This window comes from Pocillopora verrucosa, chromosome 12 (assembly GCF_036669915.1).
Source record: "Pocillopora verrucosa isolate sample1 chromosome 12, ASM3666991v2, whole genome shotgun sequence".
Classification (NCBI taxonomy): domain Eukaryota; kingdom Metazoa; phylum Cnidaria; class Anthozoa; order Scleractinia; family Pocilloporidae; genus Pocillopora; species Pocillopora verrucosa.
The window spans coordinates 10,798,988-10,862,193 of NC_089323.1; the positions used below are offsets into that span (position 1 = coordinate 10,798,988).

The window sequence follows — 63,206 nt, forward strand, 5'->3', positions numbered from 1 at the left end:
GGTTGAAGCTCTCAAATACCATCCGAAAGTCATAGAATGCTTGCGACCAGTCTAACTAGGATGAAATCGGGTGATGTTTAATGCTAACTACCATGCTCAACTACTATTAGCAAAACGAGCCATAAAAAACCTAGGCGTCTGTACTTAAAGTTTTCTACAAAGTAACTCTTCATGTTAATAATGAACAATGCCGTTCTATCGTATTGGAGAATGTTTTGAGATAAAAAAGGATAAATTGTTAAAATTTTGTATTTCAGAAGTGACCTAACACCCTTGTCGGTAGCAAGTCTGCAAAAATTTGTTTCTTGCTCCTAAAGTAATTGCCGCAAGTTCAAAGTTAAACAGGCTGAAAATAAACATATTGATAAACTCCTGTCACTTCCGACAAGTGTGATGTGCTCTATTTCGTTCTTCTCTGGCAATTTTGAAAATATTATGGCTTATTAGAATAAGATGAAATTTACAAGGTAGAATAAGAATTTAAAAAAATACTCCAATGCAGACAAATTGCGCTACACCGGTCTATTATATTTTCCTCTTTTTGCGCCTTTTGCAGCTGTTAACACACTTTCGAGAATGAATATTTATTTATATATGAAGAAATTCATACTAAGTTTTCTTTGTGCAAGGAATGACACAAGCCTGTTAGCATAACAACATGTTTAAGAACAATTACATAACTGAACGAGTCTTTGTCTTCTTTTACCTTGAATTTACAATTATTTATTTATAGCGATGCAGTTCAAGTTTTCTCTCCAACCGATCATTAATATTCTCTATATCTTCCTTGGAATTATTCTCCCACCCTGCTTCTGTTGCACTGGTGAGTATAAATCCCTTTTTAAATTTCTTGTGTTTTATCTTTCTGGCGTCGTTTCCTCAAAACCGTTACACGAACTACATATGCTACCTACTGATCAAAGCAAATAATCTTTAAGCAGACAATTTTTACCTAACTCAAAATGTCCACTATCATGAAGTAGAAGATACAAAAAAAGTCAAATTTCAAAAAGACCCCACCAACTGCGCATCAATGTTTCAAAATGACGAATTAAAACAAACGATTCACAGATATCGTGGTGTGGTAATGAAAGCTGTGAAAATATTCTTAATACTAATTATTTTTAATATTTCCTTTCCGCTCATTAATTCACAATCAAAGATTAATTTTTGTTAATGAAAGCCTCCCTGTTAAGTTGAATTGCAGTAAAGTTTTGAAATAAAAAGATTTTATGTGTCTTTTTCATCAATGAAAATAAAAAATTACCTCGAGTGAGTGGAAACTAAACGATATATTTGTTTGCCTACCACAGACGACGACTATCGAAACATCATATTCAAGCACCCAATACCAAACATGGCCATGAAAAATCACGCGATCAAAAGTGTAGAGGTGCCCAACGAAGGAAGTTGCAGAGTAATGTGTTATATGGAGCCTAATTGTGTGTCCATCAATATTGGACCTGTTGTAGGAGGAAACCAAAAATGCGAGTTGAATAACGCCACAGAGGAAAACCATGCTCCATTTCTTCTTGTAAAAAATTCGGGTTATACATATCTTGCAATTGAGGTAACATTTCATATTCTTACGAAACTACGGTGCCAGAAGAGATTGTTTCATTTTCTTAGGCTAAAGTGATCTTATTCTTGAAATAAAGAAAATCTGCACTATAGTTTACTTTGTTTTGTCAACAGAATTCATGCAGCAGCAGCCCATGCTTAAACAATGCCATCTGTCAAGCAGGGTTTACCTATAAAGGATTTCGTTGTGTCTGTCAGGAAAAATTCACTGGAGAAACGTGCCAAGTTGAAGGTAAAATGGCAGGATTGTGTAGACCAGTCTCTCGTGTAGTGCGCGAGGAGTTACTCACTAAAGTTTCAAAATTGACTTCAAGAACAAAATATCAACCACTGAATGAAAGCTAAAAAGGAAAAGCCACGTACGGTCACTTTAAATGAATATAGCTGGTAGATATTAAGGAGAGAGAAATGGTATTTGTTAATGTTCAGAATCAAAATTTATCAGCCAGAGCAACAGTCGGGAAAGCAATCAAAAAGGACTCAATATCCAAACAATTTAAAGTAGGCGTTTTGTTTTGTCTTTCGTTTTTTTTAAAACTGATTTTCAGTCAAAAGAAACTGCGCAAAAATCTACAAATCCGCGGGTAAACCAGCTGACGGTGTCTACGCCATTAAACCTGATAACTTGCCTGCCTTTGAAGTATTCTGTGACCAAACAACGGACGGTGGAGGATGGACTGTGTTCCAGAAGAGACTGGACGGCTCGGTTGATTTCTACCGCTACTGGAACGACTACAAACGTGGCTTTGGTGACCTGTGTGGTGAGTTTTGGCTCGGACTGGACAAAATTCACCGCTTGACCTCAGATAATAATAACAGGCTGCGTGTGGATTTGGAAGACTTTGAAGGAAACACAGCTTATGCTGAGTATAACTTGTTTGGTGTTATGAGTGAGAAAGACAAGTACAAGCTGATCCTTGGTTCTTATTCAGGTAGAACTGTCATTTCGTCTCCTCTATTCTAGTCATTCTAAGAAGTTGGGGGTCAGGGGAGGAGGAGGAGAGAGCTAAGTAATGTAAGTATGCTTAAACTCTTTTACATCAGTAGCTTTGGAAGACAAAAAAGTAACCTCAGCTCATCGCCATGCAATCCTGGACAGCGCATACCGGACGTTGATTAGTCCAAATCTATTCGCCGGTGGATCTTTCGCAGTTAACCTGACCAACTAATCCAAATCCGAGGAGTGTCTCGGCGAACATATTTATTGTAATTATTATATTGAGTATTTTAATCCCTACAATCATCGACAAGAATCATAGATATTACTAAGAATGCTTTTAGTCCATATCATCATTGTTAAATTATACTTATCTTATATTTTAAGATTTCTTTTGAATTACGAACGGCTCATTGTTTGTCAAACGTAATACTCATAGTGCGGCTCATTTTGTCAGGAAATTCTGGTGACTCTCTAACCAAACATCGCGATATGCCATTCACCACTAGAGATCAAGATAATGACTTTCGGGGGGATCACAACTGCGCCATTAAGTTTAAAGGAGCCTGGTGGTACGGTTGGTGTCACCGGTCAAATCTCAATGGCTTGTATCTTCGTGGCAGTCACTCCTCTTCTGGTGATGGAGTGAACTGGTTTCAATGGGAGGGTTATCATCACTCCCTCAAGAGAACCGAGATGAAAATAAGACCAAAGGATTTCTGAACTATCGTGTTTGTGGCACAACAAACAGCACCAACGTAACAAAAAACCGAGTGTCTCGATCAAGTATATTCAGTATTAAACAATCACTCTTAAATTGGAGCTTAGCGGAACGTTGTTCGGGGTTTTTCTTGCTTCTTTGTGCGTGTTTTTCAAAATAGGAACAATTAATTCTGTAGAATTGGCCAGTTAACAAATAATAATAATCATCATAATAGTAATAATGACTTAATCCATATAGCGATACATATATACAAAAAGCTTCTTATCCTAGTTGGAAATTGACAGTTAATCAAAAGAAGCTCTAAATAAATGCGCTTTCGTCTTTTCTCGAAAAACAGAAACCAATGGACTCAATTCAAGGTCTATGAGTGAGACATTCTACAGCCTGGGGGCAGCGGCTGAATAGACCCTGTCTCCATAACATTTTAGGTGGGTCCTAGGTATTCACAAAAGTTATTCTCGAATCTCAATGGCTTGTGTCATCATGGCCATCACGACTCCTATGCTCCTTCTATCTGGGTTATACAAGTTTTGATTCACAACACTTTTAACACAAAGCCATCTCACAGCCTTCATTTCTTCAAAGTCAATATCAGAAGAGTAGCAACAGTCGCTAATTCAGTTCTAGTTCCCTTTGATTTCTATAACGAAACTCCAAACAATTACCCAATGTTTTTACTCTAAATAACGCTATCAGAAAAACAAATATTTCAAGTTTTAGTGTACAATGTAACGTAATGTTGATGATTCTAAAATTCTTCATATATTGCTTTTATTTATATTTTCTTAGGGAGGAGGGGGGGTAAGGGAGGAGGGGGGGTAAGGGAGGAGGTAGGGTAAGGGAGGAGGGGGGTTCGATCCTAATCAAGGGCTCCGATATTTTTCCCTATCCAACGTCCACGACTAATAAAGCTGCGCAACAATTTTAGGATTTGCTTTTCGGGTTGTTAAATTTAAGGAAATCTACAAGTTATGACAGTTTGCTACAGTAAAAATACATCAAATAGTCAACAAAAGAAATTAAAAATAAGTGAACTTGACTTTGCTAAAGAATGGTGCCATTTTCAGGAAAACGTGCAAAAAAATCTGCGGCAAGAATAAGTTATTTCGAAGTGAAATAACACTATCCACACCTGAACACAAGCAGCATGCTCCGTGGAAGCTGTTTAAGAATGATTATCACATTCCCGAAGTGTCCTTGAGCGAGTTTTGTCATGATTGTCAAATCCTCTTCTGTTACTCTTGAAGTAAACAGCATTCCAGCGCTACCCCACGCGAACGGACGTTGAAGAAGAATCTGACAAAAATTCTCGAAATCTGGAAAATAAAACTAAATTAACCTTAAATGACCTTAATGTTTGATTCAGGTGCAATAATGTGAGGAGAAACTAGATGATAGTCATTCTTAAGGGTCAAAGGGTTAATAATCAGCACGGATTAGTTTAGGAACGATTTTAGAGTCGGAGTCGGAGTCGGAGTAGTGACAAATGAGTATTAGAGATAAAATGAGCACAATGTTAGCATGATTATGTGAAGAGGGGATGATTACAGCTAACCATGGACAGAGGTTTCAATGAAAGCTGGTTACCGGCGGTGTCTCTCCTCAAATAAGACCTGTTACCGCCGTCTTTTTAGCCTGAGAGCAGGCTCTGGTGTTTGGGTTTGTTTAGAAACTATCAGAAGGAGGAATCGAACCTCAGACCTTCGGATTCCGTTTCCCGATGCTGTACCGCTGAGCTTAGAAAAAACTTAGGCCTCTGTACTTAAAGTTGCTACAAAGTAACTCTTCATGTTAATAATGTGCAATGCCGTTCTATCGTACTGGGTAATGTTTTGCGATAAAAAAGGATAAATTGTTAAAATTTTGTATTTCAGAAGTGACCTAACACCCTTGTCGGTAGCAAGTCTGCAAAAATTTGTTTCTTGCTCTTAACGTAATTGCCGCAAGTACAAAGTTAAACAGGCTGAAAATAAACATATTGATAAACTCCTGTCACTCTGATAAGTGTGATGTGCTCTATTTTGTTCTTCTCTGGTACTTTTGAAAATATTATGGCTTATTAGAATAAGATGAAATTAACAGTAACAGTTCACATTCTTACGAAACTACGGTGGTAGAAGATATTGTTTCATTTTCTTAGACTAAAGTGATCTTATTATTGACATTAGGAAGATCTGCACAAAAGTTTACTTCGTTTTGTCAACAGAATCCATGTAGCAGCAGCCCATGCTTAAACAAGGGCACCTGTCAAGCTGGATTCACCAATAAAGGTTTTCGTTGTGTCTGTCGGGAAAGATTCACCGGAGAAACCTGCCAAGTTGAAGGTGAAATGGCTGCATTATGTGGGCCATTCTCTCGTGTAGTATGCAAGGAGTTATTAACTCAATTCCCAAACTTAACTTCCAGAACAAAATATTAACCACTGAAGTAAAGCTAAAAAGGAAAAGCCTATTAATGAAACTTTAAATGAATGTAGCTGGTAGATATTAAGGAAAAAGGAAAAGGTACTAGTTTACTACTAATGTTCAGAATAAATAGTCAGGAGAGCAAACGAAAAGCGTCAACATCTAAACAAATTAAAGTGGGAGTTTTGTGTTGCTTTTTGTTTTTAATAACATTCAGTCAAGAGAAACTGCGCAGAAATCTACGAATCCGCAGATAAAACTACTGACGGCGTGTACACCATTAAACCTGATAATTTGCCTGCCTTTGATGTATTCTGTGACCAAACAGCGGAGGATGGAGGATGGACTGTGTTCCAGAGAGACTGGACGGCTCGGTTGATTTCTACCGCTACTCGAACGACTACAAATGTGGCTTTGGTGACCTCACAAGTGAATTTTGGATGGAACTGGACAAGATTCACCGCCTGACCTAAAATGATAGCAACATGCTGCGTGTGGATTTGGAAGACTTTGAAGGAAACACAACTTATGCCGAGTATAACACGTTTGACGTCAAGAGTGAGAATGACAAGTACAGGCTGGTTCGCGGTTCCTATTCAGGTATAACGGTATTTTTCCTTTTTATTATTACGGGGGAGGGGAGCGTAAATTAGAATAAAGAAGCTTCAATTCTTTTACAGCAATGGCTTCCAAAGATGGAAAAAATGATAAACTAAGCCCATCGAAATGCAATAATCCTAGACAGTGCAGACCAGACGTTGATTAAATCTGAAAGTGTTCGCCGATGGACCTTGTCCTGTTAGCCCGACGGAACAATTCAAGTCTGATAATTATAAATCTATAAGCAATATCAAGCTAGCGATTTCATTTCACAGGGATATTTGATAAGGATTATGTAAATTTTTATTTTATTGACTTTGTATTACCATTAATTCCAATTTTTTTAGGAAACGCTAGTTCCTCTCTCCCTCATGATCGGCCATTCACCACTAGCGATCACGATAATGATCATCACAGAAACTGTAACTGCACCACTGCGTTCAAAGGAGCCTGGTGGTACAGCGCGTGCCATGCGTCAAATCTCAATGGCTTGTATCTTCGTGGCAATCACTCTTCCTATGCTTATGGTGTGAACTGGAAAGGCTGGAAAGGCTGGAAAGGTTATCATTACTCCCTCGAGAGAACCGAGATGAAAATAAGACCAGTGAATTTCTGAACTGTCATAATTTTGATTAAGAACCTACTTAGCAAAAAACGAGTGATTTGATCAAGTCTGTTGAGCGCTAAAAAAAAACATTGATGGGTTTGCCAGTTTAGTGAACGTTCGTTGAACTTTCTAAGGTTGTATATATTGTTTTTCTTTTTGTTTCGTTTTGGGTTTCATCTCGTAATTTTTTTCTGTTGAGGGATGGATATATCCCCCTTGCTATACGTTTTAAAAAACGTAGAAGGTTTGTCTCATATTATCACCAGCTTCTCGAAACATTAAACGATTTAGTACACAGGTGTTATTCTTTCAAAGAGACTTAATGAAGAGTAAGTGACCCGTCATTATTTATCACGGGGTGGGGAAGGGGGGAGGGGGGATCGAGGGTTCTTGGTTGTGCCTATTCTCCCCTAAGGTTCTGTAGTATTCGAAGATTCCCTTCATTTGCAATCAATGTTCTATAATTTCCACTTATTGCATGATTACGCTCGATTTGTCTTTAATGACTACTCGCGTTATAGCCACGTTACACCTATGGTACAAAGTCTTGGCTGGGATTCACTCCATCACCGAAGACTTCTTTCACAAGGCACTATGTTTTATAAAATCTATATGGGCCACGTTGGCATATCACTCCCATCTGATGTCACACCAAATGAAAGACCATCAAGAGCTCCAAACTGTCGTCATTTCAAACAATTGAAAGTGAATAATGATATATATAAATACTCTTTTTATCCAAGGACAGTAGTTTTGTGGAACAATATATCTCTAAGCTCTTCTAAAATTGTTAATATAAATATATTTAGATCAAATGCTCTTTCATTTATTAGGTCGGTTTAGCCCATACTAATTTTATCTTTACGCTATTATATTATTTTGTTTTATCCAAGCTTTGTTTTTATTATATTGTTAAATCTTAAACTGTATAAAAACTATTAATTTTATTGTTTGTAATTAGTCCTTCTGGTATAGTTATTACTGTTTCAGGAGTATCTCGATTAAAGTATCTCGATTAAAGATTACCTACGATTACGTATCTCACTGTTATTCATGAATATTAAACGTCACTTTCGTAGGAAAAGGGCTCATAAAGTGCATTATGCTACATTACTTCGTTAAAATACATAATGTCAGAATGAGTTTTCTCGGACAGAAAAAAAATCAAACGTATTCTTATTTTGTTTCTCTCAACTCTGTGTTTAAAGATGCAACCATATTTATAGTAAATGGACATTTCATATTTCAGCTAAAAAATTGCTCACGTACTGACTTTGATCTTCCAATTACCAAGCTAAGTTATTTGCAACTTTGTGAAAAAGTTTGATTCTCCACATTTTTCAAAGGCCTCTTGTACGACGGTAATTTAATGACTTCAAATTATTGGATCACAAAGTTAAAACTAGTCTAGCACATAAAAAAGAGAAAATTTGTGAGCTGGAAAACTTCCCTAAAATTTGAACAGCTGCAAACAGCAAGAAGAGCGGTGGCGTTTGTGTTCATCGCTTATAAAGCGGCGGTTTTCTTCTGTAGTCATAGCTACAGCACTTACATACCTGTTTTTTTGACAATAAAATTAATAGAGTAGATTAAAAAATTTCATGTGCTCCGGTGCAGACGAATTCTATTAAAATGATTCATTTTTTCCACTAGATGTGCTTTTTTAGCGAGTAACTCATCTGGAAAGATAAAACTTTAGTATGGAGAAATTACACCTGATTCCACCACATTCTTCAAGGAATGAAATAAACCCATTAGCAGGACGGCGTCAATGCTACCAATAACATAATTGAGAGAATTACTTGCTTGCGACTGAGTACCACGATAATTAGGACAAAGGTCAAACATAAATACTGAAGACCTACCTGTTACTGAATTTGAGAGGGAAAAAGGTAATTCAGCTATTATGGAGAGCAGTTTTTTATCAATGTGGTCAATTCATAGTTTTCAATCATAGCGACACAGTTCAAGCTTTTCCTTGAAGCTTTCAATGGGGATCTCTAAATTATTTTCAGAAACTATTCCCCCACTATGTTTTTTTCGTACTAGTGTTTATGATTCGTCATTAAATTCTTTTTTCTGTGTTCGCGTTCGATTTTTCTGGCGACTTTCCCTCGAAACCAGCATTAAACGAACTTAATAAGCCACCAATTAAAAAAGCAAATCATTTTAAAATTTAGCAAACACGATATTAAACTAGAAATATTAATGTTTTCTATAGTCAAACTTGACACTAGTTTCTACTGGGTTTGTGTTCCAACAATTATTATCCACATCTAATCATTTGTGGCTTATTCATAGAGTTTGACTTTCTGGCATTTTGCAAAAACCCTCTACCGGACTATCAAAAGCATAAAAGACCAAAACCATGAGCTGATGAATATCAACAATTTGAACGACCGATTCGGAGGAAAAACTAAAGCGCCTCTGTTCATCTCTTATTCAACGTTTCCTGTTTTGTAACCATGGTTACAGTATTTCAAATAGTTTTATTTATGATAGCACGACACTACTTTTAGCCACCAATATATTCTGGAGTACTTAAGACCTTCACTTTAATCTGATAAAAAAAGATCCCATATACTGTATTTTCGTGGTATAAATGTTTGGAACAATGACCATATCCTTTGACAGCCGATTTCCATATAATTATAGTCGTTTGAAGATTTTTCCGACGGCTCTGACATTTGGCTTGTTTTGAAATACAACTTATTACTAAATAAACCCCTTCGGGCGGCTGGTAAATCGGCTGGTAATGTCCTCGGCTGAGATACTGTCCAAAATTAGGGATGCTTGGCCGAGAAGCAGAGCCTCGAGGGAAAATGTGAAGTTTTGAGGACAATCTGTAATGTTTAACGTACGGACGGTACGTTACAAATTTATTTGTATAGATTATTTATTTCTTTTATGTCACGCGAGATCGCTCGCTCTGATGGCGGATGCGTAATTGCGAGCAGGTTTTTAACATTTTACTGGAGTCTACACATAGAATTTGTTTTCTTCCGTGTAAGATAATTGAGAAAAATACCTGGGTTATAGCGTGGTAACTGTCCGGGTTTAACATTTCTCTTGAGACTCGGAGGGGGGGGGGGGGGCTGATATATCAGCTGATAATGTCCAAAATTTGGCCGAAAAGCAAAGCCTCGGGGGAAAATGTGAAGTTTTTGTGGACAATCTTTCAGCCAAGGACATTATCAGTTGAAATACCATCAAGCCAGAAAGGGGTTTATTTATTTTATAACGTACCCTCTTATTAATTTTCATATGATCCGAAACCGCTCGTAGAAAGCAAGTGCTTGTCTGATGCGGATGCGTAGTTGCGACCAGCCTTTTAATATTTTACTACACTTTACAAAAAGAGTTTTTTTCTTCCGTGTAAGATAACTGAGTTGGCTCTCTTCCACTAGCCTTGTTTCTTTTCGTCGGAAATAATCCGAAAGCAGACCGGGTTTATAGCGTGGTAATTGTCTGGTGATTTTGCACCACGTCATGTAAAGTAGCGATTAAAATGACGCGAGAATGAATGGGTGGATTACAACGATATAGGTTTGAATAACATTTCACTCGACACTGTCTCGCTTGTTTGGGTTTCTACAATTACTGACCATATTTCATAATTTCAAGCTTTGTGTAAAAGTTAGACTGGCTGACTTTTTCAAAAATCCTCCTGGTCTTTTATAGAGGTATTTCATTGACTATTATACTTGTCCAATGTTACTTAGAGAAAACCAACCACCCAGAGTTAACAGAAAAGCAATGATCCGATGACTGAAAATAGGTAGAACAGCTGAACGGGAAGAAGACCTGAGACGTTTATGTTCGCCACGCATTAAATCGTTCTGTTTTGTAACCATAGTTACAGCACCTTAAACACTTCTCCAGAGGGTAGCAAAAAAGATTTCATTCCTGACACATCCGAACACAGTATCGAGTACGACAAACATTTTGTCTGTCAGATGGTAAGAAAAATATTTGTGAGTTACTTATGGATATTTAGCTCAAATAAATTGCACTTGAATCTGTTGCAGCAAGTTAAAAGACAAACAAGTTTAAGCTAAAAACCGTAAACTCCGGTCATTAGAGTGATGTGTTCAGTCTTCGTCTGTACCGATGCTTTAGAAAAGATTATGGCTTATTAAATGGTAAAAGCAGAAATAGCTAAGAAATAAATGCTGAACAACTGCATAGCCTTTATGAGCATTTAAATTTATAAAGAAACAGAAAGTTTTATAATTTGTGACGACTTTAAATGCTCACGATCATGTTTCTTACCTTGGAGTTATAATTTTTAATTCATAGCGATGCAGTTCAAGTCTTTCCTTGAAGCTATCATCGGCAATATCTATATTCTTCTTGGAATAACCCTTCCACCGTGTTTTTGTTGCACTGGTGAGTATAACTACACTATTATTAAACTTCTTGAGTTACATTTTTCTGGCGCTGCTCCCTCGAATCTATTAGAAGAACTAGGCCACCGGCAAACAATGCAAACAATCTTTAAGCAAATACTTATTTTTCTAACTCAAAATGTCTCCTTTAAAATCTATAAATCTCCTTTTCCTTCGCCGTATTTGAAAAAAGCCCTCAATTAATTTCGTGGTAATTAACGCCATGAAAATTATTATTTTTCAGATATTTTCCGTAACATACACCCTTTACACTGGTTAGCTCATCTACATAGCTCTGTTTTAATAATTAAAACCTCCTGTTAGAATTGAAGTATAAAAAGATGAAAATATCCTATAAAGGTTTTCATGCGGTAAGTTGGCAAAATAGCGTGCTTTAATGTGTTACTTTACCAATTGACAATAAGAAATTTTGTACGAGTAAGCGATAACTGGACGAGTAATTCCATTTGTTTTGCTTTCTCTAGGTGACGATTGTCGAAAAATTATATTTAGAGACCCAATACAAAACATGGCCATGAAGGATCGTGTGATCTGGAGTGCAGAGGTGCCCAATGAGGGAAGCTGCAGAGTGATGTGTTATATGACGCCTGATTGTGTGTCCATTAATGTTGGACCTGTAGAAGGAGGAGACCAAAAATGCGAGTTGAACAACGCCACCGAGGAAAACCATGCTCCATTTCTTCTTGTGAATAAACCAGGCTTCATATATCTTGCAATCGAGGTAAAAATTTCACATTTTTGCCAACCTGAGGGGAGTCAGACACATGATTTATTTTCATTTCAGGTCAAAGTGATCTTATTCTTGATTCTTGTCTAATGGAAAAGCTACAAGAGCTTTATTTTGTTATTGATCAGAGGAGGTTGTTCATTTCTTGGCGCTAAAATGATTTTATTCTTGACGTAAGGAAAAGTTTCACGAAGTTTACTTTATTTTTACCAACAGAATCCCTGCAATAGCAGTCCATGTTTGAACAATGGCACCTGTCAAGCTGGATTCACCAGTAAAGGTTTTCGTTGTGTTTGTCGTCATGGATTTAGTGGAGAAAACTGCCAATTGCAAGGTAGCATAAACTGCGTTTTTGTTCACTAATCCTCCTGGGTTAAATGAACCACTGAAGTTTGGGTAATTTACTAACTGCTTTTAAAATCTGGTAACAGAAGTAGATTTAAACTCATTCGTAAATTGATAATTGTAGAGTATTTAGAATTGATTGAAATTTTATTCCTTGGACGAGTATCTAGTGTGCGCGGTATCGAATCCTACAATTTTCTCATATATTCATAGGCCTGAAAAAAAATTGTGCTGAAATTTACAAAGCTGGGGAAAGAAGAGATGGTATGTACACCATAAAACCTGATAACTTACTTGCCTTTGATGTATTCTGTGACCAAACAACGGAGGGTGGAGGATGGACTGTGTTCCAGAGGAGACTGGACGGCTCGGTTGATTTCTACCGCCTCTGGAACGACTACAAACATGGCTTTGGTGACCTATGTGGTGAGTTTTGGCTCGGATTGGACAAGATTCACCGCCTAACCTCTGGCGTTAACAATGTGCTGCGTGTAGACTTGGGAGACTTTGAAGGAAAAAATACTTATGCTGAGTATGAAAGGTTTGGTGTTATGGGTGAGAATGACAAGTACAAGCTGATCCTTGGTTCTTATTCAGGTAGAACTGTCATTTCGTCTCTTCTATCTAGTCATGCTAAGAACGGGAGGGGGGGGGGGGGGGGGGAGAGTAATAAGTGACGTAAATATGCTTAAACTCTTTTACATCAATAGCTTTGGAAGACAAAAAAGTAACCTCAGCTCATCGATATGCAATCCTGGACAGCGCATAGGTATTCGCCGGTGGATGATGCGCAGTTAACCTGACGAACTAATCCAACTCTGAGGAGTGTCTCGGCGAACATATTTATTGTAATTATCATATTGAGCATTTTAATCCCTAGAATCTTCGACAAGAATAATAGATATTACTAAGAATGCTTTTAATCCATATCATTATTGTTGAAGTATACTTATCTGACATTTCAAGATTTGTTCTGTCTTATGAACGGCTCATTGTTGGTCAAACGTAATACTCATAGTGCGGCTCATTTTGTCAGGAAATTCTGGTGACTCTCTTACCGAGCATCGCGGTAAGCCGTTCACTACTAAAGATCAAGATAATAACGATTTGGCGACCGAATGCGCCATTAAGTACAAAGGAGCCTGGTGGTACTCGAGGTGTCACCGATCAAATCTCAATGGCTTGTATCGTCGTGGAAATCACTCCTCCTATGCTGATGGAGTGAACTGGAAAGACTGGAAAGGTTATCATTACTCCCTAAAGAGAACCGAGATGAAAATTAGACCAGTGGGTTTCTGAACTGTCATGATTATGGCACAACAATGAAACAGTGCCAACTTAACTGTAACGGCTGCCACGCCTTTGCTACCGGAAATTATAAGTTATATATATACTAATTATATTAGTTATTGTTATAAGTTTGTTTCGTGTTAAACGTGTTAAACCGCAATAGTGACATTACTGTTTGCCCATTAGGGACGTGATCTTTAAGTTCCACTTAGAACCGCATTTTAGTTAGTTATCTTGCGTTGGACTAACGATAAGACGTGTTTATCGAAAGGCGCCCTTTTGCCCACCTTATCTCGAAGTTCGTTTTGGTCAAAATTTTTACAAGCGGGACTGTTATGTAAGTGCTTATGTTCCTTCTCTTCGTACTTGTTTAAACATCTAGTCTTTCGGTAATTTCGCCCAGTTTTTTATACCAGTTTCTTTGCAACCTTGTAACACGTGGCTTACGTTGTTCATGCTTTGTTAGGAAGTTGCTCGTTTTTCCCACTCGGTTATTAGTTTTGTTAGAATTCGTTTGCAAGCCCTTCTCCTTTATCCTTGAAGATAGTCTTTTGTGAGTTTGTTTCAGAGTTTAAGCTAGTCTTTTGAGATCTTTCCTTTATATCGGAATGATTGGAATGTTGGTCCGTATCTTAGAATTTAGCTTAGCTTCTTCCTTATAATTTCATATTTCAGTTTACGATAATTACTTGGATACCTCGACTATGCTAATAAAACGATTCAAATCTTTTCCGCACAATATATCCTCGCTTCATAGTGCGTCTTCACTAGCGAAACTCATAGTTGTCGTTGAATTTTGCTTCGCTTGTGTCTGCCGCTACATTAACAGAAAAAAAAACGAGTGTCTCGATCAAGTATATTCAGCATTAACCAATCACTCTTAAATTGGAGCTTAGCGAAACGTTGTTCAGGATTTTTCTTGCTTCTTTGTGCGTGTTTTTCAAAATGGAAATAGTTGATTCTGTAGAATCGGCCAGTTAACCAGTAATAATAATCATCATAATAGTAATAATAAATTAATATATATAGCGGTACATACGAAAAGCTCCTTATCATAGTTGGAAATTGACCGTTAATCACAAGTAGCTCTGAAAAAGAAACCAATGGACTCAATTCAAGGTTTATGGGTGAGACATTATATAGCCTGAGGACAGCGGCTGAAAAGACCCTAAAAATTTTAGTTGGGTCTTGGGTATTTACAAAAGTTATCCTAGAATCTCAGTGGCTCGTATCATCATGGCCATTAGGACTCCTATGCTCCTTCTATCTCGGTTACACAAGTTTTGATTCTTTAAATTTTTGACTCGTATTTTTACTTGACGGAACTCAAAGCGATCAGAGAGCCTTCATTTTTTTCAGAAGAGTAAACCCAGTCGCTCATTCAGTTCTAGTTCCCTTTGATTTCTATAACGAAACCCTAAACAATTACCCAATGTTTTGACCCTAAAGAACGCTATCAGAAAAACAAATGTTTCAAGTTTTGTTTTCAAGTGTACAATAGGATGCGGTAACGTAATGTCGATGATTCTAATGCTTCATGTTTTGCTTTTATTTGTATTTTCTTAGCTTTCGTTAAAGTAAATACCTTGCACTGTTATTGATATTGATAGGATGAGTAGGTGAAATTTCTTTTGTTTTATTCCCACTAGCCTCGAGCCATGTTAGAATTTTAATATCGAAAGTGGCCTCTTAGATAACTTGTGATCATTGGTTTGCAGGCTACAAGAGGACTCTTTACAGCTTTGTTTACTTATAATTGATTAAAATCTTTATTACATTAAAGTTTTGAATTTTTCACAATTTGAATACGATGGGGAACGAAATAAAAAAACCGACACCGTTCTTTTGGCTCGTTCTGCGGCTATGGCGTCCAACTCGTGTAGATTTTTAATTTAGACGTGAGTTCGTCCATATCTTTAGGTGCACGCCCCAGGTGCTGAAGAATCTGGAGTAGTTTTCCACCATCCACGCTCTGACTCATGGATCTAGTGACAAAAAGAAATTTGTTAGTGACAGGCTCAAATGGTTTGTCTTCGTTTCACCCCTTACACCCTAACATCAGGTTGCATATTCTCCATTTTGTCCTCTATACATTTCCTAAGCTGATGACAGGGAGAATTTGTTTAACAATCAAGAGTTTCTTGAGTTGGTGATCATTTACTCTCCGTGACCTTAATGTTTGATTCAGGGGCAATAATGTGAGGAAAAATTAACTTCTAGTCATTCTACAAGATCAGCACGGATTCAATGAAAGCCGATTACCTGAGGTGTTTCTCCGCATATAAAACCTCTTACCACCGTCTGTTTAGCCTACGAACTGGCTCTTGTGTTTGGGCTTTGGGTTTAAAACCTATCAGATGCCAGTCGTAAAACGTATGCTCGGATGTGATGTAGCAGTATCATCCAGTAACTGGAAGTACAATAATCGGAAGTAGATTCGTAACAGAGAACCGGAAGTCAGAACACTTTAAGAACAGGGAAAGTGGAAACGTCGTTCGAGCTAGCGGACTCCCTATGCGACGATAACTCGTTTTGCGAACCGTAAAAATTCTATATATCCGTCTGAACTATTCTATTCTATTCTATTCTATTCCAATATCCCTGTTGATGTGAGGGTGCAAGCTCGCACGCTACACCAACCATCTCACCTTCCTAACAAGGTGCATCAGGAACCGCGTTGTTCCTTGTTTTATTAAAACAGAAAGAAGACCACGGGATACAAATATTTTTCACCAACCATCTGGCCATGAGAACAAATTTATCCACTGTTTCTCCTATTCTCCTAGTTCCTGATTAATGTGTCGAACTGTGTTTAAGTTCCTGAAAAAAAAAGAGAGAGAGAAAAAATGCGAGGATGGACAACTTCTGACGTAAACTTCCACAAGATTGAGAATAAATTGTTCTGAAGAAATTTTTCTTGCCGAGAGAACAGCTGAGTACAAAGACGGAGTACCTTGTTAACCAGGGCTATCCCTCTAAATTAGTTTCGGATCAATTCTCCAAAGCCTCCGCCATTCCTAGAAATGATTTACTTAGGACTCGTGGAAAAGAGACGGAGAAATTATTTCCATTTGTTATTACATTTAATCCAAATTTACCCGACGTAGGCAACATAATCAGAAAGCATTTGTTCATTCCACAATCCAACCCCAAATTAAAAAAACCTTTTCCTCGAGGTTCTATCATACCATCTTTTCATCGATCAAAAAATCTCAAAGAATTATGAGCACTATCTCTTTAAAACTGTCAACGAGGGACAAACAATTCATCACATCAATGGCTGCTTCAAATGCAAGAGGAATAGATGCGATCTCTGTCGGAACTTCTTTGTTGAATTTAAATCATTTCTTAGCTTTCAAACGGGCAAAAAATACACCATTCATTCCAGACTTCCTTGTGATTCTAAAAATGTGATTTATTTGGTTTCTTGCGAGAAATATCGCTTGCAATACGTGGGATCTACCACTACCGACTTTAGAATTAGGTTTCATCACAAATCTGCTATGCTCACAAACAAAACAACTTGTGAAGTAACAATACATTTTACCAGAATCCCACATACCCTAGGTGATTTTTCGTTCCAGTGTATTGATCAGGTACACGCCCCAAGCGGCTCTGAAGAGATCGATAAGCTTTTAATTACAAAAGAGGCTTATTGGAGTGCTCAGCTGTTCTCTTTGGCACCCCATAGTTTAAATAAAAGAAAGGAATTTCATTCGAAAAACAGAATTTGCTATAATTAATTTTCCATTCTATATTGTTCGTTACTGATTAATCGTTCAAAGGCCCTTTTCTTGGATTTTGTCAGCCTTTTGGGTGTTGATTGGACTCAGAGGCCCTGCCAAGGGATCTTATTATGTATAATTTTAATTAAGGGCCCCTCCAGGGATTTTGTCGCTAATTTTCCCTTTTCAGGCTCCAAAGGCCTTGTTTTGGGATTTTGGTACGGTTTACAGTTGTAGGTAAGAGTGGGTCTATGCTTTTCTAATGCTTGCCGCATTGCCTCTTCAGTTGCGCTATTCGTTTTAGCAAGTTTAATTTTTTAGTTTTTAGTTTTTATCTCTCGTATTTTGTCCATTAATTTCTTTGTGGCTTGTTTTTTTTTTTCGATATTTTTCGCTTTTTTGATTTTGTTATTTTTCATCTTTTTATTAACACCACTTTCTGCTCTTTCACGTGATTTTGTATCTTATTCATTAGTTGTCGCCTGTAATTACGTAATAAGTAGCACCTCGATCTTATTTAAAGCTCTTTTTTACTCAAAAGTTGTAAATAACTGAAGAAGGTCTCTGACCGAAACGTTTTTATTAAATTTTTTATCTTTTTTACGTCAGAAGTTGTAAATCCTCGCATTTTTCTAAACTCTCTACGTTCGTGTTTGCTGTGAGGTTTGGACTGCGAATCTTTATTGATCCTCCTGGTGCGGTGCACCTTTTTTGACCTGAGAGTTCTAGTAACAATTTTATATATATATATACACATAAAAAATTATACAGGTCTGCTCAAATAGTATGAAATATCATGACAATACAATATTAATCAATTATAAAAATCTATCTTTATTTACGTTAAATTTATTAAGATAAAATTTATTACTACTGTTCTTAATTGATGAGAAATGTTCAATTGTTCCGATATCTAGTGGTAGGCAATTCCACAGGTCTACAATACGACTGAAGGAAGAAAACTTAAAAACATCAGGCCTTTCACCAGCCAGTGTAGGTTCACCATTTCTGATGTTATATTTGGGTGTCTTAAAATTTACACATGACAAAACATTGAAATCAGTATAACCTTTCAGGTATACTTAAAGAAAAAACAAAGATCCAAGATCTCTCTTCTATATTCTAAAGGTAAAAGTTTCAGTTGGTAACGTTTCCGCACAGCCCCATACTATTGTAAAACAAATCTGTTTTCCTAATGGCAATGTGTTTTTGTCATTGTTTTCTCTATCCAAGAACTGAATGCATAGTGTAGTATGGGGTTGTGCGGAAATTTTACCTTTCAGTTTGACAAGTCTCTCAGGATAACTTAAGTCAGTTTTCAGGATAAATTTAGTTGCACGTCTTTGTGCACGCTCAAGTGCAGTGATCTTTTCTTTAATGTAAAGTGACCAGACCTGTGAAGCATACTCCAGCTGTGATCGAAAAGGTGATTTGTATAAAAGTATCAATGTTTTCTGATCACATTCATTTGTACAAGTTCTTTTGATCATGCCCAGCATCTTGTTGGCAAACAAACATATACAATCTTATCAAAGGAATACTTGCTTGTCCTTGAGGATTTCAATATCCACGTGGATGTTCTAAATGATATCGACGCGGTGAAGTTCCTTGATCTGCTTGAATCGCTTGGGTTTGAACAGCACGTTACCAAACCGACACATATATTTAGTCGCACATAAGATCTCTTTATCACGAGGAGAACTGAGACACTGCTGGGGTCAACTCCACGCAGTCGTCGCTACTTCTCTGATCATTCGGCTGTTTGCTGTAGTATTTGCATAAAAAAGCCTGCGCCCCAAGCCAAGAGGGTGACTTATAGGAAGACCAAGTCTGTTGATCTTGACGGCCTCAAGCAAGATATCGCGAAGTCAAGGCTGTGTTGTCCATCCTCTTGTGAAGATTTTGACAAGTTTGTACAAAGTTACAACTACACCCTAAGCAGTATACCAGATCGCCATGCGCCACTGAAATCAAAAGTAATGAGGTCAAGGCCCCAGGTCCCCTGGTACAGCCAAGAAATTGCCGAGGCGAAAAGAGAGTGACGCAAGGCTGAGCAAACGTGGAGAAAGACAAAGTCCGCTGAAGACCTGCTGTTGTTCAAGAGATTACGAAATCAAGTTAACCGGGCACGGAGAAATTTTTACGTGGGCTTTGTAAAGGAACAAGGTGGTGATCAGCGAAAACTTTTCAGGGCAACAAAGGCACTCCCTATGCCGAAGGATGAAATCTGTTTCCCCAATTGTCATGATGTGGCTCTGGCAAATGACATTGTCCGCTATTTCCATCGTAAGATCCTTAATATCCGTAACGAACTAGACGGTACCGATGTTACCCAGAACAGATGTGGTGACCTGATTGACGACCCTGTTTTCAGCTCAAATCTCGAACCACCACGTGGTTTCAAGGAACAGACAGAGAAGGATGTATACCAGCTCATTTAGGCTTCAGCTAAGAAAAGCTGTATGCTCGATCCTTTGCCAAATTCTGTCTTACTGGGCAGCCTTGAAGAACTCCTTCCAATAATAATGTGGTTCCCCCAAAAAGAATCCTTCCCCCATCCCCGCCCCCCTAATCATCACATGCCAGTCCGACCAGATTGTAAGATCCACACCTCGAATCGACTGCTATTTCTCTGATCATGCATCAGTGTTGTGTCATCTTCATTCAATAAAGCCTTCTTTCTCCACCAGGACTCTCTCGTATAGGAAAATAAAACTAGTGAACGTGGATTCCCTGAATGATGACCGAGCTAATTCTGAGCTGTGTAAAAATCCACCGGACGACCTCGAGGAACTTCTTTTGTCCTATAACAAAACCCTAATAGCTGTGCTGGACAAACATGCCCCTGTTAAGACTCGAACGATTGTTATGCGTCCGCAAGTTCCATGGTACACAGACGAAATCAGACAAGCCAAGAGAGAGCGACGGAAAGCTGAAATAAGATGGAGATTGTCGAAACTTTATTACGACCTCGCTGTATTTAAAGTTAAGCGCAATGCTGTCTACAATCTTATGAACAAGGTACGACAGGCATTTTACGCTAAACTTATCGAGGATAACAGCTGTAATCAGCGAAAGTTGTTTCGTGTTAGTAAACGCCTGTTTAATCAGTCGCAGGGTGATGAGTTACCTCCGAATCTGCACGCCCACACTTTTGCAAACGAAGTTGGAAAGTATTTTGTGTCAAAGATTGATATAATCCAGAGACAAATCGATGCTGATATTACAGATTTACCTGCCTCCCCATCCACCCTTGCTGATGGCTTTACTCGGTCCACTCCATCGTTATCTGCATTCAAGATCCTGTCTGCCAACAGTGTTAAGTCGCTTATCCATAACTCAACATTAAAGTCTTGCCCACTTGACCCAACGCTCTCTCGCTTGGTCAGCAGATGTGATGCTCTTCTTCCCATCATTACTACGATCATTAACAAATCATTAGAAGCCGGACACTTTCTTAAGTCCTGGAAGGAGGCAGTAGTATGTCCGTTACTCAAAAATCCTGGTCTTGATATCATATTCAAGAATTTCAGACCGGTAAGCAATTTAGCTTTCTTATCGAAGCTCACTGAGAAAGCAGTCTTCCATCAGATACACGAACACATGGTCGACACGAATCTATACCCGAACGCTCAATCAGCTTACAGGGTGCATCATAGCACTGAAACTAACTCTTCTGAAAGTGAAGAATGACATCCTGCTTAATATGAATAAACAACATGTAACCCTTCTAGTGCTACTCGATCTTATTGCTGCTTTCGATACAGTCGAGTATAAAATCTTGCTGGAAGCACTCAATACGCTGGGACTTGGGGGCAGGATGTCCAAGTGGTTCCGATCGTATTTATCAGGGCGCAGTCAGAGGATATTAGTCCGTGGGTGTCCGTCGAAGAAGTTTGATTTGAACTGCGGAATACCCCAAGGCTCCTGTTAAGGACCGCTCTTGTTTACCATCTATACGAGCTCGTTACCAGACGTCGTCGAAAAATATCTTCCATCTGTCCACTGCTATGCAGACGATACTCAACTTTACGTCTCTTTCCGCCCCGCACATGAGACAGGTCACCTGGATGCCATTACTGCTATTGATTGTTGTATTAAGGCGATCAGGTTTTGGATGCGTGAGAATAAACTATTGTTGAACGAGAAAAAACTGAGTTTCTTTTAATTGGCACGAAGCAGCAGCTCGCCAAAGTTGATATTGGACACATTAAAGTTGGCAAAGTAAATATAGCTCCGCACTCTCCTGTCAAAAACCTTGGAGTCTGGTTTGACTCAAACCTATCTATGGTTGATCATATCACCAAGACTTGCTCTGCAGCGTTTTACTATCTTTGTAACATTAGAAGAATTAGAAAATATTTAACAAAAGAATGCACGGAGACACTTATTCATGTCTTTATATCTAGCCGCTTGGACTATTGTAACAGCCTCCTATTTGGAGTTCCTGAGTGCCATCTTCACAAATTACAGAGAGTCCAGAATGCAGCTGCACGTCTTATATTCCAGGAGAGCAGATTTTGTCATATCACACCTCTGCTCAAATCATTACACTGGCTGCCTGTAAAATATCGCATAGTTTTTAAAATTATCTTAATTACTTTTAAAGCAATACTTGATCTTGCCCCGGCCTGATTTCTGTTAGAGACACCGGAAGATATAATTTCCGTTCCAATGACGGCTTACTCCTTCCTCCTTGCAGGGGTAAAACACTCACCACGCTAGGCGATCGATCTTTCCATGCCGCAGCCCCTAAATTGTGGAACGATCTTCCGGGCTCTATCAGAAACACCCAATCTTTAAACAAGTTTAAGAACGCCATTAAAACTTTTTTATTTGCCAAAGCTTTTTAATTCTTTGTGTCTAATTTCATATTTTTACATTTTCTTAGTGATCATTTTTATTTATTTATTTAATTTTTTAAAAATTTTTTTATATTTCTTATTTTATTTTTTTTTAGTTTTTAGTATCTATTTAGGGGTTGAATTTTTAACATTTAATTGTAATGCACAATTGAAAATTCTTATATTGACAATTGCGCAATATAAGTCTATAAATTATTATTATTATTTATCCCTTTTCACTATCCACGTTAGGTAGTTATGTTGAATGAGAAAGACTTAAGAGTACGAAAGCTTATCTTTGCTAAAGAGTTGACCAGCTGTAGTGGATAGGTTGTGTTTGACTCGTTTTCAACGATCAATGAACTGGAATCAATCTAAAGGTTGAATGTTTATCATCTACTTAGGTGACAGTGAAATTCTGTCTGACTCCTACTTTTGCAACCTGCGCTTCACACGCAAACGTATCAGATGGTTGAGGGGTAATTTCGACAGGGGTTCTAATAAACAATTCACGTGCAGATAATTTGAGCGCATAAATTTCGATTTGATTTTGTCATAAACAGCGACATGCTGATGACTTTAAATATATCATCACCCTTATTTTTGTTTTCGTCATTGAGCGAACTATGGGCAAGGAGAGATTGGGCTCAGCCAAGGAACAGGAATCTAAATCCAGCTCCTCCTCGTCCTAATCACAATTACGCGTTTGCCTTCCCTCTACTCTCGTAGGACCGTAATATGATAAAACGGTCACTAACCGTCTCTAAGATCGGTTTTTGTTGCAGGTTAGAATCATTTTAGCAGCAGGACCACAAGAACCCCCCCCCCTCCCTTACCGAGATTGTGTCCGTTTAAATATTTATTCTTGCACATCAAGAAAGCTTCTTTATGCTCGAATTCAAACAACTTTCCGGAAGTAATCGAAATAACTGTTACTACGTAGATATTTCTTATTTTTACCCTTTGTTCTGATTTTTTAACCTTAAATGTTCCATTTATAGTGATGTTTCCGTTACAAGAAGTATGAAACCTCAGACATAAAAAGCGATTTGTAAAAGTTGTTGAGTTCGAAAGGATTGTGACTTTTGGTCCTTCACGGTTTTTGAATGACATTTTAATCACAAGTGTGTCCGCAGTGGTCAGAAAACACAACTAGAGACAGGCTTTGGAGACCCTTGTTTACCAATATACTGCTGTATATTATGTGCATATCTAGATTCGAATTGGTGTAAATGTTCACCTATTGTGGTTGCATGAAGAATGTTAGTTTTTGAAAACGGATTTATCCTAGAAGGCTGTAGTAAATAGTATGTGGACAATGGAGACCAGATCAGGAAGTTATTCGTTGAAAAATCATTCACTTGGATGACATACTAAAGAAAACAGAATTGACTGGAAAATAAACATTTATTCTATCAAATTTCTCAGATGTCACACTGTTGTATGGGAAAAAATTCTTATAACTTCAACATGCAAATGTTTGTGCTGGTCGAGGTTTCTGGTGTTCGCAAGGTGAAATGGAATGTGTTCTCTAACACGACTTTCTTTCAACACGGCGACTGCGTTTTTGTCCTCGGCATTTTCCGGCTTTGGTTGCAAAAGTAAAATTTCACCGCACGTAGGAGTCCACCAGTCCTTGTAAACATGAAATCCTCTTATCCAGGAAGAAATTTTTAGAATTCGGTTGTCACTCATACTTTTCGGGACCCTCTCAGTGTTAGTTGACACACTACATATGCTACATAATATGCCGATCTCCGTAGTGTGAGGTGACAAGTACAGTATGCTAATCACAACTGAAAGTGCCTTTATTTCAAGCAAGAATGCACTCTCAAAACGAGCTAGAGCATCACAAACGCAAAATATAGACGAGGTAACGTATGAGTGGTAGCAAAAGGCAACAATCAAGAATATTCCCCTGACCGGACCAATGTTGCAAGGAAAAGCCAAACGACCTAGTGAAGAGCTTGGAGACTCAGAATTCACAATGTCTAACGGATGGCTCGACAGATTCAAGAAAAGGTTTAACATTAGAAGCAAAGTTATAAGTGGTCAGGCAGGAGGCGTTAGGGAGGAAATTGTAACATCTTGGCAAGAGCGCTTACCGAATATCTTGAGCGGCTACTTCCCAGAGAACATCTTCAACAAGGACGAAACAGGTCAATTTTTTCGAGCACTTCCAAACAGATCTCTAGCCGAGGTATCAAAGCAGTGTACTGGAGGGAAAAAATCCAAAGAAAGAGTAACGTGCACATTTTTTGTGGGCGGTAGAGAAAAATCGATTGCTATCGGCAAGTCAAAAAATCCGCGTTGCTTCAGAACAATCAGGGATACGTCTCAACTACCCTGCTCATACTTCAGACAGCCTGAAGCCTGGATGGATTTCAACATCCTAGATGACGTGCTATTCAAGCTTAACCGGAAATTAGCACGGAGCGAAGGAATGTTATTTTATTTTTAGAAAATGCCCCTTGCCATCCTCCAGATATGAAAGGCAAATACGATCGTATCAAGATTGTGTTTTTTCCACCAAAATGTAAATCCAGACTCCAGCCTCTTTATCTTGGAATAATTCAAACATTCAAGCTAAAATACATGAAACTGATGCTGACACATGTCGTCAGCAAAATAGATGACTGCGACTGTGGAATTACTCCAAGCCATTAGGTGGATTGCTCAAGCCGGGGAAAACGTGTCAGAATCGACTATCAAGAAATGCTTTATAAAGGCAGGTTATCTTTTGGAAGACGAATCTCTAGTTTCATTTCCTGAGGAACACCAAGAATTTGATCCATTCCAGGAACTAGCAGATAGTGAACTGGTGCAGGTGAATTCATTGTTGATGCAAGATTTTAAGTTTTCACAGCTTCTGAATGGAGATTACATGCCGAGCTGTCCTAAAACGTTTCGTAAACGTGATCGGACGTAACGCTTGCGCGCTTGCGTGACTTACAAAGTAGGCAAAGGTGATCGGAAGGCGCCTTCTCGATAATTTACGTTGAAATATCAGGTCATGAACTACGCACAGTGTGGAGTAGATCAAAATTAGAGAATAAAATTTGGCAATCTGGTCATAACAGACATATCGCGTTGCTTAAAAGGACACAAAAACAAGTTGAAATAAGTTACAGTGTTTATATTTACAAAACAACACGCATACACTCTGAAATAATTCTTGCAGTTTCTCCCGAGATTTAGTATACGGAACCCGATGAACTAACTCTCCTTTCCGCAGATTTGTTTCCACCACTAACGATGTTACTCTCTTATGGACCACAGCGGTTTTGAACGACAAACTCGACATTTTCCTACGACCATCAAAATCAACTGGACAAACCCAGCTTGATATACTGCGTGACGGGATTGTGCAAATTTTTCCCCTTCCCGTATGGCCTGTTTCGTGGGTTCTACAAATTGAAACCAAAATTAGTTAATGTAACGAATTAGAATCGAAAGTTATGAAAATGGACTGAATTGCATTTTAATGAGAATTTTAACATTTAGAAAGGTTTACTTGATTCATGGAAAGCAAAGGTTGGAGTGGCTTTGAGTATTTCAGCCCTGATTTCTCTCCTGGAATGCCAGTGTCACAGCGGGTTTGGACCTCCCGCGGATTTGGACCCCCCTACCAAACTTTCCTTTTAAGCATCCTTTGTAACATGTTTGGTAACTAATTCTATTTGCAAGCTTTTTGTCGATGTTCTTTTCAATCACGACACAACATTCCTCAATAAAGGTTAAAAAAAAAATCCAGCCATTTCTTTCTAATTCTACCGCATTTATTATCGCGAGTCGTACAATATAGGCAAGAATTAGATGTGAAAAAACTACTGCATTCGAGCCATTGAAATTGTTGCAATAAACCTTTGCTTCTTCTGATGCGAATCAACATTGATACGAAACGTTATAACAATGGTGGAAACTATTGTGTCCAGTCACAAAAATGACTCAGTCTGATTTTCTAAAATAATAACATTAAACAGTTTGTGAACAAGAACGAAGAAAGTACTTCTACTACAAGTCGTTCGTAAAGCCTATGATAAGTGAAATGTTTCTATTCTGAACTATTGGAACTCTCAGCTTATTTTCAGATGCAAATAAACATTAATGTCAATGTCTTAACAAAAGTGGAGACTATTACATCGAACTCAATCTTCTTTTCTAATTTTAACGATTATTAACTGTTGAGGGATCCGAAATAACACTTTAACAACTACGAAGACGTCTAGAGTCTGGCGATCTGCAGACAATGCAGAGCCACTCGCCTTCCAGGGCAGTCTTAAATCCCTCGCAGTTCATGTGTAACCGTTCCTCGCACAACTCGCACTGTACCATGTCGTCCCAAGACTCGGGCATTGAACAGCGACAAAATAAATTAGTGTCACAAGTTTGACTTTTATTGAATCTAGCGGTGTTCGGCTATCGTGGAAAAGGTTAAAAAACGACCTCTCTCCAGACATTAAACATCCGACAGGATGCCAGTTCGTACGCATTAACGATACGCATGTTTTGAATTAAAAAAATACTTTGGTACGCACTGGAACGTAAAGTATCATCCATATCATCCCAAACCCACTTCAATCTTTGCTTTCCATGAATCAAGCAAACATTTAAAAGATAAAATTCTCATTAAAATGTAAAATTCTTCTGCCATTTTAATAACTTTTGATTCTAATTCGTTACATTAACTAATTTTGGTTCCAACTTGTATGACAAAGAGAAAAGTTTGCACAATCACGTCACGCAATATATTAAGCTGGGTTTGTCCAGTGGATTTTGATGGTCGCAGGGAAATGTTGAGTTTATCGCTCAAAACCGTTGTGGTCCATAAGAGCGTAACATCATTAATGACGGAAACAAATTTGCAGAAAGAAGGGTTAGTTCATCGGGTTCCGCATGCTAAATCTTGGGAGATTTAAGAATCATGCAAGTGATCTTTGGCACCAGCGCAATAGAGCAAACACATGGATTTGCGCTGTTTTTAAGAAGTTGGTGGATGGAAGCTAGAGGTATACCCGCGGGTTTGAGGCAATCCATGACCTCATTGGTGTATAAACTATGTACTGATATGCTTTTTCAGCCCGATTAACGCCTGCATTATGAGAATTCTTTCGTACAAAGTAGTGAATTTTTGATATGCAAGTTAAGGTCGAAGAGAAGGGTCTCCTCTGATCACGCTGGTATGAAAAACATTTTAGCTGAAGTTTCCGTATTTTATCTGTGAACTAACTGAATATATCTTGTAACTTGTAGCAAGATAGAATTCCGTGAGCTACATTGTTGCATTCGCTGCGCGCTGGACAAAATATTTGAAATTTACACTTTCGATCGCTGTCCACAGGGGTGGACTAGCCAAAAATCATTTTTGACTTGTGGCGACGCAAAAAAAAAGAGAATTGGAGAACAACTAAACTATTTTTGAAACATGTGTCCTAAACCCTTTTCATGGGCAAAAAATAAAAGAGAATTTTTTTCCGACGGGAAGTCGAGAGGACCGCTCTTAGCGAGAGCGGCACTTAAAAGATTTTACTCTGAGACTGAACTTTTTACTTTTACAGTTAAGAAATTAAACAACGTTTTCTCGTAAAACTGTCTGCTTTGGTCTTTATATCGATAAAACATGCGTCCCTGAGAGCCCATTTAATACGGACACCCAGATAATACAGACACTATGGCATGTCCCCTTGGTGTCCGTATTAACCGGGTCCCACTGTATTTCGTCTACACAGTACAAATCCATTGACTATCACCGAAACCTTACTTCCTAAATAATGATCAGATAAAGACTTTACTCAGTAGCTTTTACTCATTTAAAATTAGTCATTGAACATACTGATCGCAAACAGCTGTTTACTCCAGTAGATGAAAATTGATTTTACTTCAAATTAGCATTTAAGGTTAAGTCCCTCGGCAAACACAAAGACATTGGCTATAATTGTCACCTTTTTTAAATGCTGAAATGGTCAATACACTTAAATTTGCCGTCGTTTTGTTAAGGTTCGACAATTAGGAGAAAATATTCTCTTAGTTTGTTGTCAATTTTGAATTTAAAAAAAGCTTTACAAGACAAGGAGTTAAAGTTAGGGACAGTTAATTGCTCGGAAGCGAAAGACAAAGAATCAAGAAAACTTAAGGACAATTTAAAGATACACCAGCTACAAACTGGATATAAAGCGATCCTTTATTTTACATAATTTTTTTTTAGATTAGTTGTATCTTTTCGTCTTTAATTCCCTTTCCCCTTAAACATAGTTATTTTATGAGAAGTTTTCATGTGTAATCAATTCTCAATTTCAATAATTTTTACAACATAGCTAGTAAATTTGTCTAATCAAATTCAATTGCGCGAGCGTGCTTCATATTCCTATTGTGCACGCTCATGACGTCAGCAAACAAATCCCTCGAGAAAAAAATTTCCATCGGGTTGAAAATGTTATAAAACAATTGGTTCATACGTCAGCTGTGCGTTCATCGAGATATGAAGCACAGAAAGAAGCAAGAAGCTAGAACTCTTGCGCATCTTTCTTGCTCTCCAAACTTCCCGCGTGCTTCATATCTCGATGAACGCACGCTGACGTATGAACCAATTGTTAATGAGCATTTAGAGATTGTGACTTATTCAACTTATTCCTCAACCAAGTAAAGTGGCCAGCTTAAACTTTTTATTTCCAGTTTGCCATGATGACTCAAGTCTCAACTTCACACAGATGATCTGGACACTCAATTAGCACTCTATCAATGAAAATTCATCCAGGTAAGGAGGAATTGTTTTCGCACCGAAAAAATTTTATTGTACAGATGTCTCCATATTTGCCTTTTATTATCAATTCATACCGGAGGCACCTAATTTATTCCGCTTCCTTCCTCTTAACTCTATAAACAATTTTCTGACGCGTTTTAAATGAGAAAACGTTGGTGAGGAAGTCCTCATGTGATTATAACTGAGGTGAGTAAGGTTTCAGCGATCGTGGCTGGCGTGTGCTGTTTAGACGAAATATTTCTTGCTGCGATCACAGATAACCTATAAGAAAAAAGGAAACGAATACAGAGTTATGTCAAAAACAAATTTTACGTCAGGTGGAATACAAACGAAAACATTCGGGGAACGGCTATGTTCCCCCTCGCTGGTGGGTGGGTTAAAGCAAGAAACACTTCCTTTCGCAGCAGTTAACATTCTCCTCGCCATCACGGCATTTGTTGGGAATTCTCTCATCCTGGTTGCCCTTCACAAGGAATCTTCACTCCATCCGCCATCCAAACTTTTGTATCGTTGTTTGGCGACAACTGACCTGACGAGTTGTCTTGTTACGCAACTTCCTCACGCTACTCTCTGGATGTACGTGGATGGTGAACTGTGGAGTATTTGTCTATTCGCATATGACGCAGGCCACATCACAGGCTATGCCTTGTGTTTGGTGTCTTTGTTGACGATAACGGCCATAAGTGTGGACAGACTCCTGGCCCTGTTGTTGGGGCTAAGATATAAACAAATTGTTACTTTGAAGCGCACATATATTACTGTAGTTACCTTTTGGGTTGTATCTGTCGTCGCTGCTTTGTGCTTCATTTTAAACTACCATATAACATTATGGTATGGCCGTATAATAATACCTTCTTGCCTTGTTATCTCGGTCGCCTCGTACAGCAAAATTTTCCACACACTCAGTCAACATCAGGCTAAAATGCACGATCCTGTTCAACAACATCCGCGGCTACCAAATGCACTTAACATGGTGAGATACAGAAAGGCAGTGAACGGTGCACTGTGGGTGCAGTTAGCAATAGTTGTTTGTTATTTGCCATATTGTTTGGTAGAAATTGTGATCACCCATAGCAAAACATATTCATCACACTTGGTCGTCTTGTGGGAAATAGCAATTATCTTAATTTACTTCAACTCAACATTAAATCCGTTTCTTTACTGCTGGAAGATTAGTGAGGTGAGACAAGCAGTGAAGCAGACAATCAGACAAGAACTTTGTTGTCCATGGAGTTAGATCTCTCTTGAGCTAAAATTTGATTGAATACTCTTAAAGCTGACTCAAAAAGTCACAGTTATTATTACGGATATGTTATCGAACAGGAAGAACTAGAAACGTTGCATGAGCTGTTGTCTATATTCTTTATTTCTACAGTAACAATTTATCCACAGCCCACGGTCAGACTAGTCTCGGATTAAAAAAAAGGAAAATACGTTTCTTGCTATCATGCTTATAATTGGCTTTGACGCCATTTTACCTTACGAACCGTTCATAAGTCTTGTTAGAGACTCGAATTCGTTTTGATGTTTGAAAAAGTCTATAATGTATGCTTGTCAATTTGTAAAGATACTTTTATAACTATGCAAGCGTAGGATATAGAATTAACCATTTCAGGCCATTAATGAGAGAATTCTCTTAGAGATCGATCGTTTCTTCCTGAAATTAAAGATTGCATTTAATTGTATACCCCTAGCTGTCAAAAACGTTTGGCCTTACCGAACGGAGTTTTATGTTTTGTTGCAAAATAATAATAGTAGCTCAAATTTCCTGTCGAAGCATTCATACCTAGTCATGCCTTGATTGAACTTTGTCAATGAAACAACTCGAAGTTGTGTTATTTACTTTTATTTAGTAAGACACCCAGCCTCTATTTTGTGACATTTAAGGATGAACAGCAAGAACCATATGTTTCCAAGTACTATTGATTCTCAGTCTTCGAATTCTGACAGGAAAACTTCCCTTAATTTGACTTGTCTTTATTTTTTTTAAATTGTTTTCTAGAGCTTTTTTCGAGTCAAGAATTTGCCAATTTCCAGAGAGAGAAGCTGAACAGTTAATTATCGGCCCTCTTCAGGTTTTCATTTAAAAAGTGATTGAAAGGAGTTTTAATATCGTATTGTCAAATAACAATATAATCGATGTTCAAATGTTTACCATATTAGTTAACACTATAATTTGTTAATTTGTTAATTTAATTTGTTAAGTGTTGGCAGGTGCCCACATATTGGTGATTGTTACTGAGTAGCAGTCGCTACTCTGATTAATTAGAGAAAATTCACTAAAAATTTTGGGCAAAGCAATTCGTTCTCAGTCTTCGCTGAATTCCAACCAACTAAATCCCTTGGCTGTCAATTTACTCCCTTCAGTCATTTTATAATAATATAATATAGTCCAGAATTTCTCAATACAGAGAGAAAAGATGAACTCTTAATTATCGGTGCTTGTATAAAACAGTTCATATAAATAAACTGTTTATCTTATTGGCATTGAAAAAAATGATAAATGGCTATTTTTATCATATTGTCATCAAATAAGAATAACCTCGATGTCAGTATGTTTGCCATCTCTAATAATCTGAAACTTTATAGTTGGTAGGCGCCCACTTATTACTGTTTGGTAACTGAACTGCAGTGCAATTCTGAACAGTCAGAGAGAATTAATGGAAGATTTCAGGAAAGCGAATTTCTAAAAAAAATTTAGGTTATTGTCGCATCTTTTAGCGATTAAGAACTTTTCCAATCAAACAAATTTTTTTATTCGATAATGTATTTTCATAATAAAAGGGGTAAATTTCTAAAGAAACAGTGGTGCTGCGTCGGTGGGAGAGTATGACAGGGTAATTCAGAGTTAACAACTGAGTTGAAAACGTAAATTAACCACCGTAAAGAATTGAAAGGCTGACGTTTCGAGCGTTAGCCCTTCGTCAGAGCAATTGTATTTTTGTAGTCAGGATAATTGGTTATAGCGCTTCGACTCGCTGTCTTTCATATAGAAATAAAGAATATCAACAACCGCTTTCACGACGATTTTAATGAGTCGCTTATTTCTCCCTTCTTGAAAAATATCCTTCGAACCTTCTTAAATAAAAACTCAAGTTTTGACTGTCGGCGGATTCTCAATATTTATGGTCAGTGACTCTTTCGTGCGTTGTGTAAGCATGATAATTATTAATCAAGATGCACAATAAAGGGATGGAAAGTTAAAACCTATATTAACACTCGATAAAGCGATTACTTTCAGTCTACCTTTATTAACAGCTATTATTAACTTTGAACCTATAGTTGCTCTCGGATCCATCTTAAGCAACTTTTACCCATCTGAAGCACGAATCCACAATACAGTTGGCGCTGGCCTTATTCTTGAGTCTTGGGTTTTATCAAATACCAAATTATTCATTTCGCTTGCGTTACATAATGACTTCTCATTCAACTTTACATTTCTTTTCACTTCAAATTCATTATTTTATTCCTTGACGGGTATATAACTGATAGACGAACAAAACGACTTATTTAGAGCGAAAAAAAAAGGGTTTGATTATTGTATAAGAGTTCTTCCCCTAAAAATTTTTCTTAAAATTCTCTTTGATTATTCCGAAAACCGGCTGATCAATAATATGTGGGCCGTAATTAGCTACTTATTTAAATAAATAAAGTGAAATTTAAGCACAAATTAGCAATTAAAGGTTACTTCCCATGGCAAATACGAAGATTTCGGCTATGTTCGGCTACAGGAATATTCTTAAAAGACGATTGCATTTTTTTAAAAATTTTTTTTTAACACCGAGAGTCAATTTTATCTAAAATGCTTACAATTAGTAGAAACATCTTCACATATTAATATGAAAAAAGGACAATTTTCTGATAACAAAACAAATTTCATTCGATCCGGAAACTGGCCTGTTCGTATGGCAATATGGCGTCAATGTTCAGCAACCTCTTTTAGGAAGGAAAAAAGGATCAATATCAGTACCTGGGCAACTGCCCACCTATTAACCTTAACTTGTTATCAATTGACTATTGTGGAGTAGGGGAGGGATAAGTGGGCAGTTACCCAGATACTGATATTGATCTAGAAAAAATTAATCACTTTTTTATTATTATTCTATAACACACATACATCGAACATCACTCTTAAACTACTCTTTTAAGTTTTATCCAATGCTTCATATTGTTCAGAAGAATAAAAATGCAAATCTTTTCGTCGTTTACAAGTTATTGTCTTCATGTTAAGTGAAACAGCACGAAAAATGCTTAGAAAAAGAACTGGTCAGTGTTTCCATTGCCTTTGCTTTAGTTGTTTACGTGCGAAAATAAGTAGATAAATACATAAATAATAAGACTATCGACATACTTCGAGTAGCGATTTTCTAGCTCCCTATTTCTCTCTACTATTAACAGACCTGATGCGCGTTCTCCAGTAATACTAGTAACCAAATAGGTCATCCTTAAAAGTATTCATTCAAATGTAGCTAAAGAGGGATCTGACTCTATGGACAGCAAAGCACTCGTCTGATTGTCTGTTTCGCTGCCTGTCTTTCTTTACTAATCTTCTAACAGTAAAGAAATTTATTTAACGTCGAGTTAAAGCAAACTAAGGCGCCCTCTATTCTTCCCAGGACGACTAAGTGTGGCGAATATATTTTTTACTTTTGGCGATCCATTACCAGAATCGCGGTAGTCTCTCATATACCGGGCTCTGGAATAGCTAATAATGAAAATATAGATGTAGTAGAAGGGTAAGGAGAGTGGGTACAGAGTTCCAATGGAACAGTGATTTGCTACCACACATTTATTTCGAAAAAAATTTTCTGCTGGCAATCAAAGTGATTTGAGAGTGAGAAAAGAAACGATTAATAAGACATTAATCGGCTTGACTTGCCCAAAAATACATTGCTTGAAAATAATGCCCAGCTGAAAAAAACAATGTAATTGTTGAATTTCCCTATTACAAGCTCTCAGTTTCCTGCTTCAACCCTTTGCCTCACAACTTTAGGGCTTTGTATCCATTGACACAGTGCAATTCTTGAATTCCCTTTTACAAGCTCTCAGTTTCCTGCTTAAAACCTGTTGAGCTTGTTTTTTTTTTGCGTGTGCGTCCCATAAGGCGTCTACTGAAATTTTTTATCGGTCTTTCGTCTTTGGTTCCTTGCAGATACAACAAATGTAATCAACCGAATTAAGTTTCTTCTTCGCAATCATTTTGTAAGCGATGGAACGCAAAGTGCGCACGGAAGAGCAAATGTACAGCGAGGGGGAAAAAGTCAAATCCTCTGAGGCTCTTATTTCACTCGCGTTATGAAAGATGACTTTACAGAAAACTGAAAAAGACTGCTAACGCACTAAACATTTTCAGCAGGACCTCTCAGCTACGCTCGCATTATTTCCCCTTTGTTTGGTAGATCGTGAGCATAAACTCTTTTGGTCCGAAACGCACGAGCTGTAGAAGAAAACAAGGTTACGAAAGTATTTCTTCAACTTAGGTCTTACTCTCAATGCAACCCAGAATTTTAAAGAGCAAAGTCACTGATTGCCCATCTAAAACCAATTTACAGTGATTTAGCACAGACATTTCTTGTTGTTCATTTGCAGTTTGTTTCTATATAATTCAGACAATGAAATAATAATTGTTCAATTAAATTAAAATTGTTCGTAATAATTGTTCAATGAAAACCAGAAAAACACAAAAGTATTCTCGCACTGCTGCACGAGAATTCCCGCCTTTCCAAGCATACAAGATGTTCATTGTCAGCATAAAGAGTGTCTGTAGGAAGCATTACAAAATACTTCCATCAATGTGTTGCAATGTCCTCGCTGGAGAACACGGTCCTTCTTGCTTCTGTATGAAGCAAATTCCGGAATTCAAGATCACATGTGCTTCATCAGAAGAACTGAAGCATCACAAGGGCAACTTAACACAGCACCAAGTGAAAATAATCCTAAGAGACGATCGAGAAAACAAGCATTTCAATTCATTTGGAAAACTTTGACATGGAGAAAACGGTTTGGTCATATTCCTGATCTTCAGAAGCAATCCACAATCAACCCCCTGCCCAAGGTTTCTCCGCCTCAAGAAATTCAATCTGACTTGAGACCTATCTCTCTGACATGCACCCTTGCCAATGTCATGGAAGGGTTTGCGCGCAGCAGGCTTATGGCCCAAATTGGAAAAACTTGATTCACGCCAATACGCAAGGGAGGGGCACTCCACCACGGACGCCTTGATTTATATCTTACAGGTGATTCACGAAGTAACTGATAGTGGAAATTGTGGGACTAGATTGTTCTTTATGGATTACTCAAAGGGTTTTGACCTGATTGACCATTAAATTCTTCTCAGGGAGTTGGCATCTTTCGATATAGACACTGTCTTAACTAAATTAGTGCCTCCCTGACTGGGAGATCCCAAGCTGTAAGGATTGGTAACTCTCTGTCCGATTGGAAGTCACCCAGGGGAGGTATCCCACAAGGGACAAAACTGGGTGTCATTTTGTTTGCTGTAATGACCAAAAATCTTTTGTGTTAATGGCATTTGAAGAATAAATTCGTTGATGATAGCACGGCTTTAGAAATCCTGCCAAGAAACGGTATTAGCTTACTAAATGTAGCTGTCAATGATATTCACAAGTTTTCTGTCAATAGAATATGAAATTAAACCCGAAAAAATGCAAAGAAATGTTGATTAACTTCATGCAAAATGATAATTTTACTAAATGACTAACAACACTGTTGTATGTGCAACAACTTATAAATTACTCGGTATTATAATCAGCAATGATTTACAGTGGAACAAGCATATTGATTACACGTAGAAAAAAGCTTCGAAACGCCCGTATTCCCTGAAGATTCTTAAAAAAGTAAGTGTTAATAGACTGGGAATTGTCAAAGTTTATTTGACAACAATATGTCGTGATTGTTTTTTTGGAGTTTCGTGACTTTTGTGATTGACATCCTCGTTTTGAAATCATGTGAGCCTCAGTTCAAATTACGTACCTTGCGGAAAATACGCTTGGTAACGTTTTGAGAGAGGAGAGATTTGGAGTTGTAAACAAAATTTTGTGAAGATTAAGCCTTTAATTCGAGAAACGTTAGTGAGTTATTTGGTGTCCTGGAAAGCGGAATTTTGGTTCCCACAAAAAAGACCTACACTAGAATATGGCGTACAAGGCTGACAAGATATTCCTGAATTTCTTTCAAATAAGCTGGAGTCAATTCAAAAAAGGCATTACATATTATCTATCCTTGCCCTTGTTACTTAGATGCCCTTAATACTACCAACCTTAGCAGTTTGAAAGAGAGACGAACTCAGCTCTGCTGTAAATATATTTAGAAGATTGCTAAATTAGACCACCCCATTAACTTCCTCAAGCCGAGAACAGCATCTAACGGTCATAGTTACAACTTGCGGACCAGCAACAACAATAGAAATATTGTTTACGCTGATAGGAGTTGTTGCTGGACCCAGCGTTCAGGTTCCTTTTTTCATTCGCTAGTAAATATGTGAATATGTAAATAGTAATTTATGACATTCTGATTTTCTGTATAGTAATAGTGGTGTTAATTATTTGTTGATTGTTAATTTATAGCCCTTTAATTATTTGTTGATTGTTAATTTATAGCCCTTTAATTCAGGTAATTCTGCAACGTGGCAAATAAACGGTATATATATATCTATAAACAGACCACCAACTGTCGAATTCAACATTGACAAGGAACCCTTAAGGGGTTCAAGCAAGTGATGTATGTCTTGTGATTTCGCTTCGGAAGAAACTTGCAGTTATTGCAATTATGAAGGTTGGAGCTTAAGTATGGTAGCTGTGTTTGTGGTTTTATTAAAAAGTACGTATGTCACATGTATATCATTATCATTTAATCATAATTAAAAATAAAATACCTATCGTTTCGCACTGCAGGTGAACTCTTATGAAACATCCACATCTGATTCTAAATTTTTTTTACGAACCATCTCACCTACACTAAGCTCCAAGTGTACTTTGCACACACACTTTTAGGAAAACCCTACTTTGAGTGCATGACCTGTGAAAACTTTTAGATCTTATTGCAAAATTTTCAGTTTTGTAGGTTTTTTTAACAAGTGAAGACATATTTTCCAAGTCTGAAAGACAAGGAAAATACAATTTTTTAGTTAAAATAAATCCCCATTCAAATGGAAGATCATTCAAGAAGGTTTTCATGGGTTGGTAAAACTCCCATACTTGGGCATATTCAATTATGTATAAAAATCTCACACTTCTAATGTTTATAATTATTCCTAATTATACAAGTACGAAAATTATCCCTTTAGTTATTTTCGACACAAAGATCACTCAAATTAGGATCAAATTTTTAACTAGGCATAAATTAACACATTTTACCAAACAAACGATGAAACTATAATGTCGGTCTTGATTTCATGATACAAGTGCTACTCTCACCTGGTTTGAAGTCGATGGCCCGTAGATTACCATGTCCATCACATGGAAATCCTCCATAACACTATGTTGCTGCGGAAGATATGCATGCATGGTTGCCATCCCACTGGTTTCAGTTCCTCTGTCTAGCCTCAATTTAGAAGCAACTCTTCTTGTCTTAAACAAGTACTGCAAAAAAAACATCCAATAAGATTTGGATTGCTGTTGGATATCCAAACTTTCACCCAAAGCCCCTTTTGGCTGCACATATCAATACACCCCTAGACAGCAATTGAAAAAGAACTATTTTGATAGCCCATCAACTTTTCGTGCCCATCAAGTGAGAGGACAAAGTTGAGATCAGATGATATAAAACGACCTTCAGATGTTCCTTTTTGAACTTGGGAGCCCTCTGCTCTAGGGCATCAGGATCTACCTGGTACATAGCAGCATGAACCAAATCTCGTGGTACATTCATGTCGCAGACTTACTTAATCTTTTTATGCAACGCCCTATGCCCTAACAGTTTTCCTGGTCCTTCCATTTCTTGTCGCAATGCGCTCTCCGCTTAGACGATAGTTGTTGTCATCTGCGTTTTAAATCTCGAAGTACCTTAGCCTTCTGTGTAGAGTTCTAAGGCTCCAAGCATATTGTTCAAAATCTCTAGACACGAAGTCTAGAATCTAATCTTCATATCACAGCTGCCGCTTGGCCCTTTTTGCAGAACACAGATAACCTGCGAAGAAAGAAATAAAGAAAGATCTTTTTCCTAAGCTGCAGAATTATTTCGAAAAGGGCTTCTTAGTCACAAATTCAAAACATTGTTTTCAATCAATTTCACTTGGCACGTCTGTCTATACATCTCGTCTGTAAAACCCATTTGTTTCTTTTAATTATTTCCACACTGCTGAACGTCTTATTTTAAACACTGTTTTTGAACTTCAGTAGCCCGAAACTAACAATGATTCGGTAAAAATCTCGAGATGACAGAAATAGTTGAAATACTCATCAGTCACTGAGACCTAACGGTGGAGGTTCTACTAAATTTCTGGAACCTTTTTCCATTGTATAGTGAAACAAGGAAAATGCAACCCTGGCCTTTCTGATGGTGCATAACATTGTTGTGTTATAAAACTCTGGCGTTTCTGAATGATCAGAGGAAAAGACAGAATTTCTCCGACGGGGAAGGAATGTTTCTATCACTTAAAGTGAATAAGAGGAGACATTTTAAATCCGATCCGAAAACGTTGCTGAAGAATCTTTTAGGTAATTGTTATCATTAAAGCAAAATTAATTAAAACATTCGTGGCGCTAGGCATGTTGTATTGTGACAAGATATCTCTCGCTACAATTCCTGACAACTTGCGGGGGAAAAAGCTTATTTATTGATCTGCGAAATGATGGTGGCAACAAATTTTACAGGAAGTGGAACACCGCCGAGAACATTTCAAGAACTGGCATGCTGCTTCTTTTTGTTTGGTGGACTACAACAGCTAACCGTTTCTCTATCAGCAGTCAATATTTTGCTCTCCATCACAGCATTTCTTGGGAGTTTACTGATCCTTGTTGCCCTTCACAAGGATTCTTCCCTTCACCCACTGTCCAAACTCTTGTATCGTTGTCTGGCAACAACTGATCTGTTGGTTGGTCTTATTTGCCAGCCTCTCTATGCTACGTATTGGATGTCCTTGGGTTACGAAAAAAAGTAAGACAAGCAGCTACGCGGAGTTAGATCATCCTCGATTCAAAAAGAAGGCAACTAAGTGAATTGCAGTTTTGGTCCGAAATCGTACACGTAATTCACAAAAGTGATTTCAGACCAAAATTGCACGAAACTGACGCTTTTTTACACCCATTTTGAAACCGAAAAACTTTCTGGAAATGCTAGAAAGGTTTTGAGGACAAGGGCTACAAAATTTGGCTCCATCGTCTTTCATTTCCCGAAATTTCCTTTCTCACTTTACACAAGCCTTGAAATCTAGCTGGTTGTTTTTTTTAGCGTTTACATCTCATTGGCTGGGGAAAAAGCGATTTAGAGCTAAAAAATGGTGCAATTCGCTGATAAATCACTCTGCTGTTGGCCAATCAGATTGCAAGGATCACCTGTGGTTTCAAAATGGATGTATTGAATAATCAAATATAATATACTCTATGTCATTCCACTACTACGTCACTTTACCATATTAGGGCGATGGAACGGACAAAATATGCCACGGTATTACACTGCAGATCACGATCCAAATTTTGTGTTTTTTCCCCTTCTTCAGGCCTCGTGTTTTTAAAAACGAAATTTAAGCTTTACAGATTTTTTTTGTTGGCCATAATGACGCTTTTAATTGATTAAGGGGGTAAGTTTCTAAAGAAACTGTGGTGTCGCGTCGGTGGGAGAGTATAGCAGGTAATTTAGTGCTAATAACTGAGTTGAAAACGTAAATAAGCCACCGTAAAGAGTAAAAAAGCTGTCGTTTTGAGCGTTAGCCCTTCGTCAATCGCTCTGACGAAGGGCTAACAGCTTTTTTGCTCTTTACGGTGGCCAATTTACGTTTTCAACTTAGTTGTTAACACTAAATTACCTTTTAATTGATGGTTTCGTTGGTGTTGCTTTCGTCTTTTGCTCACGCCTCATGCGATCGATAAGAAGTTCAGATGAGGCCGTATAATGTATTTCGAAACTAGAAGCTAAAATTCTAAAAATACCGCGTAACTCGTAACTCGCAAAATATCCCCCCGTGTCAGTACAATATGACCTGCGGTGATATCTAGCAGTAATACCGCGATTAATATTTCAAAATTGTCCAAACTACCACGAGCCACGAAGCGGTGAGTGGTATTTTGGACAATTTTGAAATATTATGAGCCAGTATTATTTCAAAATACCACGTATAGATCATGCTACTATTTGTTTATAACAGAAGCCGAGAAATTTTCGGTAACGCAAAAACACACATAGACGTCTGCATTCGTAACAATCTTTTTACGTCAATAAGAAAAAGGATTGACAGTTTTTTGTGAAACCAGTACAAACCACTGAAGGCGAACAACATGAAATAGTTCAATAAAGGAAATTTTCAAATCACGGTTTTCGCAGTTACTGCAGCGGTAAAGGGAAACTACAAATAAGATACGCGCAAGCTTCTCCCAGTGTTTAATTGCTGCTCTGTTGAAAAACACGAACGCTAGCTCCGTAATTTATCGTCAACTGAGAGCCATGAAAGTTGTGGACTACTGTTTGGTAGGCTGGAGTCACTGTATTTTTGTGCTGAATGGGCAACTACACTTGCTTTTGTGAATTTCGGCTAAGAATCGCGAGAGACACTCGTCCAGTTCTTTAGCTTCGTATTTGACAATGTCATCTTTAGGACCCTTGCTTTCCGCTCACAACTTCCAAACATTCATCCACGTCGTACTAGTGTTGAACAAATTTTTGTTTACTGCTTTTTCGGCGGGCTTATGTATTTCCTCACCGGAAATTTCCGAGAATCTTGAACCATTTTTTTTTCAAAACAAAAGCGTAATTGTGTTCGGTGTTGTCATCCAATTTTGCCGTTATATCACTATTACACTGAAATGATACTGTCCACCAATCAAATCTCACAAATTTCTCGCTTTATATCATAGTATGTTAAACCGCCAAATAAGGTATATAAAGCATCAAATTTATTTCAGAAACTCTTTAAAGTAACAAGTATTTTAAGAGAACGCACGTTGGACATTTTATTAGATAGATAAATGGTAGATAGATAAATGGAACTCAAATTTACGATGACAAGGAAATTGCAAACAGCTTTAATAATTTCTTTACTAAAACTGTGGACAGACTCGTTCAAGTTTTTGGACGATGTCTACCATCTGCACGATCGTTCAAATTTCTGATGTCAGATCCATCGTACACTTTCCGTTTTGAGGAAGTATCTGTCGATTTCATCCGTGATCAACTAAAGAAGCTCAAAATCAAAAAAGCTGTTGGACTTGATCAGTTACCTGCACGTCTGCTAAAGGACTCAGCTGAAATTATTGCCAAACCGTTGACTACTCTTATTAATGCTTCTTTGATTTATGGATACGTCCCCTCTGAATGGAAATGGGCACTTGTAAATCCTTTGTTCAAGAATTGCAAATCAAATGACATGGATAATTATCGGCCGATATCTGTACTACCGACCATATCCAAGGTTATGGAAAGAGTAGTTCACACGTAGTTATATGATTTTCTGGCTAGAGAAAAGTTATTGAGTCCCTACCAATGTGGCTTCCGCAAGGGCGACTCTACTGATTTGGCTGTCTTATCATTCACTGACAGCATAAGGCGCAGTATGGATCAGGGTCTACTAAATGGAGCAGTTTTCATCGATTTGCGGAAAGCGTTCGACACAGTGGACCATGACTTGCTACTGGAGAAACTCACTATGGGATATGGAGTCACTGGAAAAGAGCTTGGATGGTTTAGGGATTACCTAACCAATAGACGACAAGTGGTGACAGTTCAAAGTACTCTATCAGACCCTTGTGATGTTGCTTTTGGTGTGCCGCAAGGTTCAATCCTGGACCATTGTTGTTTGTGCTGTTCATCAATGATTTACCTACTGCTATCAGCAAATGTAATATATTATTAAACGCTGATGATGCTGTGTTTTTACAGCCCACAAAGACATTAAAATCTTGGAGGAAACTTTGAATGCCGAACTAGATGAAGTGAATAAATGGACTCTCAGTAATTTTCTTTTTATCAACAAAAGAAAAACAGAATTTGTAATTTTTGGAACTGATGCTAGGCTTTCTAAAGCTACTGACACAGTAGTTATCAAAATAGGTGATTATGAAATTAATAGAGTTTATGATTTTAAGTATTTAGGCATCGTTCTTGACGATAGTCTTGCGTGGGAAGACCATGTTCGTTATGTTATTTCTAAGGTTGGTAAAAGAGTTGGTGTCTTAGGGCGCCTCAGAAGGAATGTCACTATACATGCAGCCTTCGAGACACATAATTCACTAATTTTGCCCATTTTTGATTATTGTGATGTTGTTTGGTCCAGCTGCAATAAAGCAGATATGGAAAGTCTTGAATCTTTGCAAAGGCGGGCCTCGAAAATTATAGTTAAATCTAAATGTGGTACAACATCCACCGACTATCTAAAATTTCAGAGTTTAGAAGATCGCCGTAAGGCTCATTTTTTAGGTTTAGTATTGAGCATGCAGTACTAATTTTTTTTATTTCAAGGCTGGCAATTTGAAAATGTGGACGCCGAAAAGTGTATGCCGTCCGATTCAATAAAAATAGTAGGTAACTTTTAAGAGAGCAGCGGAAAGGCTTCATGTTGTGAGACATCTAATGATAGTGATGAAGATCTTACAATCAATTCCAAAAAGCCTAAAGTTTGTAACCAAGGAGATATTCAGATTTAAATTCAGAAATAAGTGTGATCAAGTCAATGGTTATCGATATAATGCAAGTCAACGAAATCTTGTCCTTGCCAATCGGAGTTGTAAAACTCCTACGAGATGCTTTCATCTGCAAAATCTATCATGTGGCACCTATGAAACCCCTACTCATTGCCACAAAATTCTTTAGGAGCCTGTTTGGTTGCAAGGAGTGTACTAATGCTTGGTATGACGGGGTAGATGGGCTAAGTAAGAAATGCCTATATTGCAATGAACCCAAGGGATATGCCTTTACTTTTCAATTTAAGGGCATGGATGAATTTTTTGTTGGGGTATGAGAATGAGATTTAACAATGTGTGAGGAAAATAGTGCCAGACGTTAATCTGATACAAAGATGCATTTGTTGTGTTAACAAGCTGTTTACATTTTTACCCAAACTATTACTCGAGCTTTAATTATTGTAGCTTCCGTGTGTCAAGTGATTTTGTAAACCCATCATATCCATACGTCCCTTTGAAGTAAATCTGTATGTTACTTGAAGTTGTAATATAATAACGTTTAGATAAACATGTTCAAAATGGTCACCCTTTATTAATTATAAACTGCCAGTACACGGCTTTAAATGACATTTTTATATATGAGATTGTGTGCAAATAAATTCCAGCAGTTGTCAGTATAATATGAAAATATGCCATGCTTGTTACTACAGTACTGAGAAATACTAAGGTATTTCATGATATATCTTTACAACTTTTCAGAATTGTTAGATTTTCAGAGAAATAAACATCGACATTCAACAGGAAAAGTAGTTTTTATCATCATGACTGCTGATAGAACAATCAGTTTAGATTTAATGCTGTTGTTTGGTCAATAAAAAAGGGTAACCCTTGTTGGAGAGGGTGATGGTTGCCATTTACCAGACTATAGAAGAAACCATCAAAGGTGGGATAAATGGCTTTGAAGTTATCATTATGCAGTTTCGGGAGCTCGTGGTTTCCAGTAAAGAGGTCAACCCTAAATACTTCAAGAAAAGTCACATGCCCACCTTCATTTTCATGAGCAGCAACAGCTGCTGCACTTGTGGGAAGTTTGTGTATAGATGGGAGGACAAAAGTCTTGTTATTGTCCACTGTGCATTTGTTTGGAACTCCTTTCCTCTTTGAAAATACAAATATGTTCAGTTCTGCCAGCAATTTGAGATGTTTGTGATTTGAATGTGGTATTTTTAAGCAGGGAGCTTTTGTTTCCATTTTCCAGCGCCTGAAAGAACATTTCGTACTTTGGTACATAAATGTAACTTTAAGAGTAGGATGTGTCTATGTTAACCGGGAATAGTATGATTGTTCCAAAGGCTCATTACTTGTCATATTCCAATATCTGGAACCCTAGATGCAAACCATGACACGAAGAACTTGATCATGTCATCATCCATATTCAAGAGGTCTTCATTTACCATAGAATTCAGCTCTCTCCCTATGGGGTGCTTGACATGGGCGTTAAACTCCATCCATTTACTTTCAGCTGGATGAATCTTAAAAGAAAGAATTAAAACATTTCTGTGTCTATAAATGGATGAAGCACCCCTTTATACTGTACCATACATTGGCACAGCGAGATCAATTTTCAAACCAGCAAATATCACTGCATGACAAAAGCATTATCTTTAAGCAGAATGAACATCGTATTGCCAATCACACCCACAGCAAGATGGCAAAAGCCCCAATCGCAAGGTGCCGCCCAGCTGATTGCATCACTGTCCGTGATTTAGTCCACTTCTTCTCCACGCACAACAAGACCACAGCTTGTAACTGCTATTAGGTCGTAAAAGTAACCAGCTCTTTCTGGAACATCACAAAGTTTGTTGGCTTTCAACTTCGAAGCACATCTTACTATGTGAGGACATCGATTGCCACAGGGTTCCATCTGAAGTAAAATACTTTCGAACATCAGTAATCGACAGTGATACTGACTCCTCATCGGATGAAGCCCTTCCACCACAGCCAGTACCTTCCCCTCCATCTCCACCTGTCATACCAAGTGCAATCTCGACACCTGCTACTCAAGAGGTTTCTGATGTCAACCTTCCTGCTGAATGACATAAGCCTGCAAAGACGCTCACCCTGATAATAAAAAAGAGGAGAGAAAGTCGCACTTCAAAAAAAGAGCAAGAAAACTAAAAGGATGACTGAAAAAGAAGACCCACCTGTAGCCATCAACATTGGCATCATGCGATATACTGAAGAGGAAAATATGCTTAAGCCCCAATGAGGAAAAACTCTCCCTGTAAGAATTGGTAGAACAGCAGATGGAGCTATGAAGGTTAGCAGTAGCAGAGCACTCGAAGCATACTGCTAATGAAATTACTCATAGCTCTCCTTTGGCCTACAACTTGCTGTACCCAGATGAGATAGAAGTAAATAAACCTAGAGAATCTGACTAAGCATTCAGCTTACAAGAATACAGAGCTGAACTGGTTACACCATACAACAGGATAACATTTTATCTTTGTTCTTCATCAGATTACTATGATCATAATTTCAAAGGTTTTGCTAACCCAATTTCTGATGATGGAGATGACAAGAAAGACAGTGAGAAGGATTCTGAAGACCCAGGTGAACCAACACAAACAAAAATAACCAAGTACACTGACAGCGGCTCTATCAAGATAACCACTGCTGTTAAAGCATCAGATGCAAACTCTGTTTCTGTTAAACCTCGTTCTTCTATTGCAACTAGCCTTTCTGATCCTTTCACAACAAGTGATATACCCACTTCTCTTCTTGGTAGTTCATCTTCTGGTTCAGACACTACTACAGCATATAACAGTTCTGGATTCAAATAAATTTTTCCACAGCTCCCCGAAAAGAAGATATTCGATGTTTTCAGCAGTAGCCAAGACATTGAAACAGCTATTGCCACACTCTGCGAGAATGCAAATGGAGGATAGCATGACTCGCTTCAATCATATGCTTCTGTCATTGACATAGAAATGCTGGTGGCATTTTAGGCCGATTATTCACCTTTTGTATTTGCTTAATTTTTTTCCAAATCTGAATACGTGCCATGCAAGAGGATCGTTATTAGATGAGCATGGAATGGGTGCGGTGTTTTTTGGGAGATCAGGGACTGTATTTTTGACAAGAACAAAAAATTGAACACACTTATGGTTTTCCTCATTGTATTCATATCAATACAGTGAACGAGAAGACATTTTTTTAAGTGATTCTAAAATTGACAAATATTCACATGCCCTTTATAAGAAAATTATGAAAATTGCTTGGGAAAAATTGTTGGGAAAGAATGGCAAAAGTCACCTTTGGTCACACACGGTCAATCACAAATGCAGGCCTCAGTTTGTTTTGCTCCCATTACAGTGGTTCTTTAAAAACAATTAAAGAAAAATACATTTTGAATGTGTGGAAGGAAAACATAGCCTTCAGTTTGAAGCAAAGGTCAGAGAGCACAACTTTCATACCTGAATATTCCGCTTTAAGTGTTCCTTGATTAAGTCATCCTAGCAGACATAGCAGCTCTTGGGTTTCAGCAAAACATCCTCGCATTTCATTTTTACCAGCCAAAGTTTCCTTAAATTTTCGTTTTTGGGTAGCTTGCAGAAGCTTACTTCTATCCCTTTTGTATTTTTGTAGGTAATATGACAGTTAACCATAGTTTAAATGTCATAAGAAATAATCGTCAGTAGGGACAATCAGGTCAAAGTGTTCAACAAGGCTTGACTATTGCCACCTCATAGCTGACATCATATCCAGGACGGAGTTTTTCTAATTTCAAAAATTGTGAATAAGACCAACTTCGAAGCACTACTGTCACAATTGCAAGGCAAACTGGACAAAATGGCAATTATTTTAAAGTTGCCAAGGAAAAGCTCTTGTGATTGAAGTAAAATTTTTGTAAACTGTACCTCCCCCTTAAGTCAATATAATTGTATTTGAAGTGTGCACACTTCTTTTCCTTTACAAATATATTAATTTAACTCTCAGTAATAATACTGTAAGTTACATCAATAATAATAATTAATATAATACTTAATATTAATTTTTAAAATTATTCTTGTTAACATCTCACTTTGTTATACTGTTTATTGCATAATTTCAATTTATTTCTTTTTACCCAACAATGGATGATGTTTCATCCGAAATATGTTTTGTTTTCATTAAACAAAATATAAAAAAAAATTTACTTCAAAAGCATTATGCGTTCATCAAAGCAATCAATTTTAAAAATTTAACAATTGTTGCTAAATTTATTTACTAAGTATCATTTTACTTTTTTTGTTTATAATATTGCAATCATCGCCTTTTGGCATATTGTGACAATTAAAATATTAAAGTATACCTTTTTTGCGTTTTATTAGCTTTAATTTTTTTTTATTTATAACAAACATCAACGCAGCTCTTAGAGGAGCCGTTTGTTTAAGCTTGAACTAAGCTAACTTAGTTCGGTGGAACGATCTCTGCTATGTGGGACAACATGTGATTGAATCTGTCTCCAGCCAATAGTCCAGTTTGGCTCTTGTGGTCCCATTCATTACCTTCAGCTTCCTTTACACTTGACCCCAGAGTCCCTCTATGGTGTTGCAGTGTGCTCCAGTATAAGGGTTGACGAAGTTTTTATAATGGTTGACCATCAGGTGGATGTAACCTACATTGTTTAGGTTGAAGTATGGCGAGAACTCACGGTGCCAAGTTCAATGAACTCGCACACTAGTCTGGTTCCCATGGTCTCTCGTTAGCGATCTGGAACACGAAAAACTAGACTTCGCCCGATATCTCACTCTACCATTCCAAATACTCACTGGCCCTCAGAAACGCGTCCACGGTTGTACTTTCGCTTGTTGCCAAACATTGACTTGTCAATTTCCACTGCTTTCCCTCGGCCACCCAGCGTGAAGTTACCGTTTAAGATCTTCATGGAGCAGATATTGCAGATTTTGTCTAGTAAAGTCACGATGGTTCGAAGTGATAATTCAGTTAACAGAGAGTGTCTTTGGTTGGATTTGCCAATGGACCACAGGAAGATGTTGTATAACCATTGTGCGAGTGGAATCTTGGAGGCTTCAAAGAAAGATCCAGCCCTGACTGATCTACGCTTTCTGCAGTTATCTGCTGGACATTCCCAGACGAACCTGTCAGGAGTGTTTTGCCTTTCTTTTAAAACCATCTGCGTGCTACATGCACATTCCCGCAGAGATGCGAGCAAGCTGCCTTCAGATTACATTGCCAACGCCAATTCTACACCTGATGTCTTCTACGACTTGACTGACACGCTCCCTTGGTGGAAAGCTACCGCGCAGGATCTACCATGTTGGGCTACTGCTGTGCAGAAGATGGTTCTCTTTCAACCATCATCAGCTGCTGCAAAGCGGGTTTTTTCTTTGCTGGTCACCATGTTTGGGGACCAGCAGCATGAGGGCCTTGAAGATTATCTTGAGGCAGCCTTCATGCTACGTATAAAAAGTCGCTAGTTTGGAGGCTAAAGCAACATATTGATAGTTTTCTATTTCGTTGATTTGGAAAGCAGAACAACGGAAATACTTTGCGGAAATTGTTCTAGTTATTATTAAAGTGACTGATCAGGAGCTGGTCAGAGTCTCAGGGATAGGTTCAATGTGAAGGTTTTACCTTGAAGTCTTGTACGCCATTTGTCTTGTTGATTCAAGAGAAAGTTTACATAGGACATTCGTCTAAAAAGAAAGATGAATACATATATAAGCAAACGTTAATTGATGTTTTTGCAACTTTTAAACAATGACAATAAATGATGTTTTACGATTTACAACTCATTGTTTCTTGTTATCGCTATAAGAAACGAAATTTATAAGAATTTTGGGGAATTTTATCGAGTTTTTGGAGAATTTTAGACATTTCTAAAAGAATTTTAGAGCTTTTGTTTGGAAAATTCCGGACAAAATTTTAGACGATTTTTCAGGAATTATGTAGCTAAGCCTAATAGCAGACCAAATCATCCAGTTGCTGTGTTCAGTGTAGGTGTGGTTAGGCAATTGCTGCCACTAAAGAGGATGGACTTTGTTTTAGTTCGAAGGATGCCTGGTAGGTGAACATGTTTTAAAAATATCAACAGTGTGTTCAGAAGATGATGTCAAAAGTGATTGCTCAAAGCTTAATAGTGATTTGGTTATGGCCTACCAAAGGGAATGGACAGTTGTGAGACTGAGCTTCATTGACTGGGCAGTAAAAGAAAGAATTCCACTCAACGTGGAAGAGCATGCAGTAGACCCGATTCCTCTCACAGCTTTGTCAACAGGCGCGTGTGGTGCAATGCAGCAGTCTGTTGAACGGTTGCGAGTTAGGTAATGCCTTATTTCATGATCAGAATCTAATTTCTTGTCATAATATCATACAGGCTACAAACATTTGGTAAATGATCAGATTCTTTTCCCTTGTGATAATGCTAAGATATTATCAAGCATACAGGTCATGATCACAGTCTAATGTCATATTATCACTTCCTGAGAACAGTAAAAGAATATCTGTATGCTGAAATTTGATTGTACTATGTTTAAGTAAAGAGAGTTCTGGTTTTCCTGCCCTGAAGAGAATAATAAGAGAAGTGAAAAGGGGCCCAGTTGATGAGAGTGGTAACAAATCTCAGATGAGAGTTCACAAGAAGAAAAAAGATGCAATGGTTTCCCCCAAAAAAGCCACCAAATGGTTGGACAGCATATCTCAATGAGAAATTTAAAGAGGTTAGTTGACTTAACTTATTATAGAGAATTCAATCAAGTGAAATAATTTCTGATGCTTTTACTTTTAATTGCTTCTAGAGAGCGCAAAATAATCAGAGTCCTAGACGAAAAGAAAGGATAACGTTCCTCAAATCAATTCAAAGCATTGCAGAGGACTGGCGACAACTTTCTGACCTGGAGAAGAAATACTCTGAACAGAAAGCCATTGACCTCCATTTGGCAAGGACAGAAGCGAGATATCAAATTCGTGAGGAAACATAAGAGAATCGCCAGAGGAAACAGCTCAGGGAAAAGGCTTATAAAACTTTCACGAGTATGAGAATTAATAATGACCAAACTGAAAATAGAACAGCTTAAATCGTCTCAAAGAGCAAAACGATGGTAGGAGATATAAGAAAAATAATAAACATTACGTATATTGTTCAAAGGTTTTGTCAATAAGTTAAACAACCTTGCGGACATTGATTACAATTTCCCTGTAATACGAATAAATTAATTTGTTGTATTCACTGCTAATTTTACCTTCATACAGTCAGTCACGGACTTGAGAGAAATGGAAATTATCAAGCACGTTCTGCTTTGCTTTTATGATTGGCGAGTCGATTCTTTGATTTCTCCACCTTGAAATTGGTTTCAACCACTAGTCCAAGTAATTCAAGATCATGGCAGAAATCAGCTGGGCCCATATTGATGACAAAGGTGCAAGCTGCCTTTGAAGACATTGCTTTTTAGATCGCGCAGTGAAGCTTGGCTGCCAAGCCGTACCACCGAACTTGAAGCTGATAGATGCGGTTGGCCATGTGTAGCTACAGAGACTGGGAAAGCCGCAGGATGGCTCCTTGTTGGACTTCGAGGACCGCTTTCTTAACTGGGACGAAAGTTTAGTGTTCTGAAGTGTGTGTACCGCGGATGCTGGGAAGGTCAGCCTGAAGTTTGCTGGAGGGCGCATGGTGACACCATCGAACAGCTGGCACTTCTAAGCATTGAAGTGTTGTTATGGTAAAGCTGAGTTGGAACTGAGCGTGTACTTACGTATACTTCAGCTTTTCGAAAAGTAAATAGACTTTACCAACGTGTTATCTGACAAAAGAAGTACGAGATTTTATCAGCAACTCCTTAGCGGATAATAATAGAGCATTACTGACACAAATTTCTAAACTAGTGAGCGATTCAGCCGAAAATTTGAAAAGAGCTAACGCCGAAGCTGTAGACGAACAACTGAGACAAGTAAAGAAGTTAAGAAGAGAAGAACCGAAGTCATTTAAACGCAAAGGGAACGAAATTCAGCACAAGTTTAACTCAAAACTGCAGGATTCCCTGGAGGAAGCGAAGACACACCTTGAAACAAACGCTGTTGAGAAAGCAAAGGAGTCGTTAACAGAAGGTACGTTACTCCTTACAAATAGACAAAAGTTAATTCTATTAGCAGATAAATCTGAATTTGGTTGGAAAACAGTCGAGGAATATTCACAGCACGAGCTGGCAGAAGATGATGATGGAAAGAAGATACGTCGCGCCGAAGAAAGAGCTGAAAGACTGCTAAGCAAGTCTCCTCAGTTTTCCGCCCTTCGAGTTCACGTTTTGCTCCACCGAGCCAAAGAGCTTCCTCCGGGCTCAGTTCCTGGCGTGGCCAGCGTGATCGTTTAAACTTGTTTAATCGCTCCTTGGTTGATCGCCCATCAAGACCTGGAAATTGTTTCGCTTGTGGCAGATTTGGGCATTGGAAGTCCGAATGCAGTCAGATTGCTCGTTCAGGGGCCGCCAGAGGTAATCTTGATTGTAGATGAATGAAGAATCAATCCCTTGACGAACAAAGTAAGTGTGACATTTCCGTTATAAACCCTTTGTGTGATTCGGAAAATCTTTACCGTCAAGGTCTCGTCCAGGATTCTGAGAACCATGAGGTTGAATCGCCAGGTACTGGTGGCAGCTATGACTCTGTTATCCCACAGGTTTCTGTTAAAGGGAAGCTGTCTAAATCTATTGCGTTTTGGCATTCCATCGGAGCACCAGATTTTATCTTGAGTGTTATCAGAGACGGTTATAAGATTCCATTTATTTCCACGCCGCCACCTCACCATTGTAAGAACAGTTCATCCGCCCTGGAAGAACTGGTTTTGTTACTGAGGCTATTTCGGAACTCTTACGTGACAATCGCGTCGAGGAAATATTCTCTCCTCCGGATATCGTCAATCCGTTGTCTGTTTCTGTTCAAGCTAATGGTAAAAAGAGATTGATCTTGGATTTAAGGCATATCAATTTGCATATATTTAAGCAGAAGTTTAAGTGTGAAGGCCTACATACCATCAAGAGTGCCTTATCCAAAAATTATTTTGTATTCTCATTTGATTTGAAAGCGGGTTATCATCATGTAGATATTTTTCGGACCATCACAAATATTTGGTTTTCTCGTGGGATTTTGGCACAGGTGTTGACAGATATTTTCAATGTACAGTTTTACCTCTTGGGCTTTCTAGTGCTCCTTTTATTTTCACAAAGCTCCTAAAACTTTGGAAGCCCACTGGAGGGGACAATATTCCTGGGGCGTAGTTTCCCACGCCATGTGCATAGTTTGAGGATTTTTTTGGCCGTTTTTTTACCAAGTTAGTTTTAGCGAAGGATCTAAGGCTGTGTAAGAAGCAATAACTTCGAATCGTTGCTGGACAGACCCTCATTTGTTATTTGTTTTTATTATCCTGTAAAGGATACAGGGAACTTAGGAAGCCCAAGGAACTTAAGATCGCACTGCTATAACCTCTTCTCAAGAAGGTAAATGCAGATTTTGAGCAGTTTAGTAAATTTCACCCTGTGTCAAATTTAAAGTTTCTATCTAAATTGATAGAAAAAACAGTGTTTGTGCAATTGAATAACTATCTCGGCGAAAATGATCTACATGAGCCTATTTCTATTTTAAAAAATAGAAAACAGTGATTTTTAGTGATTAGCTTATTTAAGGTATGCCTTTCATATTAATGATCTTTCACAATCACTGGATTAGTAACAGTGATGCCAGCAATCCGCAGCTTTTACTATATTTCCATGCAGTCTCCACAGTTACATATTTTTTTGGGAATCAATGTGACGTAATCCCTAACCTGTTAACATGCATTACTAAAATGTAATTTCAATGTGTAATTTTAATTCACAATCACTGGATTAGTAACAGAAATGCCAGCAATCAGCAGCGTTTATAACACTTCCATGCAGTCTCCACAGTTACATATTTTTTTGGGAATCAATGTGACGTAATCCCTAACTTGTTAACATGCATTACTAAGATGTAATTTCAATGTGGTATTTCAATTCCTTTAGAATTATTAAGTTCATACATGGGCAAGAATGAACGAGTGAACAACAGCCAGTCCACCCAAGTTGACAACAGCCAACCCACCTCCCAAGTTGACAACACCCAACCCACCTCCCAAGTTTGTCCAGAAATAGATAAACCTGCTGAAAAAACTGGCCTGCTGTCAAGAAATTTACATATCAAATGCAAGTGAGATCTAAAGGGTTATCCCAAACAAGTTTTTCAAAGGAAGAAATCTGTGCAAAGAGTCAACAGAGTGTCAGGAAGAATGACCCAATACATCTTAGTTGACAGGAAGAGTACTCTCATGACGGCATTCGAGGAACTAAAAGAGGTTTCTTTAACAGAATTAAGAAAAAATGGATTTTTATGGGGATAAGTGACCTAGTCAGTGGTAATTTATTAAGTGTCAATGTAGAACATAGATTGAGTACTAACTGATAATACTACACATTTTTCTTGCATTAGTAAATTTGGTACTCGAAGTCAACTTAGGATGTTTTCAGAATGACCCTATAAAGCTTAAAACCTTTTATACAATAACTGGTCCAATTTCTCAGACTGAAGTAGTTCTTGTTTAGTGGGTGCTTAGATAGCACATTTCAGCCTAGTGGTTCTTAAGCCTCTGGTTATTTTATGTGGGTTTTTACTGTCTCCTGTTTTTAAATGACATTATTTCCAGTATCGAAAGTGTGTTGTTTTGATAAGGTACAATCGTGTCAACATAGTATTAAAATGATTTACAAATAAACAATTTTTGTTCACTCAAAAACATTTTTTTCTGATCTCATATTTATGAACCAAAAGCAGCACTGTAGCCCATATAGATTCATGACATTTTCTATAAACCTCTTTATGAATTTAATTTGAATGGCTGTAACTCATTCAATACTTCTCTACTTAACACCAAACTTCAATCTTGATGTCTTGTATTTGAAAATATACACTGTGTGACCTGGTCACTGAGCTGTAAACAGATTTATCATGGCATTAAGTGACACTCTTTAGGTGAAAAAAAAATTAGCACCCTTTTTACAAAAGCAGTAAATATTTATGCCCTTACACTATCCAAGTATAAGATCACATACAATCATTTTTTAAATGAGGTATGACTCTCATTTATTTTTAAATCTTCTCTCATTCTAAAGATGCAATGGAGTTATACATGAAGTTATATATTGTCATTTTCACCGATTGGATGTCGGTTACCGATGTTCTTGCACTTACCGAGACGAAACCCAGATCACAAGTTAACAGTGAAGCAACTGGTACAGTTTCTGAGGCCTGAATTTAGTCTTTAAGGATCAAACAGTTGTTCCCTGAAGAACAAAGTTTATGCAGCATTTACAAAATACTAAAGGGAAGTAGCAAGTAAGTAAATTAAACCTTATGTGTTATCATAACAACATCACTACAGAGAAAGTGATTCTTCTTACCCAGCTTTGCCTGAATTTAACATCGCCCAATTCATGGGAAATGCCTGTAAACATGGCAGCAATAACTTATATCCATGACAAGGATACAGTTATTTATTTATTTTGCCTAATAAATTAACAGTGATATTTAAAATATCAAGTTACTGTACATTAATTTGAGGCAAGGAGGTGTCTTGAAGCCTAGGGATTCTGAATGACTTATAAGTGGCAGAGACCTCCTGAATCTTACAACTGTCTTTTTTTTTATATTGATACTGAAATAATTTATGTTGATTCTTAGCTTACAAAACTAAAGCCTCCGAAAAGCAGCATTTATAGCATTTCTGTTCAAAAGTTTTGAAAATATTTTATTCAATGAGCAGGAAAAAATTTGATAGTCCTGGGACCCCCAAACAAAACAAAACAGTACTAAAACAATAGGTGTTAAATCTAAGTTAAAGAATTGTTGATACCTTTTGCACAATGGTCAGAGCCGAAATAAATGTATGCTGCAATTTCTTCCTAGGTGGTAGCAGACATGGGTTGTCATTATCAAGCATCTTGACATTTGTGACTGGCACAGATGAAGAACCTGTTCTTGGTTTCCACATTCATGCGAGCATTCTATTCCATTAGGTGCAAGATTCTTTTTTGCCCTCTGCAAACACCTGTATTGACTGTGTCAGGTTGCCAAGGTCACCACTGAATGTACACCTACCTACCTCAGAAGTGCACTTCTCTTTATATGATATGGCATTTCTTAACACACTTTTTTGACACTAAGTTAATCTCAGATTTTATGTCTAGTTACTATTTCTGTTTGGTTTCGGTTGTTGGTAACAGCAATTCTTCTGTAAAAATAGTTATAGCCCCATTTTAATAAATGCCACAATATTGCACAATGAATATCACAAACTTCCAAAAAATGCAAATTTAAAAGTTGGACTATAGATGTCAATAGCATAAAACAAGGTAATGTGATATTTATTAGAAAGGACTAGTAATATGTATTTTCTGCTGGTATGAAGTTGATGTAGTTCGTTAGCACTTTATGTTTTTTCGTTGTTGTTGGAACACGCCGTTAGGGCGTGTCTCCAGGGGTTTTTGTGATTGGTCGATGTGTAGTATTTTAGGCTTCAAAGAGTTTGACAGATTCCTCTCGCTCGCGCTCTCCATCCTGGCGTTTACATCTTTTCCCACCCACCCGCTCCGGTTGGTGTAAAGCCTAACCTAGGAGAGTTTATCTCGACATTATTTCAGTCTAAAGCGGATTCTACATCGAGGAGATATAAGAAAGAGATTTTGAAGTTTATTGAATTTTGTAATTCCTCCAACTTTCAGCCAGGGCCTCCTTTTCCTGTTACGTTTATAGTTGTTTATCTGTTTAAGGTTTATCAGAGTTCTAACTCTTATGCTTCTCAAGTTATGGCTCACGCAGCTCTTAAGTGGTTTCACTCGTTCGGTTTAAGTAACGGCGCTAATCCACTGGATAGTTCGATCTGTCATAATTTACTGGAGGCTGCTAGGCGTAATAAGCCAGTTACTGTTAAAAAGGCGCCTATTTCCGCTGAAATTATTAAGGATATTATTGATAAGTTCGCTGGATCCTCTGCTAATTTTAAGGACATACGAGTTGCTTGTATGCATCTTGAATTTTTTCCTGATCTTAGAGTGTTTGTTCCCAGGGCTAAAAATGACATTTATCGTGAAGGTAATTATGTCTATATTAAGAGGTTAGATAACAAGTATTGCCCTGTTGCACTTTTAGAAAGGTATATTTCCATGTGTAACATTGAACTTTTAAGTTCAGTTGCTCTCTTCTGTCCAGTAAGGTTATTTATGTCTACCATCACTTACAAGTTATACGGAGTTCAATTATCATATACCAGATGTAGGGAAATCTTTAAAGAATGCCTTAAAGAAAGGGGTGGATCATAAGTTGTACGAGCTTCATAGTTTAAGGGCTGGTGGAGCTACCTCTGCCGTTAGTTATAACCCTAGTCTTTCGGAGAGGGTACTTAAACTGCATGGTCGGTGGAAGTCCGATACTGCGAAGGATATGTACATTCAAGAAGATATTTCTGAGCGTTTACAACTAGCTTCTCAGCTTGGTTTGTAAATTTACATTTATTTAGTGATATTCAGTTTAGTTACACTGTTATGACTGCTTGTGTGAAGCTTGAATAAACGTCAGTTGTTGGACTGCCTGAGCATCCAACCATCAATTTGTTGTATTTGTTCATCTATTTATTTAAGAGGAAAATAATTTACGTTCGTTTGAGCGTAGCGAATTAGAACGTAAATGTAGATACATTGCAGATTATAGTTTTATCATTGAACAAATTGTTACAGTTTAAGAATTTCAATATACAATAAACATTTTATTTATTTTATAATACATGCTATAAATCTATATAATGGGGTCTATGATTTACAAGCACTTGTTGCTTTTTATGGTACTTCCTTTCATAAAGTGCCTACGCTAAATCCATGAAACAAATAGCACTATTTGGTACTAAATATTGCTACTTAGGAATAATGGAATACAAAGGATTTATTATGAACTAAAACTATTTATTACTAACTATTGTTAGCAGGTTTAGTTTGAGCACTCTATAAATTCCAAAATTTCTTGAGTTTTATTAGTGTGTATATTCTGTAGTGCATGTGATCAATAAAGATCAATTGCATACATGGTAATATTGCCCATTATGCATCTACTGAGTGGTTAATATTATAATTACACCATTGCCATGCCCAATTTTTCAGGTTTTATCCAACTCTGGATTGTGTCCCTTTTCAGGTAAATATCTGATGACATGCTGTGCAATCTCACAGGAAAACAGTTTATTAGATGTTTACAGCTTGTTTTACCAGGTCTATGGCATTACTGTAAATGTCAATACCTATGTCTGTAGAAGATTTCAATATATCTATTTCCTGTTTAAGAATCTGCAAAACTTCACCCTGTTTGTGTATCTCTATTGGAGATACTGTGACATTATTATCACTACCATCAAATGGGGAAGGCCCCTGAAGGTACTAGGTCATCTGGGTCTTCATCAAGGCCACCTTGTGATTGTGGATTATCATCATGAAGCATTTCATTCATCCACATTTGATACAAAGACAATGGCCTGTTCCAAATCTTGTGCTACTTCCGTGCCGAAATCAAATGAGCCTGTCATTTTGATTTAAGGATGGCAGTAGCACGCTGTTTGAAACCATTAAGTAGCGCACAGCTGAATCAGGTTTGGCACAACTACTTAGCATGGCAGGCCTTGCCATGCCGCAACGCTTGCCGTTTGAAACGGCATGCTGTTGTCACACTGAACTCAATCCATAAATTAATTTGATGTATTTTGCATTATTTGCATACTATTACGCTGTGCACAAATCAAAAACAGAAGGAGAAAATAGCATCGTAGTGCAAAGATTTACCCGACTTGCCCAAAAACTTGAGAGATGAGGAATCCAACTGTGACACTAGCTCCACCAACTCTCCTCCTGCATCGTTCCACAGCTATTCTCCAAAAAACAACAAAGAGGCTGATTCAAATGAATCCAATACAGGAGTCAGTAAACAGAGTGAAGTGTGCAGTTCAAGGAAAAAGAAGAGAAAGGGACAGAGAAGCATATGGGAAAAGTGATATGTCAATAATTTAGATGTGATATGTAGTAGTAAGTACTATAACAAGAAGTTGATTTTCACGAACACGGAAAAGTTTTAGAACACAATAATACATGCTGATGTGTTCAAAGAATTGGGCCAGAAATATGAAGATGGTAACTTCCTGTTCAGCATAGATAAGCTCAGGAACAAGTTCAAGATATGCGTATCTGAATGCAAAAAAATTACTTTGACTGCCAGGACCTTGACGGGCATAAAAGGGGTTCAAGATGAAAAGCAGCTAGGAGCACAGTTTAATCAACTATCTCCACTGGTCCAGGAAAGGGATTCATGTAACCCTGACATGGCAGCAAAGTGTTCTTTATCACTGCAGTTATCTGATGGAGAGCTAGTGAAAAGAGCATCAAATAACAGAACCATCAATTGCTGACAAGGGAACTACCACGTCTGTTCCATATCAAGCATCTTTTCTCTAAAAGCTTGTTCATTCTTGGGAAATTGGTTTACATTACCACTACCATGCTGCTGTTAAGACTGGGACAGAAATAGAGTGGCACTGTGAATTCCGTGCTGAAGAGTGGAGCTGCACATCCAGAGAGACTGTTGTTGCAAGCTCTATACTGGAAAACTTTGATTCATTGTCAAACAGCTCTGAGCCCCTCCACCCACCAACAATTGAGGTATCATGGGGACAGAATCTTGGACAGTTTTTGCAAGAACAAGTTGAGGACAGCACTGTTGGTAATTAAAATTTTATTTCATAGACATGTATTTGTGGAATATAACAGTTTAGATTTTATGATTTTTACGACACCAAATAGAAGCAACAAAAAAGATTATTCATTTCATTATTATCACAGAGACAAATTAAACGAAAAGTTATTGACTCCTAGGTGTTACTTTAATTTCAGATGGGACAATAGACCATTTTGAGGACGCGATTGAGGACCCCACTAATCATGAATGTCCAGCTGGTGAATTCCCCGAAACTTACAAGATGGCAGTGCAGGGCTCAAAGTAAAGCGAAGTAAAATTGATAGACAGCAATGGATACACATACAAGATCAAGTATGAGGGATGAATGTTGTTGACTGCCAGTAATCCGTGAGGCCCAAAGTAAACCCTTTCGAAGATCCTCGTTACCTTTTCATGTGATTTATGAAGTCTACTGATCAACACCTTTCAATTGGTGTACCATACAAGGATATCTCATTTGCATTCATTAAATTTTACAAAAAGACCATTTGCTTAGGGGGTAGAGGATTAAGGGACTTAAACATTATTTTATCATCTACGGTGGGTTAGATGACTTTGATTTGACAGCAGCTTATAAAAGTTTATCCCCTCTTCATTTTCATAGGTCTTCCTTGAGAAACTTGATGGACCATGTCCCAGCCTTTCAAAACTAAAGTTATTGGCACAAGCTGCAAACTGGCCTCGAAAAATTACAGGCCCAAAGACCCAGTGTACCTGAATTTTAGTTTGGAAGAGGATCACATTCCTGATGCCTTCTTTTCAAGCAGATGTAACTGTCAACAGTAGAAGCCATCTTGTCTTTGCCACTGAAAAACAACTTCAGTTCCTCAGCAACGCCAAAACCTGCTTTATAGATGGTACCTTCAAGTTGTGCCACCACCCCTTCACCCAGCTCTGGACCATCAATGCATGTATTAGATGTGAGGACCACATGAAACAGGTCTAAGAACTTTTCCCTAAACATTCACTCACACCTATGCCTTATCTTGTTTCAGGTCATGAGGACTATACTAGACTTCCTACCACAGAACCCAAAGATTAACCAGGTCATGATTGACTTTGCAAAAAAATTGGGAGTGTCCAATCTTTTTTAATATTTGCTAACCATCTTTTTTCAACATTTTTTTTCATTGTAAATTCAAGAACTTGGTCTTCAGACAGCATGTCAATAAGATGATGGCACCTTCAAGTATCTCTGTAAAAATAATGGCTATGCCATTCCTGCCTCCAAGTAAAATACCAGACTTCAGCTGCAAGCCACCACTGAACCCCCGCAGAAGTTTGTGGAGTATGTCGATGGCACCTGGGTACAAAGCACTACCTGGCCTCCCTCCTGCTGGAGCGTGAACAAGCAATGAGCTTCTTCACCCATAATGACATAGAAGGATGGCATAATGGCCTAAACAAACGTGCCTCAGGAAGAGTCCAGATGCCACTTTACATGCTTGTACACCTACTGCACAAGGAAGCCCACCTTGTGGCCTATCAGATTAGATTGGTTTCTAAAAGAAAATTAACCAAACTACAAAAGAAAATTACCACTCGATCCAAGCGAAAATATCAAGCTACTGGGAGCAGTATGCCTTTCACCAAAAGTCAGCAGCTCAACTACTCAAAGCTTGTTCCCATGTCAATGGACCAATAGTTCAAACATTAAATATGATAAGGGATTAAGTTTATTTATTGTAAAAGTTAGATTTTAACCCTTTAGGCACTTCTTTTAAAGAAATTGACTATTTCCTTGTCTTTAAGCAGAGTGAAAAACTATATATTTAGTTACGTCAGTGTCAAGATTTTTAGCCTCTACAATTAAGCAACTTTTACAAACATGTTAAGTGTATTTCAAAGTTTTTTTTTATGTTTTTAACTTGTTATCTATCCACGATGACTTTTATTTTATTTTATAGGGCCTCACAAAATACCACTTTCCAGTGAGATGAACCCTCTGTCTAAAGACTGTTCAATTAATTATTTAAAAAGGTCAAAATTCAAAATCTCTCCAAGCAAGTACCAAAAATCCTAGTGCGTCTTATTCATTAAGCCAAAAAAAAAAAGAAAAATTGGCAACCCTGCCAGGACAGCGATACATGTGAGCGAAAATGTAAGAATCTTAAGGAAATTGAATAACAACGCTATCGACGAATCTAGTAACAAATTCTACAAATATGGTGGATAAAGCCGAAGCCGAGGAGAACTACGCTAAGGAGTAGAAAAAGGCGACCTACTGAGTGTCAAAGAGGTGAAAGTTTGGGCACACGTTCGTAAAGAAGAGTTAATACCAGTGCACGAGCTAAGGAATAAGCTCAAGCAGGTATTGGATAATTTAGAGAAAAAAGAAATACACAAGTGAGAAGAAGACTGGTTTCATATGAAGTTTTAGTTGGAAATGGCACTCAGGCCTTAATTAGGAACTTAGAAAGCTTGCCAAACATAACCAGTTCCAACAAAATCGAAGAGATTCACGAGTTTTACACTAATTATAAGTTGTCCAAGAGGGTCTAAACCTTAGCGACAATGAAGAAATTAGAGGGTGCTCAGAGTTATGTGTACAGCATAATGGACAAATTGGGTCTGACAAGGGAGGCTATGGCCCAAAAAGATGATGATTGGTAGGAATGGGGACTTGAGGAGTTAGATGAAAATTTTAGTTAGTACACAGACCGAAACCCCCTGCCTTTGGTGGAATTTAGCCTGCCCCCTCCAAGCCCCACTGTACCTGGGAATCGAGACAATCACCAAAAGAAACCAGACAAAAACTTTATGGCTGGAGGAAATATACAGCAGCAGCAAGGCCCCCCTCCTTGTGTGTACTGTGGTTTAAACAGTCATCGTAGCAGTGACTGTACCAAGGTTCTAGACATTGCCAGTAGACGGGAATATTTGACAAGAAACAAGTTATGCTATAGCTGCGCAAGGTCTGGGCATCTGGCTTCCAATAGAAATATTGTTTACGCTGATAGGAGTTGTTGCTGGACCCAGCGTGTTCAGGTTCCTTTTTTCATTCGCTAGTAAATATGAGAATATGTAAATAATTATTAATGATTTTTTTTTTATCGTCTATATAGTAGTAGTAGTGTTAACTATTTGTTGATTGTTAATTTATAGACCTTTAATTCAGTTAATTTCTGCACTGTGGCAAATCAACGGTGTATATATAAACAGACCACCAACTGTCGAATTCAACATTGACAAGGAACCCTTGAGGGGAGTTTTAAAATCTTTTCGAGCCTTAAGACCATCGTGCAAATCTATAACATCAGTTAAAACATTTACCTACATTATCACGGTACAGTTTTTTAAACCATTTGACACTCGCACGCAAAATTTTCATTAATATTTGTGATATAACAAGCAAATGGTGTATGGCTTGTGATTTTGCTTTGAACGGAAGTTTGGCCACTTATTGCCAGTTTTGAAGGTTTGAGCGTAAGTATGGTAGTTGTGTGTGTAGTTTTATTAAAACGTATGTATGTCAACATGCATAGCATTATAATTTTAATCATAATTAAAGATAAAATACCTATCCAGTTCGCACTGGGGGGGGGGGGGGGGGGGGGGCAGGTGAAACTCTCTTGTCAAACATCCCCATCTGATTCTAGATTTTTTTTACTAACCATCTCACCTACACTAAGCTCCAAGTGTACTTTGCACATCACACTTTTAGAAAAAAACCCTACTTTGAGTGCACGATATGCGAACAACTTTTTTAGATCTTATTGCACAATTTTCCTGTTTTTGTTGGTTTTGTTTTTTTAACAAGTCAAGAACATATTTTCCCGAAGTCTGAAAGACGAGGAAATACAATTGTTGAGTTAAAAATAAATCCTCACCTCAAATGGAAGATCATTCAATTAGGTGTCTTATTACAGGGTTGGTAAAAAACTTCCATACTTGGGCATATTTTGTAAATTATATTAAAAATCTTCACACTTTCTAATGTTTATAATTATTCCTAATTATACAAAGTACGAACCAATTATCCCTTTGTTAGCTATTTTTTCTACACAAAGATCACTCAAATTAGGATCAAACATTATAACTAGGGGCATAAATTAACACACTAGGAACCATAAGACAAATGATGAACCTACTATCATGTCAGTCTTAATTCGTGATACAAGTGCTACTCTCAACCTGGTTTGAAAGGTCAAATGGCCCATAGATTACCATGTCCATCACACGGAAATCCTCCAATAACACTATGCTGCTGTGGAAGATATGCCATGATGGTTTGCAATCCCACTGGTTTCAGTTCCTCTGTCTAGGCCTCAATGTAGAAGCAACTCTTGTTTGTCTGAAAACAAGCACTCTAAATAAAAAGCATCCAAATAAGAATTTGGATTGCTGTTAGTAGATATCCAAAACTTTCACCCCAAAGCCCCTTTTAGCTGCCCATATGCAAACACACCACCTACACAGCAGATTGAAAAGGAAAAGAACTATTTTGATAGTCCATAAAACTTCTTCGTGCCCATCAAGTTGAGTGGACCAAAGTTGGATCAGTGATATAAAAAGGACTTTCAGGATGTTTCTTTTTGAACTTGGGAGGCCCTCTGCTCCAGGGAATCAGGATTTCTACCCGGGACATGACCAGCATGAAACAAAATCTCGTGGTACCTTCATGTCGTAGA

The 63,206-nt window shown here is 37.8% G+C and overlaps 6 protein-coding genes and 3 pseudogenes across 8 annotated transcripts; 6 read left to right on the top strand and 3 right to left on the bottom strand.

The window, feature by feature from the left end:
- The first annotated feature begins 735 nt into the window (after positions 1–735).
- On the top strand, positions 736–3,241 carry LOC131793788 (microfibril-associated glycoprotein 4-like). Its single transcript, XM_066158860.1, is given in 5 exon segments — positions 736–823; positions 1,314–1,570; positions 1,696–1,806; positions 2,087–2,513; positions 2,976–3,241. Coding segments are annotated over 5 exon segments (1,149 nt in total).
- Positions 3,242–6,132: 2,891 nt separating this feature from the next.
- On the top strand, positions 6,133–6,863 carry LOC131793787 (techylectin-5B-like). The gene is made up of 2 exons (XM_059111265.2): positions 6,133–6,247; positions 6,595–6,863. Exons 1-2 carry the CDS (start codon positions 6,133–6,135, stop codon positions 6,861–6,863), a joined length of 384 nt encoding a protein of 127 aa, XP_058967248.2.
- A 3,862-nt stretch (positions 6,864–10,725) lies between these two features.
- Positions 10,726–15,350, top strand: LOC131793786 (microfibril-associated glycoprotein 4-like). 3 transcript variants are annotated; one of them, XM_059111264.2, is made up of 6 exons: positions 10,726–10,813; positions 11,154–11,243; positions 11,728–11,984; positions 12,207–12,324; positions 12,549–12,932; positions 13,372–15,350. In XM_059111264.2, exons 2-6 carry the CDS (start codon positions 11,156–11,158, stop codon positions 13,632–13,634), a joined length of 1,110 nt encoding a protein of 369 aa, XP_058967247.2. In that variant the 5' UTR covers positions 10,726–10,813; positions 11,154–11,155; the 3' UTR covers positions 13,635–15,350. The 3 variants fall into 3 exon arrangements, with proteins under 3 accessions (XP_058967247.2, XP_066015371.1, XP_066015370.1); XM_066159274.1 differs by lacking the exon at positions 10,726–10,813 and having other exon boundaries at positions 11,153–11,243; positions 11,756–11,984; XM_066159273.1 differs by lacking the exons at positions 10,726–10,813; positions 11,154–11,243 and adding an exon at positions 11,486–11,613.
- An 8,774-nt stretch (positions 15,351–24,124) lies between these two features.
- LOC131798793 (tigger transposable element-derived protein 4-like) lies at positions 24,125–24,655 on the top strand. Its single transcript, XM_059116449.2, has one exon. The coding sequence runs from the start codon at positions 24,125–24,127 to the stop codon at positions 24,653–24,655; it is 531 nt and encodes a 176-aa protein (XP_058972432.2).
- Positions 24,656–29,139: 4,484 nt separating this feature from the next.
- LOC131768843 (melanocyte-stimulating hormone receptor-like) lies at positions 29,140–30,269 on the top strand. The gene has a single exon (XM_059084553.2). The coding sequence runs from the start codon at positions 29,247–29,249 to the stop codon at positions 30,189–30,191; it is 945 nt and encodes a 314-aa protein (XP_058940536.2). The 5' UTR covers positions 29,140–29,246; the 3' UTR covers positions 30,192–30,269.
- A 7,093-nt stretch (positions 30,270–37,362) lies between these two features.
- LOC131798783 (uncharacterized) lies at positions 37,363–37,906 on the bottom strand (annotated as a pseudogene).
- Positions 37,907–43,581: 5,675 nt separating this feature from the next.
- On the bottom strand, positions 43,582–44,761 carry LOC131798742 (uncharacterized; annotated as a pseudogene).
- Positions 44,762–47,216: 2,455 nt separating this feature from the next.
- On the bottom strand, positions 47,217–48,439 carry LOC131798734 (uncharacterized; annotated as a pseudogene).
- A 458-nt stretch (positions 48,440–48,897) lies between these two features.
- On the top strand, positions 48,898–51,113 carry LOC136277171 (uncharacterized). The gene is made up of 4 exons (XM_066158861.1): positions 48,898–49,070; positions 49,285–49,405; positions 49,545–49,713; positions 50,629–51,113. The coding sequence occupies exons 1-4, from the start codon at positions 48,898–48,900 to the stop codon at positions 51,111–51,113; spliced, it is 948 nt and encodes a 315-aa protein (XP_066014958.1).
- The last annotated feature ends 12,093 nt before the right edge of the window (positions 51,114–63,206 follow it).

Excerpts from the sequence above, each read along its gene's own strand:
- LOC131793787 (XM_059111265.2), top strand. The coding sequence starts at position 6,133 with ATGCTGCGTGTGGATTTGGAAGACTTTGAAGGAAACACAACTTATGCC. Across the intron at positions 6,248-6,594 it reads GGTTCGCGGTTCCTATTCAG|GAAACGCTAGTTCCTCTCTC; the intron begins GTATAACGGTAT and ends CAATTTTTTTAG.
- LOC131793786 (XM_059111264.2), top strand. The coding sequence starts at position 11,156 with ATGCAGTTCAAGTCTTTCCTTGAAGCTATCATCGGCAATATCTATATT. Across the intron at positions 11,985-12,206 it reads TCATATATCTTGCAATCGAG|AATCCCTGCAATAGCAGTCC; the intron begins GTAAAAATTTCA and ends TTTTACCAACAG. Across the intron at positions 12,933-13,371 it reads GATCCTTGGTTCTTATTCAG|GAAATTCTGGTGACTCTCTT; the intron begins GTAGAACTGTCA and ends TCATTTTGTCAG.
- LOC131798793 (XM_059116449.2), top strand. The coding sequence starts at position 24,125 with ATGTTGCAAGGAAAAGCCAAACGACCTAGTGAAGAGCTTGGAGACTCA.
- LOC131768843 (XM_059084553.2), top strand. The coding sequence starts at position 29,247 with ATGTCAAAAACAAATTTTACGTCAGGTGGAATACAAACGAAAACATTC.
- LOC136277171 (XM_066158861.1), top strand. The coding sequence starts at position 48,898 with ATGGCCTACCAAAGGGAATGGACAGTTGTGAGACTGAGCTTCATTGAC. Across the intron at positions 49,071-49,284 it reads GTTGAACGGTTGCGAGTTAG|TAAAGAGAGTTCTGGTTTTC; the intron begins GTAATGCCTTAT and ends ACTATGTTTAAG. Across the intron at positions 49,406-49,544 it reads AGAAGAAAAAAGATGCAATG|AGAGCGCAAAATAATCAGAG; the intron begins GTTTCCCCCAAA and ends AATTGCTTCTAG.